This window comes from Camellia sinensis, chromosome 10, assembly GCF_055761805.1.
Source record: "Camellia sinensis isolate YWXY chromosome 10, ASM5576180v1, whole genome shotgun sequence".
Lineage (NCBI taxonomy): Eukaryota > Viridiplantae > Streptophyta > Magnoliopsida > Ericales > Theaceae > Camellia > Camellia sinensis.
In genome coordinates this window covers 57,809,284-57,881,372 of record NC_138970.1, presented here as the reverse complement: position 1 = coordinate 57,881,372, position 72,089 = coordinate 57,809,284, and the positions used below count along the sequence as shown (strand labels likewise).

Sequence of the window (72,089 nt, the reverse complement as noted above, 5' to 3'; positions counted from 1 at the left end):
ACCTACTCTGGCCCTAACAATGACGCATTTCCTACCTCCATCCAACAAGCATTTGATCGACATGGCCTCCCATACAAAGCCTCAAAAGGTGCCATCCCGATATTGGAGTGATAACTATTATTATAAGCAAACTCCACCAATGGCAAGTGTTCTTCCCAACTACCACCAAGATCGAGGGCACAAGCTCTCAACATATCCTCTAAGATCTTATTTACTCGTTCAGTTTGCCCATCTGTCTAAGGATGATAAGTCGTGCACAAGTTTAAACTAGCAACCAAAGCATGCTAAAAACTCTCCCAAAACTCTGCCACAAACAACGGATCACGATCCGAAACTATAGAAACTGGTGCGCCATGAAGTTGCACCACCTCCCGAATATATAGCCTAACCAATTTATCCGCAGTTCAATGAACACTGATAGGAATAAAATGAGCAGACTTGGTGAGTCAATCCACTATCACCCAAATAAATTTGTTGCCTCGCTTAGACCACGACAATCCATCCATGAAGTCCATAGAGATGTACTCCCATTTCCAAATAGGAATCTCAAGAGGCTACAAAAGTCCAAACGGTCGTTGGTGTTCTACCTTAACCTATTAGCACACATAACATCGAGAAACATACTCTCCTACGTCTTTCTTCATACCTTCCCACCAAAACATTCTCTTTAGGTCATGATACATTTTAGTCCCACCAGGGTGAATGGTATATCGGGACCTATGGGCATCATCCATAATCTCTTTCTTCAATTCAACAATGTTAGGTACACACAACCTGCCCTTGAATTGCAATCCCCCATCTGAGTCCACAGACCAATCAGTAGGACAATCATCGATCAAATCCACTACAAGGTCATCGAGCTTGCTGACGAGAAACCCATCTAAATTCTGCATCTGACGAACTTTACCCAGTAACGTCGGCTGCACGATCAAACTACCAATGTATGCCCTCTTAGCACTCTCTATTAGTTGAATATCATACATCAAAATTAACTCCAAGAACTTCCATTCTTGAATCATCAAAGAAGCTATAATCCCATGTTGTCGACTAAACGCATCAGCGACCACACTTCCTTTCCCCGGGTGGTAAAGAATCTCGAAATCATAACTACTGACTAATTCAACCCACTTCTGTTGCCTCATGTTCAACTCTTTTTGAGAAAAAAGATATTTGAGACTCTTGTGATCTGTGTACAACTCAAAGTGCTCCTCAAACAAGTAGTGTCACCACACTTTCAACACAAAAACAACTGCTGCCAACTCTAAATCATGAGTAGGGTATCGTCTCTCATGAGGTTTCAATTGTCGAGAAGCATAAGATACAACCTTCTGATGTTGCATCAACACACATCTCAACCCAGTTCCACTCGTATCAGTAAACACCACTAACTTTTCCCCTTGTACCAATATAGTTAACACCGGAGCTGTAGTTAACCGCTGCTTCAACTCCTGGAAAGCTTTCTCACAATCATCTGTCCATAAGAACTTCATATTCTTGCAAGTCAACTTGGTCATGGGTGCTGCAATAGTGGAAAACTTCTCTATAAATCTCCTGTAATAACTACCTAGTCCTAAAAAACTTCTCACCTCTGTAGGGTTCGTAGGCTGCTTCCATTCTTTGACCGCAACAACTTTCTCAAGATCTACTGCTATCCCTTGATTGGATACAACATGCCCCAAAAATCAAACTTCTTTCTCCCAAAAGTGACACTTACTGAACTTAGCGTATAACTGTTGCTCCCTCAAAGTCTACAATACAACTTTCAAGTGTTCTCTATGTTCCTTCTCATTCTTATAATACACTAAGATATCATCTATGAAGATAATCACAAACTTATCTAGATATGGTTGAAAAATTTTGTTCATCAAGTCCATGAAATAAGCAAGAGCATTGGTCAAACCAAAAGGCATTACAGCAAATTCGTACAACCCATACCGGGTCCGAAAAGCAGTAAGCGGTATACTTTCCTCTGACACACCAATTTGATGGTAACCCGTTCTAAGATCAAATTGAGAGAACATGGTTGTCCCCTTCAACTGATCAAACAAGTCATCAATTATTGGTAGTCACCTTGTTTAGCTCTCTGTAATCTATGCACATACAAAGAGTGGCATATTTCTTGGAGACAAAGATCGCAGGTGTTCCCCACAGGGAGTTACTTGCACGAATGAACCCTTTCTGAAACATCTCTTCTAGCTGCTTTTTCATCTCCACAAGCTCCTTAGGCGCCATTTTATATGCCGCCTTAGAAATCGGTGCAGTTCCCGACACTAGGTCAATGCGAAATTCTACTACACGTCAAGGTGGAGGTCCAGGTATCTCTTGAAATACATCCTCAAAATCACGTACCACATCTACCTCACTAATATCCTGCCTAGGGATTTCTACTCAGCATAGAAAACTTGTCATCACCGACTCTTATCCATCGCTAGAAGTATGGGTAAGCTATGGCATACTAGGAATATCTATATTTACAGTCCTTCCAGCACAATGTAGAGTCACAAAGTGTTTTTGCAGCCAATCCATACCCAAAATAATTACAAACCCCTCAAACCCTAACACAATTAGGTATGCATACAAGACTCTACCAACAAGGTCAATCTCAAAATCTTTACGCATCTCATAAAGAATAACTGCCCCTTCTAAAAGAGTCATAACACGAATAGGTCTAGACAATGAGGTAGTTACGATATGTTCTCTTTCTACAAACTGTCTAGATATAAAAGAATGAGAGGCACCGATATCAAAAAGTACTCTAATGGGTTCTTGAAAGAGATTAAAAGTACCTTGCACTTTGTCAGTTCCTGGCATCACTGCAAATGCCCTGGCTGGAGCTGTCTGACCCTGTCGCGCCTGCTGTCTCTGAGGGCAATCATTGATTACATGCCCTAACTGCTGACACCCAAAACACTTCCTATTGATCGGTTGAGGCGCTACTGGTCGGATAGGTGGAGACCTCTCTAATTGAGGTACGGGAGGACGATAACCCAATTGTGGCACTTGTTGCTGCTGTCCTTGATACCCCTAAGGATGTAGACCATCCTGCCTCTGATAATAGTGCCCCTCGGGCTGGAAATTGCCCTGAGGCCAGAAATTACCCTGAGATCTGAAATTTCCCTGACTACCCTGTTGTTGTGGCCTCTGAAACTGCTGACCCCTATGCCTTCGATCATAGGGTCGGTATCTGTTCCCATCCCGCTGCTGGAAGTGAATCCCTCTAGAAGTCTCTCCGATCTTGACCTTGACCTTGACCTTGACCTTCCCTTCTTTAAACTGCTTCTCATTTTCCTCATACTTCAGTGCCAAGTCAAGAACTCTGTCAAACGGTTCAACATCAAAAGGAATAAGGGACTTAGATAAGTAATGATTCGATCCCTTAATAAACTTCTTATTCTTCTTCTCCTGCGTGTCGACCAAGTAAGGAGCATAACGAGACAACTCATTAAACTTGGTGACATACTCGATCACTGTTCTACCCTCTTGAGTCAACTTTGAAAATTCATCACTCAGTTGAGATCGAATAGCAGCAAGAACAAGCTTCCGGTCAAAATGAGTCTTGAAATCTGCCCAAGTCAAAGTTGTTAAATCTAGACCCTCCTTCCACGAGTTCCACCAAAATAGGGTTGCTCCCTCAAGCTGATGTGTCGCTAACTCTTGTTTTTGAACCTCGGTGAGCTATATACGACCAAATACCATCTCACATTTCTAAACCCAAGCGTCAGCTACAATGGGTCCTCCATCTCCAGAGAATTTTTGACCTCCCAAAGCACCAAAGTCTTTGTTTCTCTTCGCAAAGGGATCTCCCTGCTGGCCTTGATTATTGTTCTAAATAACCTGAAGTAACTGAGACATCATCTCCCCCACATTAACCTACACCATATTGGTTGCCTCAGTAGCAGTCGCCACTGCCGCTGCGTTAGCAGTTGTTTCTTCCCCTGTGCCATTAGGCTCAACGCTTCTCAAATTATACCTTCCAGTCATCACCTTCAAGTTAAACACACAAAAATTCGTTCATAAATATTTAGAAGAAATTCAACCACCAACGTAAACCAGCTAACCCATGTTTCCACAATCCAAGGATCCCCTAGACTCTCACAAGTCTAGGGTAACCTAGAGCTCTAATACCAAATTGTCACGCCCCAAAATTTAGACAATTAAATATTAAATTAGGACTAAACCCCAATCAATATTCCATCATCCAAATCCAATGGGTGAAACAAAAAAAAAAAAAACTAAATTCCAACCAAACCATCCACTATAATTTCATAACTAACCAATATCTCCAACATTAAAGTAACAATACGTAGTCAAAATAACTTAAATAATGTACGGTTACAAACCATGCCACATTATCCTAATACTAAAGTCGTAAAAAAATAATTTTAAAAAATAAACTAATATCAACCCTAAACTCAAGAAAATTAAAGAAATCCAAAAGACATGTCCAACACCTATAGTTAATCCACGTCACCACCGTAGCCCCCACTAATTCTACAAATGAAGCTCAACTGCACTCAAACAGAACGCACCCGAATTGCCAAGAGACAAAACGGGTCAGTATACAAGTATGCTGGTATGAGTACAAGATTTAACACTCACGTGTCCACCAGAAACAAACAAAAATACATTTAATTCTTGTTACGGGATAAGACAAGTAGTTTCATCCGCACCGAAACGAATGGGTAGTTTCTCGAGATACGGTGGCATTTAGTTTCTTACCCGTACACAATAAAATATAAATTCAGTATGAAATAAATAAAATAGAAATGAAAATATGGGAGTCAGCCCTGCAAAAAAAAAAAATTAGTTAGACCCACCATCCTGCAAAAAATAAAGTTCGTATAATTTAATCATAAGCAACTTGTTAAAGAAGTATAAAAATGCATCATTTCATGCTTAAATAATTCGAATTGACCAAACCTCAAAGAACAAAAGTTGTACATAATCAAATTTTCTAAAAGGCAAAGTGAATGAATTTAGTAGAAACTGAACAGGTTGAGAGAAAAACTTGATAAAAAAAACTAGACGGATATCAACCGAAAAATCTGAAACTAAAAATGAAAATAAACTGTCCTAAGATGATTTTTTTCGGAAAAGTTCAAAACACAAAAAGTGTGCAGAATAATGTTTTACTTCAGTTTTCGCGAAACCAATAAAAATGAGCTCGTTTTGTGGGTTAAAACAGCCTCTAAAATTTGCATTGCTAAAATGAATTAAAACTACAATAACCAAGATCATCCGATTATAAGTTATAATCGGTCTTTTTAATAAAAAGTTAAAACACAAAAGTTGTCTAGAATCACGTATACATGCCTCTACTCAAATTTCATAATTTATCAAGATCGTTTACTATTTTTCAAGATGTACAAATCAATATAATTCACAATATACTAATAAACTCATAATTAAATTCTTTGTACATTAACCCCACCACTTCGGCCTCCATTTCCGGCCTACACATATATCCCATGTGCCTTCCATATACCTAACACCGCTCCGAAACCAAACTTATAAGGGGTTATCGTCCCGAATTTGACCTACACTCCCCGGAATGGTTAGCATATACGTACGCGCGTAAATCAAAGCACTCATCTACTCATGAGAAGGAGGCAACAATATACATATACAAAAACATCTCAGTCATGAGAACAACATAACAATGCCAAGTCTAAGGCATTCAAATAAATCTCATAATTCTCACTTTTTTTTATACACTCTTTCTCACAATCACTCAAATAAAATAATAATCCATGGAGTTATGGTGGAGTATAAGGAATTTATCTATGAGTTCCTAATTAATTTTAATTTCATATAACCATGAGTGTGATTACAACCACAAAATAAATCTATATAAAAACCCTAAACCTGACATACACAACTAATCAAAATAATTAAAATCAATCAATAAACATTACATACACAACTAATCAAAATAATTAAAATCAATCAATCATCTAAAAATCCTAAACATTGCATGCACAACTAATCAAAATAATTAAAATCGATCAATCATCTACATGCAAATATGAAATCAATTCAACATTAAATAAATATAAATAAATAAATAAAAACAACGAATTAAATATAAATCAAGAAAAGTAGGTTTTGTTCTCACAATATTTTTTTTAAAAATCAAATAATTATTTAAAAAACTAATGGAATCACCAAAACAAAACCCTAATCTTTTTTTCTTCCTTTTTCCTTTTTTTTTTTTTTTTTGGTTCTCCTCTTCCTCACCACTTTCTCTCCAAGCCGTCTCTCTCTTCTCTGCATGCGCTGCCTATGGTTTGGGATGAATCTCTCTCTCTCTCTCTCTCTGCCTATGGTTTGGGATGAATCTCTCTCTCTCTCTCTCTCTCTTGGCTTTCTCTTTGCTGCCGCACCTTTCTTTCTTTCTTTTCTTTTCTTTTGATAGATTACCTAATCCTATTCTAACCTAATAAATTATTATAATATATTATATTATATAATACAACATAATTATAATATATATAAATATAAATATAAGATTAAATATATTTATATAACACCTCTTTTTTTTATATAATAAATATAAATATATAAATATTTAGATTAATTATATATAATTAAATACCATATTAAATTCTCATGTAACCACGTAATTAATAAAGTCAAAAACAAAATAATATAATAATAATAAATAAGACTTACGAAAAATTAGAGTCGCTACAGTTCTGGTTTCAATTTTTGTGAGATTTATGTGTTTATTTATAAATTTGCATGGTAGAGAAGAATTATTGGTGATTATGATTGCAATTGAAATATCTATGTTAGTTCTGTGTTAAGGATTTTGATCAGATTTTGTTTTCTTCAATGAAGACCATAAAATTGAAATAAAAAAAATGGGTAGAAATTTTTTTTATTTTTTATTGTCATTTTATTTTATAGAAAATGTGAAACTTTATTGAGAATTCTAAATTTTACTACAACATTAGGTAAATTTAAAACTTTTAAATATCATTGTGTTATTTATTTTTATCCTCTTTCTATCCTATTATACAATTACAGCTATTTGTTAATTTGTTAATTATAATTCAATTAATTGAAAATAAAAGCTTAATATAACCTTTCATATATATTATAATTAATTTGTTACGGCTATAGTTGTATATAATAGCATAATATATAGGGATAATCTCTAAATATAATTTTTATTTTTTTATGTGATTAAATAGTCCATCTTAAATAGTATATAGAAGAGTTAAATAGTTTCTTTTATCTCTAAAAAATCCAATCTATTTTTTTTTTACTTTTTAATTTTTAAATTGAAACATCAATTGTTTATATTCATAAAACAAAACTGATAAACACATATTCAAAAGCCACAAAAAAAAATTAGGGGTTGTTTGGGGTGTCCTAAATAAGTGCACTTTTTGATTTTTTGGACTAAAAAGTGGAGGGAAAAAAGATGGTTGTTTGGGATAATTTTTTAACTTTTTATGAAAAAATGTGTATAAAAAATTGTATAAACTATGTATAGGAGAAGATTATGATGGAATAGGTTGTATGGTGAGGGACAGCGTGTGCAGAGTAGGGGGAGATGGTTCTCTGCTTTTCGGGCAGTGAATTGAAGGTGTTGTTCGGCCCGTGGAGACCTGCCACAGTCTCATTTTTCTAATCAAAACCGTTCGATGTGTAAAATTCGTTGAATACTATATGCTTGTAAAAAATCACATTGATCGGATATCGACAGCTGTCTGATCAGAGCAGTTACCGTTAACTATAACGCCATCCATTTTATAAATTTTAACTGATTTGACCATATAGTTACCGATTTCCGATTAACGTGATTTTTTTTAGGCATATAGTACTCGACGGGTTCTACACATTCAACAGTTCAGATTATTAAAACGGGACCTGTGATGGGGCCCTATGGGCCGAAGAGCACCGTGTTATTTGTGTACCTAAATAAGTGCAAATTTTCCAAAAAGGCACTCCGTTGTGGGACGGCAGAGTTGTCTAAAATGTAATTATGTGTTAAATTAATTTTTTAATTTTTTTGGTAAATAGTGATGACTTTTTAACTTTTTGAGTAATTTTTTAATTTTTTGTTTTTTTTAAGACATGCCAAATCAAGCCTTAATATGTAGGATATTTACAAATCGAAAATATTTGACACCTCAAATTTTTTTTTCCTCAATAATCTAACTTATAAGGATGTAATCATAAGTGTCAATTTTTACACAAATATGAGAAAAGAATTAATTAAATTATATATTTCAACCAACCACATACTCAAACTTTGACTATTTCTAGATGTTATTTCACTATAATTCCAGAATCTTCAACTCTTAATATTTTTATTTATCAAATTATAATTTGATTAAAATTTAAAAAGATAAAATGTGAAAATTATTCTTTTTTCCATCAAAATTGGTTGGGGGGGGGGGGGAATTGGGATAAGATTGAAATTCTTTTAAAATTTGATAAAAATTTGATGAAAAAGCTAAAATAATTCATATAAAATCAAAAATTCTATTCAAATTTAAAATCAAATTAGATAAAAAAAATAAAAAGAAAATGATGAAAGTTTGAAAATATTAAAGACTAAATCTATGTGTGTATTATATTCATATTGTATTTTTAGTTATGAAATTGAAATCAAAAGAAATGTAACTTAAATTATGAGATTAATAATAGAAACATCATATTAATTATAATTAAATATCATTTCACTTCACATTTAATAATAAAATTGTATATTTGTCTTAATTATAACTTTTAAATTTGTATATTTTCATAACAAGAAAATGTATGTCATAACTCATTTAATCTTATTTAATTAAATTTAACTTTTTTTTTAATACAAATTATCAAAATTGTACTGATTAAACTTATATATATATATATATATATATTTAAATTTTTTTAAACTAATAATTTAAAAAATTATAAACATAAAAATTAACTTATAAATTTTATATATACCACAAGATAAAATATTAAATTATTTTAAAATAATTATAATAACTTTTTTAAATTTATAAAATCTCGTGCATAACACTATTACTACTAGTTTATACAGAATTACAAACTGATTTCACTTTGAAATTGATCTATAAATTTACAAGTCTTGAATGCAAATTTTGTAATTCAACATTTTTCAAACACATATAATACACAAATATAACATATGCATAAACATACATTGAATCCATTTGTAAATTCAAAACACAATTTCACAAAATCTCTAACTCAACATTGTCATTGTTGCGGATCTCCTCATTGTGGCAGTGGTCGGTAGTGTCATTGTCGCAAGAGGACAAAGATGATAGGTTGTCGGTGGTTAATTAAACCCCTACTTAGCACTAATATTCAATTATTCACATTAAATGTGTAACACCCAAACTCTTCATTCTACAATTTATATGGAGACAGTACCTTCAGCTCTACATTATTGTGCCACAACTTCACTATCCACAGATCACAAATATAAACCACCATGTAAATGAAAGAATTTGCATTTTATCATCAGAAGATTGCATTACAAGAGGGTCGTATTTGATCCAGATTTAACCCATTTGATATCAATCAACCAGTTCAATAATATTTACAATTTTTTTTAACAAAAACATCAAATATGTTTGACAATAAAACACGACAAGCCAAACCCGCATTTAGAGAGAGCAAATAAAAACAAGAATCCATCAAATTGGCAACTAAGAATAGAAACTAACAATTTAATTTCTGTGATTTCCAACACTGATGTGCTAACAAGCATATTCAAACAAAGAGTACACAATCCCTAACAACATGATGCTAGCTTTCCTACATACCAAACAGAAAAGGAAATTACATACACAGAGAGAAGTAAACAAGACTCTCTCTTTAACACTCTTAAGAAGTTAGGCTTTCTTTGGTGACTTGGTTGCCTTGGATGGAGACTTGGGCTCCTTTGTTGCCTTCTCATTTTTCTTAGGGAGAAGAACAGGATTTATGTTGGGTAGCACCCCTCCATGAGCAATTGTCACTCCAGCAAGTAGCTTTCCAAGTTCTTCATCATTCCTCACAGCCAGAAGCACATGCCTTGGTATGATCCTGTTCTTCTTGTTGTCCCTTGCAGCATTTCCAGCCAATTCCAAAACCTAATACAATTCCAACACCGACCATAGCCATCATCAGATCATACAAAATTTACTAATGCTGTCTGGTTCACTAAAATGACATAGAATGGAAATGGACTGAAATGAAATAGTAATTCCTTAAACTCATTATGAAATGGTCATTCCCTAAACTCATTATGGAATGATTATTCCCTTACAATGATGAATAATCATTCTATTTATAATATATTTTCATTATTTTTTTAATCAACCAAACATAAGAATGGATATTTTGTCAGAATGATCATTTCATTGCAATGAATCAAACACTAAGAGACATTGCTCATCCACAGCTAAACTGTACAGGAAAATAAACAAAATTGGCATATTTAATTTATTATCATTTTAGTCCAATTATTTGTCAACTAAGTTAATAATCAAAACCAAAAAGCTAAAAATGTCACCCAACTTCACAATAATCAACTTTTTAAATTTATTTAAGCAATTGTTGCATCATAAAATACAAAACCAAACATCATATGCAACCTCCATAAAATGCACCAAGCAGGCCCTACCTTTTCTTTTCCCCTTTTTTTATTTTTCTATGTTTAAACTTAATTTGGTTCCGGGATTTATTGACACTAGTATCCAAAGACATGGCATCAAACTATTTCCATAGAGTTTTCTTAATTACATTCAGTCAAAAATGTTTTTATTCTCAATAAAGAACTCAGAAATGTAAGTTTATTTTGTGATTAGATGTAATATTTGTGAGAAAATAAAATAAAATAATTATGAAGTTGAATGTAATATTTTGTTTAGATGTTTTTTTTTATTTTGCAAAAAGTTTGTCTCTTTATGAAAAAAAAGTCCCAAACTTCCCAAACACCACCATATCTCTTTGATGGATTCCATCATTTGAGAGAGAATTTGCTTTCCTCTTTTTTTCCCCCAAAATTCCCATATCATTCATCGAAGGAATGGAAAAGGAAAATGACATAGAAAACCCTAATTAGGTTCAGCTACGAAAATGCATAAGCATTAATAATTTTGGGGGTTACTCCTAAAAAAATGGACAAGACCAAGTAATTTCACTTCCCTCAACAAACCCTAAATCCAAGATAGCCAATATAGCATCAGATTAAAATTCATAACAATTCTCTTCCTAACTGAGGGAAGCAATCTCAGAAGGAAAAAAAAAATGAAATCAACCAAATGATTTCAATTTCAAGGTTGTATCTCCATTCAACAAAACCCTAAACAATTTAACAAGCCAAGAATCACAACATGAACCAACAAAAAAGTGAAAATATTTCATTTTTCAAAACCCAAACAGAAGATTAGGGCTTTTTTCACAACTTAAACAAAAGAGTAGCCCTACTAGATCCAATCCAACAACCAAAACCTAGTAAAACAAACATATCAATAAGCTTACCCCAAAAACATTTCACAATAACTAAAAAAAAAAATGCAAAATTTGAAAATCAAACACCAAACTCAAAGAAAATTCACATTCCCAAAAAAAAAAAAAAAAAAAAAAAAAAACCCAGCACATAAATTGAAGACATTAAACAAACTATCTCAACATTTACTTCAAAACACAAACTTGAACACAGAATATAGAACAGAAGAGAGACAGAGACAGAGACAGAGACAGAGACAGAGACAGAGACAGAGACCTCAGCAGCGAGATACTCGAGCACGGCGGCAAGATAGACCGGAGCACCGGTACCGACTCGCTGAGAGTACCGGCCTTTCTTCAAGTACCGGCCGATCCTACCGACCGGGAACTGTAAACCGGCTTTGACGGACCGGGAAACCGGTTTCTTCTTCGGACCGCCTCCCTTTCTTCCTGCGGCACCTTTCTTCACCTTTCCACCGGCATCCATTTTCTTCCTGTGCTTTCTCAGTCAGAAACCGATTTTCCCGAGAAACAAACAGCCACTATATAGCTATTGTGATGCTTTTTTTGTCCGAGCAAAGCGTATTGATTGATTTTGGGACGATTCTTATATATATACGGTGGTGTAGAAGGGATTCTGTGTTTGTGATCGTTGGATTAGAATTTAATCGACGGTTCTGGGTAAGTTTTATGCGATCCGTGTGCTCTCAGGTTTGCCAATAAGGAGTGGACACGAACTATGGCTTGTTTTGGAACATGGTTAATTTTGGTTTTTTGACTTTTTTTTGAGTGACAACTCTTCCCTCCCTTTTTTTTTTTCTTTTTTTCTTTTTTTACGTTTTTAAAAAAAATTTAAAAAATTAATTTTTAACTTAATTTTTAAAACAAGCCTGTAGGTTAATTTGGGAACTAATTAAAAGTTAAATTTTGAGTTTTAATTTATTTTAGATTATATTATTTCTCTATTTTTTTATATAATGGTATACTAACATAATTACTCATGCTATGCATGGGTATAAATAAATAATCAAAAATTAATTTTTAAAATTAAATAATAATCTAAAAAATTTATCTATAATATTTAACAAAAATGATTAAAAATTAATTAAATTTTATTCATTTTTATCACAGTTACATATAAGAGATTTTTTTTTTATTCTAATGTCATTAATTGTATGCTCTAAGTTCTTAAGCCTACGTTTGGGAAGTGGGTTGGCTTTTTGACTTTTTGGCTTTTTTGGCTATTTTAGCCTGGGCTAAAAAACTGATTTGGGAAGGGCTTTTTGGCTTTTTGGCTTTTTTGACTTTTTTTGTGAGAGAAGAGTGTAATGATTATGGGTTAGATGTGATGTTTTGTTTTTTGTGGCTAAAATAGCCTATTTTGTCTTTTGTGGCTAAAATAGCCAAAAAAGCCCCAAAATTTTCTCCCCAAACGTAGGCTTAATAACAAATATATGTCATAATTTAAGTGGTAAAAAAATAAAAACAAATCACAAAAATTATATTTATAATAAAATATAAATACATTTCATCTTATGAGTTTCATAAATTTAATTTATCATATGATAGTGGTAAATTGCATTTGTCAATATAGTAATTTTTTCATGTTTTGTGACGTCTGAAAATTATAATTTGTCTAATGTTATAAGATTTACATAAAAATAAATTAGGATATTAAATTTGGACTTAACATTAGATTTATGCCAACTTGTCTTTTACTATCATTAAAAATTATTTTGCTCTGTTCTCAACTTATATGAATCATTTGACTTATCTATTTATTAGATTAGTAAATAAATATTTATAAATATTTTTTATAATAAAAATAAGAAATATGGACTTATTTTCTGCATGCTTATTAAAAAGTTTGAACTATAGTTTTAAAATAAAAAAATAACAAAAAAAAAACTCTATATTTATGTTTAAAACAATTTAATGAATAGTTATATATATTTATGTATAAAAAAATTATTTAAGATGAAGCCCCCTAAATTGTAGGTCATTTCTTAGGGGTTGTTTGGGATATCCTAAAAAGTTGAGAAAAAAAATATGGTTGCTTGGGTTAATTTTTTGATTTTTTTATGGAAAAATATATATTAAAAAATTGTATAAATTAGTATGTACGGGAAAATTATGATTGGGAGTTGTGCAGCTGTACTTTTTGACTTTTGGTGAATAACGATAACTTTTTAACTTTTTGAGTAATTTTTTAACTTTTTGGGCACATGCCAAACTTGGCCTTAGTCCTAATAAATTTAAATTATATCATAATTTATCAGTTCGTAACTGATATGAGTTAATTTGGAAGCTCTAATATTGAATTAAACACTAAAAAATATCAAAAAAAATTAATTCAGGTAAATTTTTTTTGTCAATAATTCTTAATTTAAATAATTAATATGCTAAGTTAGCAAATAAAATTTTTTATAAATGTTTTAAAAACAACGAAAGTTAAAAAATGTATGAAGCCTTGAAAAATTTTAAAACTTTTATCATTAAAATGTCACTTTGTTCTAATTTAACACCAAAGTTATGCACGGAAATTAAAAAGTTCAACAAAAAAATTGCTTAATAATGTAATATTGACATTTGCCATTTTGTATATAATTGATTTAATAATATCTTTGACATTTAAAAACTATAATTAAATAAAAACAAATACCCACAAAAAATTGGAATTGTGGATGTTGCTACCCAAGTTGCGTAGCAGCAACTGCTGGGCAGCGAAATGGGCCTATTTCGAGGTCCATTTTGATAATTCGAAATGTTCATATTTTGAAATATATCAAGTAGAACATTCTTGTAAAAAATCAAGTTAATCGAATATCGCTTACTCATTCATCCACTCACATTTGAATTCATTTTAATACTTTAAATCACAATTATTTTTTATTTTTATAGATACAAATGTGAGTGGATAAATTGGTAAACGGTATCCGAGTAACTTGATTTTTTGCAGACATGTTCTACTTGATATATTCTAAAATATGAATGGCTCTGATTATCAAAATGGGTCCCAAACTGGGCCCATTTCACTGCACAGCATTTGTTGCTGTGCAGCCTGCGCTGCAGCATCCCCTATTCTAAAACACGCTAATCCCTACCAATTAAGTTTGAAACTTCTTTGATGTAAGAAATATGAAAAACAATAAGGTCAAGTTTGACAAGTTAAAAAAAAGTTAAAAAGTCAAAAAATTACTCAAAAATTTAAAAAGTTATCACTATTCACTAAAAGTCAAAAATTACGGTTACACAACTCTCAATCTTAATTTTTCCCTACACACTAATTTATACAATTTTTTAATACATATTTTTTCATAAAAAGTTAAAAAGTTAACCCAAACATCCATATTTTTTTCTTCAATTTTTTAGTCTAAAATGACAAAAAGTACACTTATTTATGACACCCTAAACAACCCTAAAATACAGAAATTGGTTGAAGTAAAAAAAGAAAAGAAAAAGAAAAGTAAGATAGAGTAAAAAGAGAAATAATGTAAAATATTGTTTAAATAATAGTTTTCGAAGAAGAGATTAAAAATAATGAGTTGCATGAACTTGACCTTTATAGGGTGAGGAGGTTGGGAATGGCGTGAAAAAAAAAAAAAAAATGTATGGCAGCTAGGGTTTTCGGGTGAAAAAAATAATAGGTTGGAGAGAGCGAAAGAAGGAGAAAATCGAAAAAATTTCTATTATAAAATAATTATTATTTGACGGAAGAATGGCATAATCATAGCAATATTTTTGTTTTAGAAAATAATGGTAAAGGTATAACAACATAATAATTAATTTTATGTAATTAATATGATGTGTTAGCCAATAGGATTTTGTTAATATTTTTAAAATAACAAAAATTAAGAATTTTAAGATGATATCTTGGATATTCCTTAGCTTTTATCATTGAAATGTTGCTGTAATATATGTATATATATATTTAACAAAATGGGGTTTTTAACCAAGAAAGCCTTTTGGAGCTCAAAAATCTCATCCTAATTTTCTTGAATTTCTAATTTTTAACCAATTAAAAAAAAATCAATTGGCTAGCTTCATTAAATTATAAAAAGAAAAACTCTAATTATTCTATGATTTTTTAGTTTTAAAAGGAAAGTTTTGAAGCTCTAAAAATAAAGCTTTAGGAGAGCTCTAATATTTTTTGAGCTCTGTATCATTGCCCATATATTAATTCACTTTGAAATTTATCTCTCTTCTAATGCACAAATATTTATTTCCAAAATAAACTCCCACCATGCATGCCTTTTTAGATTTCTTCAATTTCTAATTTTTAAACAATTAAAAAATAAACATTACTATTTAAGACAAAAAATTAGACCCAATTTTCAAGTTAAGTAATGTAACAATCAATTATGATATTAAAAGTAATACTTTCTCTTATATATATTCTAATCAACAATTAATTATATCACTTACACATCATTAGATCTATAAAATAGGCCTACAAAATGGATTTCTATATCATTTTTCCTTAAAAAATTTTATTGGCTAGCTTTCATTAAACTATAAAAGGTAAAATTATAATAATTCCATGAATGAGTTTCAAAAGGAAAGTAAAACTAATTCATTTCAAAATTTACATATCTTCTCATGCACATAATTTCTAAAATAAATTTTTTCTCTATATACTTTTTAAAAGGGTGAAAGACAATTAAATCCCAAAATGTGATTTTGTAAACTATTTAGTCCTTTATTTTTTTTTTTTATGAACTCAAAGGTCTCATTAAAATAGAAATTACATAAAAGGGTAGTCACTTACATATTTGGTTTAATTTTTTAGGAATAAAAGTGGGTTTCTCAAAATGTAAAATTACATATTTGGGTAATTTGCACTATAGAAGTCTTGGATTTTCTCTCATTCTAGAACAAATCCCATGTTACAAACAAAAACCTAACACTCTAATTAACACTCTAAATAACGTAACACTTTAATATAATACACTAAAAAATTCATTGGTGTACTTTTCCCAAACGCAAACTTCAATGTAACATACTCCAATGTAACACACCACAATGTAACACACAAAAACACTAAAAAAATTATTAGTGTACTTTTTCCAAACGTAACACTTACAATTTGAAATTATACATTGGCCCAAAACTTACTAAGGAATATTTAGGAGTTGTTTGGGATGACCTAAATAAGTGCACGTTTTGTCTTTTTATGAAAAGATGTGCAGAAAAGTAGAGAGGTGATGTGATGGAAAAAAGATAAAAAAATGGATTATTTTTGAGTTGCCAAACTTGGCCTTATACTCCTTTTGGAATGATTTGAAGAATCTTACATTCTTTTTTTTAGTGTTGCATTGGAGTGTTACATTTAGGAAAAGTAAACAAAGATTTTTTTTTTTTTTTTGGTGTTACCTTAGAGCGTTACGTTTGAGAAAAGTACACTAAATAATTTTTTTTATATCTTACATTAAAGTGTTACACTAAGAAAAAAATTTTGAGTATTGTATTGACGTGTTACGTTTGGAAAAAGTACACTAAGAAATTTTTTTGTGTATGTTACATTAGAATGCTACACTAAGGAGTTTTTGTGTGTTACATTAGAGTATTACAATAAAGAATTTTTTTTAGAGTATTATATTAGAGTGTTACAATTGGGAAAAATATACTTAGAAATTTTTTGTGTGTTACATTTGAGTGTTACACTAAAGAATTTTTGTATTTATTGCATTATAGTGTTACACTAAATAATTTTTTTTTAGTATTATATTAAAATGTTACGTTTGGTAAAAATACACAAAGAAATTTTTGTGTGTGTTACATTAGAGGGTTACAACAAGGATTTTTTTTTTTTTTTTTTTTGTATATTACATTAGAGTGTTACACTAAGGAGTTTTTTTGGAGCGTTATATTGAAATGTTATGTTTAAGAAAAGTACTGTACGGGAAAGAAATACACCTTCTCGTATAATCCTGTTGACTAAGTCCACGCTCCTCCGTACGACGTCGCTTTATCACCTAAAAACACAAACGTGAGCTAGCCAGCGGGTGTGTGCCAGAAACCTCTCCGATGCTTAAGTCAGTAAGCTTGACAAATAGACAAAAAGCTGTGTATTCAGAAAGCAAAGTTGTGTGTTACCTCTCCCAAGGTGATGTTTGTGAGCTTTTATCGGTTTCGAGTGGCACAATCCTAGTAGGACTTTTATTACTCCATGCAGAGTCCTCCTAGGATTCATACTCCCAAGGATAATGCTTATCCTTTTACACCCCCCCCACTGCTTAAACCAAGTGGGATGGTTTTTACTATGGCCGAACTACCATATGACCGAAATAATACTGGCTATGCTGAGCCACAGAGTAGGCCGAACTATCCTTAGCTCGGTTTTCTTCATCCACTCCTTATCCCGGTTCTCTCCTGTTCAACCATGGTGTGATTAGACTGAACTACCGAGTAGCAAGGCTTTGACCGTTCTAACCATACTACGTCGTGACCGGACTAACTCTGAGACCGGCCTAACTCCAAGTTGCCTCCGGACCGGAGTAACTTTACATCATCTTGGGCCGGAGTAACTTTATCTCTTGGGCCGGAGTAACTTTCTCTCTCTTGGGCCAGAGTAACTTTTTCTCTATTGGGCCGGAGTAACATTACGGCTTTTTTACCCAGTCCTTCATACTTTGGGCCACAAAATCCATCTCACAGCTCGGCCCAATTTTCACCAAAAATTACCCTTTCAATTGCCCCTAAATTCCATCTGCACAGCATGATTGGGATTACCAGTCTACCAACCGAGCTGAAGTTTTTAAGCCTTTCCAGCCGAGCTAATTTCACTCCGGGCTCTGTTTGTCCGGTCAAAACGTCTCTTCAATCACAGCGTCTGTGACGCTTCCCTTTCCAATGACACGTGGCAGGCTCTGATAGGCCGGTGCAGCTGTCACGCCGCCCTCGTACTACGAAATTTTTGAACAATCCCGCCCTTTTGCCTTTCATCCTTTACACAAAACAACCCTTTCATTTTTGAATTAGTTACTCACTTTTCATCCTCTTCTCTCTTCGTGCCTTTGCTTTTCCAATCCGGAGTTTGTTCTTCATTTGCTGCTACTGTTTCCATCTCCAGTCCCCTTTTCTTAAATCTGGTAAGCAAATCTATTTTCCTTCCTTGTTTTTGCTTTCGTATTTGTTCTATGCATTTTGTTCACTGTATTTTTGCAAAACATTTTCTTCCATTTCTGTTTCGCTTCTGTACTTTCATGAAAAAATCAGTAGAACTCAAGCGTGTATAAACTATTCTGTAGAAAACTAGTCTTGGATCCAAAATCATGTAGTAACCGAACTAGGATACTGTTTGTCCTATACAGGTACATCACTTTAGACTATAGCCGAACTAGAACTTGTAGAAATAACAGCAGTTTCAGTAGGTTACCAACTCCTGATTCACTTTAGCCGAGACAAGTTCATCGAACAAAGTTTGAACTCATTAGACTAGGTACCTCAGTCTTCAACCGAGCTAAGCCTTTGGGGCTAAACCAGCTTTCCCAGTTCCTGAAACAAACTCAGAAAGCTGCCCCTAGAGGCTCAACCGAAGTAACAAAATTCATAGTTCAACTGATTTAGGCCTTTGGGGCTAAACCAACTTTCTCAGTTTTTTAGGCCGAACTCAGAAAGCTGCCCCTAGACGATGAACCGGTCTAACAAAATCCTTTCCAAAGCAAGTATGCCGAGATGCTTACCCAGATCTGGCTTAATAAAAATCCTGCTCAAACCGAGCTACCGAGCATTTTGTCGAACCGAGGTAGAACCTCTCCCCAAAACTGAAGTAGGGCACTTTTACCTTGTTTTTAATTTGTAGCACGGTCCTATGATCTGTGCTTAACCCCTCTGTTTTCTATTTTGCAGACTTAGATTGCCCAGGCACTCCTGCGTGCGCTCAACCGAGCTACTGAGCACCATTTTTGCACCGATATAACTTATTCGTAATTTATACCACAAATGGGTAAGTATAGGTATCTAGTAGACACCCCAGGCGGCCTAGCCGAATTCCAAAAGGACTATAATATACCTGATGACGTCCACCTGTCTTTAGCCGAAAAGGATGTCATTCCATGGGACAATGAAGGTTTTGTCCCCTTCACCGTCTTATCTATTATTGAAACCGGACTACGGTTTCCAGTCCAACCATTAATCTGTGAGTTTCTTAGGCAAACTAGATTATGCCCTACCCAATTATCCACCAATTCATACCGCATCATTATGGAAATAGCCGAACTGAACCACCAAACCGGACTAAACCTTGGCCTTGCCGAAATCTTCCACCAATATTCCATTGGTTCAAAAGAAGATGGGTGGGTCTATTACTTGAGAATACGTCGTCGCCGAGAGAAAATAATAAAACATACACCGGATAAAGACTTAAACGACGACGACTTCTTTTGGGTGTCAGGGAACTTCGAGGATCTCCAAGCCCGGATTCCTGGCCGACGTATAAATTGGAAAAAATGGGAGCCCGGTAACTGTATTTCGGTTTTCTTGCTTGCTTTTTTGCATTTCGGTTTGTTAGTCTATCAACCGAACTAACAGTTCTTCTTTCGCAGATTCCGCCCACCTCCATTCCTTATATAGCTATCCAAACCTTGCAACTTTGCGAGCCGCACTACGCTATCCTGAACGTAGTTGGGCCAAATTGCTGAAATTCGAGCCGACCTACCGATACAGTGGTCGCCGGAAAGCCAGAGTAACTGACTTTCTTCTCGAAGACGCCCCAGAGCCGGACCCAACCTTGCCACAAATAAGATTAATTCCATTAACTGCTGAAGAGGAAATGGCCAAGAAGAACAGACTAAGGGCGCTTCTGACCGAGACAAGCAGGCCCGAAGTACCGTTACCAAGCCAAACGCAGCCTGCCGTTGTGGCCCTCCCCTCTCAACAGCCTTCTTTATCGCGCCCGAACCACCGAGTCTGAACCAAGTTTGGTTGATGAAGATGAGACTGCTATTCCACCGAACGTGCCACCGAGCCCCCAACCGGAGCCTACCAACCGAACTACCACCAGCTGGGCACCAAAGCTTACCTTCAACGACCGAGATATCCTAGATGCTGATTCGGTTGTTGCTGAAAAAGATCACCAGATGGCCTTTAGCCTGGCCAAGAGTGTGTGCCTCCCCAAGGATATGGAGCACCACCAAAAGCAGCTAAACGCCGAACTAAAGTCCATCCGGTCTGCAACAAAGTCCATGATCCTGGTAAGTAGCTCTGTCCGTTTTTCTGTCTAGTTTTTTTAAACTTTTACTTCGGCTCATGGGAGGTTTTTGTTTTGTCAGGCTATTCAAAAAAACCACAACACTCACAAGAAAGTGCTGGAACTCAGAAAAACCACAAGACAAGCCGTGGCTGAAGCCGAAGTGAAGGCGGCCGAGCTAGAAGAAGCAAGAAAGCAATTGGCCGAGCTACAAGCTGAGAACGGCCGACTGGCTGGACTGGTTAGTTCGGCCGAAGCCGAAAAGCAGAAGGCCGCCATCGCTTTAAAAGACAAGTATCTGCGTGAGTTGGTGAAGCTTGAAAAGAAGAAAGATACCGAAATAACCCAACTAAAGGAGAGTGCAAAAGAAGCCGGAAAACAAGGCTTCAAGAAGGCAGAGAATGCTTATGTCAAGCAGTGTGAAGCTGCCAAGGAGCTGTTCTTTAAGTGCGGCTGGAGGGGAGCCGTTGAGAAGCTCGGTCATGATCCACAGACCGAGGTTTTTAACCCTCCAGCCTACTTCATACCGAACTCCCTTATGGAGTATGCTAATGCCATGCAACAGCAGTTTCTTGAAGGCTCAGACTCTGATGAAGACTCTGTTTCTGAGGACACTCCGGTTGTCAACGTAGATCAATCAGTTCGGCTGGAACCCATGGTGGAAGACCTGACTGTTGAACAACCAGGTGAAACCGTGGTTCCGACCGAAACCACCCATGCGACTGAGAATGAGCTCCCGCCTGATGCCAGTCTTTATGTTGATGCCGATGCAGCTTTTGATACCGAAATTAAAGAACTTTTCTCCTGATTTTGTACTTTTTCTCTTTTTTTTTTTGTTATTTTTTTTTTCTTTGTAACGGTCTATGCCCCTCTGTAATTGCTTTTCAATGAATGAAAATTTTGCTTGAACTCTTATTCCGGTTTTGATGTGTATGCTTGCACTTGTAATGTCTTCTATTATGCCAACTGCTATTCCGGTTTTGTTTGTTAAACAAACTATGCTTACCATCCAACCACTCCTTAGCCGACATAATTACTTCGGCTGAGGAGTACAAAGAGTTGGTTTTAATCCAGCCAACCACTCTTCAGCCATACCCATACTTCGGTTGAGGAGTACAAAGAGTTGGTTTAATCCAGCCAACCACTCTTCAGCCATACCCATATTTCGGCTGAAGAGTACAAAGAGTTGGTTTAATCCAGCCAACCACTCTTCAGCCATGCCCTTACTTCGGCTGAAGAGTAACAAGAGTTGGTTTGTTCCAGCCAACCACTCTTCAGCCACACCCTTACTTCGGCTGAAGAGTACAAAGAGTTGGTTAATTCCAGCCAACTTAGAATAATGTTTGGTTATTCCGACCAAACGTCCTGCAGCCTGGATCCTTATCCTGGGCCTAGGAAGGGTGTTGGTTTAATCCAGCCAACCACTCTTCAGCCATGCCCTTACTTCGGCTGAAGAGTAACAAGAGTTGGTTTGTTTCAGCCAACCACTCTTCAGCCATACCCTTACTTCGGCTGAAGAGTACAAAGAGTTGGTTAATTCCAGCCAACTTAGAATAATGTTTGGTTATTCCGACCAAATGTCCTGCAGCCTGGATCCTTATCCTGGGCCTAGGAAGGGTGTTGGTTTAATCCAGCCAACCTCTAAGTCAGTTTTTTCTGCTAACTTAGAATAATGTGTGCAATGTACCTAAACTTCACTAAAGCTACCTTTTACAGAGAACAACTTATGCTAAAAAGAATTGCTTGTTTTATTGAGAAAAGAAAAAATTACATATGTTTGAAAAAGAAAAGCTAAAAGTAAAATAACTTGAGATTGGTCGTGTTCCATGGCCTTGGGATTGCTTTGCCGTCCTTGTCTTCTAGGTGGTATGCCCATTTGCCTGCTAACCCAACCACTTTGTAAGGACCTTCCCAATTTGGCCTTAACTTGCCATCTCTTGGTATCAAGGTGTTTCCCATCACTTTGCGCAGTACCCAATCTCCAATCTTGAATTGTCTTGGATGCACCGTTTTGTTGTATTTTCTGATTAACTCTCGTTGGTATGAGGCAATGTGAACCAATGCTCTTTCTCTTCTTTCTTCTGCAAGGTCGAGTTCCAATGCTATGGCTTCTCCATTCAAGTCTGGATCAAAATTTTCGCTCCGAATTGTGGGGAGGCCAACTTCCAGTGGGATTACTGCTTCCATTCCGTAAGCTAAGGAGAATGGAGTTTCTCCTGTTGATCGCCGAGGTGTGGTGCGGTAAGCCCATAAAACATGAGGGAGTTCATCCGCCCACTTGCCTTTTGCCTTCTCTAGCCTTTTCTTTAGTCCATCCAAGACGACTTTATTTGATGCTTCTGCTTGGCCATTTGCTTGAGGATATGCCGGTATAGAATTGTAGAACTGTATTTTGTACTCTTCACAAAAGCCTCTAAAGATTCTGCCGTCGAACTGAGTGCCATTGTCTGAGATTAGGGCTTTTGGTATGCCAAACCGAGTGATGATATTCTGCCAAACGAACTTCTTCACATCTTTTTCTTTGATTGATGCCAATGCTTCTGCTTCCACCCACTTTGTGAAGTAGTCTGTTGCTGCGAGAAAGAACTTCCTGTTATTAGGCGCTGTTGGAAGTGGTCCTACTATGTCCAAGCCCCACATCGCGAAAGGCCATGGGCTAGTTAATGGTAGGAGTTCTCTTGCTGGTTGATGTATTTGGTGCGTGAATTTTTGGCATTTCTCACACTTCTTCACATATTTCTCTGAGTCTGCTTGCATATATGGCCACCAATATCCTTGCGAAATGGCCCTGTAAGCTAGCGATCTTCCCCCTTGATGGCTTGCACACACCCCTTCGTGTATTTCGAACAAGAATGCTTCCACTTTGCGGGGATGAACGCACTTTAGGTAAGGCCCTGAGAATGACTTCTTGTATAATGCCAAAAATGGAGATAGCCAAAATCGCTGCGACTTCGCTCTTATTCTGTTGGCTTCTTTTTTCTCTTCTGGTAGGATGCCGTCTTTTAGGAACAGGATGATGGGATCCATCCAAGAGGGACCTAATTCTGTGCAACATACTTCTTCTGCTTCGGGTTCTTCTATGCTTAGTCTTGGTAAGTAGTCGATGAGTAATGGATGAAGGATGGATGCATCTGCCATTGAGGCGAAGCCTGCTAGTTCGTCTGCTCTGCTATTTTCCTCCCTGCCAATTTGTTCTATCCTCACTACATCAAACTTCTTGATCTCTGTTCTGACCAATTCTTGGTACTTAGCCATTCTGTCATCTTTTGCTTCGTAGTCGCTAGAAATTTGGTTTACCACCAACTGTGAGTCGCTGTAGACCATTAGTTCGGTGGCCTTCATATAGCATGCTGATTTGAGTCCTGCAAGAAGCGCTTCATACTCCGCTTCATTGTTGGATGCTGGGAAGCCAAGGTTGATTGCTTGCTCTACAACCAGGCCGTCTGGAGAGATGAGGACTATGCCAAGTCCTGCACCATGCCGGTTGGATGCTCCATCCACAAATAGTTTCCACATCTCTCCAACGAACAACTTCCAGCAAGTGGAGGGGTCAGATGAAGTCGTGGGGTCAAGAATGGTGTTTTCTTCAAGGTCCATGTTTGCTGTCTGCCCCTCGCCTTCTGATTGCACTGTTGGTGAGTCTTGGTTTGTTTCTTTCCTGCTGTCTTTAGTTTGGTCTGCCTTGGAGTCTGACTGAGTGCTTTCTGCTAGGGGTTGCGCTATTCCGGCATCAACTTCCATCCCTAGTTCGGTTGTGTCAGTTAGGTCGACCGGGCAGATATGGTGGCTTCCAGGAGTAAACTTTGCAACGAAGTCTGCCAAGGATTGGGCTTTTACTGCGGTTTTGGATTGGAACTTGATGTCGAATTGTCCCAACTCTACTGCCCATTTCAAGATTCGCTCAGAAAAGTTCGCCCTCTCAAACAAAGCTTTTAGTGGAAAAGCTGTGAGGACGACTATGGTGTGGGCATGAAAGTAGTGTGCCAATTTCCTGGAGGCCATCATTAAGGCCAATGCTAATTTCTCCAAGGGCAAGTACCTTGTTTCGGCTCCCAACAATGTCTTGCTGACATAAAAGATGGGCAAGTGTTGTATTCATTCTGCACGAACCAACACTACGCTAACTGCGTGCTGCGAGACTGCCAGGTACAAGAAGAGTTCTTCACCAGGTACTGGGGTGACAAGTAGTGGTGGGGAAGACATATATTCCTTCAAGCTTTCCAGAGCTCGGTCGCATTCTTCATCCCACTCAAACTTGGCCTTTAAAGCTTGAAAGAATGGTCGTAGTCTGTCTGACGACCTGCTTGTGAACCGATTGAGCGCAGCCGCCATGCTGGTGAGATGCTGCACTTCTTTGACGGAGTTTGGTCTCTCCAACTCCTGGATTGCTTTGATCTGGGAGGGGTCTGCTTCTATACCCCGGTTGGTCACAAGGAAGCCCAAGAATTTGCCAGATCCCACTCCGAATGCGCACTTGGATGCATTGAGACGCAACTTATGCTTCTTCAGGACTTCGAACATCTCTCCTAAGTCCTTGAGATGGTCATTCTCATCCTTGCTTTTGACCACCATGTCGTCGATGTAAGCCTCCATTATTCTGCCTAACAATGGTTCAAACATCTTGGTGACCATCCATTGGAATGTCGCTCCTGCGTTCTTTAGGCCAAAGGGCATGACCTTGTAGCAGTATAGTCCTCTTGGTGTTGTAAAGGATGTGACCTCCTGGTCTAGTTCATGCATGGCGATTTGGTGGTAGCCTCTGTATGCATCTAGAAAGCTAAGTCGATTGTGCCCTGCCGTTAGGTCTACCAGTTGATCTATCCTTGGTAGAGGAAAGCTATCTTTTGGGCACGCCTTGTTAACTGTTTTGTAGTCGACGCAGACACGCCATTTGCCATTCTTCTTTGGCACTACGACCGTGTTGGAGATCCATTTTGGGTAGTGCACTTCTCTAATGGCTCCTGCCTCCAGCAGGTTACCTACTTCTTCTGCCACTATTTCGGCATGGTGGAGTGCCGATTTACGAGTGCGCTGAATGACTGGTCTGGCTGATGGGTGGACATTGAGTTGGTGACAGATGAAGTTTGGATCAATGCCTGGCATGTCGTAGGGCGTCCAGGCGAACACTTCGATGTTAGAGGTTAAGAATTCTAAGACCTCTAACCTCTCAGTGCTGGACAACGACGAACAGAGCAAAAAGAACTTATCCGGGTTCTTTTCATCTATTTTTACCTCTACCAAGTCCTCCACTGCTTTTTGATCAGCCGCTTTGCCAACGTCTGCGAATAGCTCATTGCTCTCAGGTTCTTCCACCGAATGAACGTATCCTTTGGCAGCGCGGCTGCCGTTCACTGTGGCGAAGCATTGCTTTGACATGATCTGATCTCCATAGACTTCTTCAATTATACCGGTGTCGTTGGGGAACCGCATGACTTGGTGGTAGGATGACGCCACCGATCGCATGGCATGCAGCCATGTTCTGCCCAAGATGATGTTGTAAGTGGAGGGGACCTTCAATACCCAGAACTCCACTTGTTTTGTCACGCTTCCTGCTCTGACTGGAAGAATTATTTTGCCGACAGGCCATTCTGGCATGGAATTAAATCCAATTAGGGGAGATACGGCAGGTGCCAAGTCTTTGTCTTGTAGTTTTAATTGTTTAAATGTCTCATAGTACATGATTTCACATGAACTACCCTGGTCAATCAGAATCCGCTTGACGTCAAAATCCTTGACTCGGAGAGTGATGACTAGGGCATCATTGTGAGGACAGTATATTCGGTCCAGGTCTTTATCCGAAAAAGACATGACATTTGTTGCCTCTGTCTTCCCTTTCTTGGTGGCAGGTTGGGCACTCAGCACTTCTCTAAAGTGCTCGGCCTTTTTGATTGATCCTCTGAGCTCGCATACACGCTCAGGTTCAAAAACTCCATGTATCACATTGATAACGCCTTGGGGCGGAGCGTCGATTGGCATCCCATTGGGGTTATTATGGTCCTGGGGGGCTGGCTGCGTCCCTCCTTCAATGTACTTGTCCAAGTGACCTGCTGCTACCAATTCTTCCAAGTGCTGTCTCAACGGTATGCAATTCTCAGTTCGGTGCCCTTTTTCTTTGTGGAAGGTGCACCGTGATCTGTTGTCGTAATCTTTCTGAGCTTCTCCTAGCTTGGCTGGCCATTTGACGAAAGGCTCATCTCTTATTTCGCTCAGAATCCGATATATCGGTTTTTTGAACACCGTTGTTATGGTAGTGCGGATTCTCAACCATCTTTTGCCTGGGTCTTCTCCATTATCTCGTCTGCCACGTCCGTTTCTATTCTGACGATCTACTGTATTGACCTTTGCTGAGGTTTTCTTTTCTGGTACTGCGGTCGCACTAGATTTTGCTTTGGCACGTGCGCCATCTTCTTCTACCCTGATGTGCTGATGCACTCTTTCCATCAGGACTTCCATGGTGAGTGGTGGCGTCATGGTGATCGAGTCCCTTAGTCTGTTCCCGACTGGAAGGCCTCTTTTATACTGTGCAATGGCGAGATTGGTGGGGCAGTCCCCAATCTGATTGAATGTCTCCCAGTAGCGACTATTGTATGATCTAAGGGTCTCTTTATCTCCCATGTCGATGGAGAGTAGCTGGTCGATCTCCACCGGTGTCTTAGTGTTTGTTCGGAACCTTGTTACGAATGCTTCTGCCAATTGAGCCCAGGAGGCTATGCTGCCCTCTGGAAGTTTCTCGAACCAGGTCAAGCCTAAGTCACCAAGGCTTGAAGGAAAGAGTATGCACATTAGGGCCTCGTTTCGCCTGTACACAGCCATGACCTGACGAAAGTGGCTCAAGTGTGAGTAGGGGTCCGTCTTCCCTTCATATGTAGTGAATTTGGGCTGAAGGAAGCCTGATGGTAGGGGCGCGTTTTCAATCGCCGGAACAAATGGCGAAGTCTGCAGCCTCACCAATGCTTTGTCCGTTGGTTCATAGGTAGGGCGCGGTATTGGCATTCCAACCTCGACGCTTCCATGCGTCCGAGGAGCCAACCGCTGTAAGGCAGAAACTCTGTGTGGATCCCGTGCCCTGGCATCCTCCTTGTATCGTACTTTTTCTTCGAGCATGGTTCGTAAGTCGGATGATCTGGGCAACTCTGTCTGTCTAGATCTGGTTTGGTGCGAATGTGAGGGCCAATATGTGCTTCCTTCAGTGTATGACCTTTCAGATCTCGTCCTCTCAGACCTGGAGTGACGAGTTCTGGAAGACCAGGATTGAGTGTCGCCTGTCCTGAGGCTTCTACTCTCTCCTTGCGAGGGTGTGGTATTCCTACCACGATTCTCTGAGTGGCGAGGGGGCGTCTTGTTTTTGCGCCCCTCTCCTGTCGCCGCTTCCTTTCCTTTCATCTGACGTTTCAAAGCTTCCATGTCCGCCGCCATCTTTTTTATCAATTCATCTTGTTCTTTCACGCGGTCTTCCAAAGCTTGAGGATCAATCCTTCGCCTTTGTCTGTCCGGACTTTGCGAACGAGAGCGATGGGGGCTGTTATTCCGCCTTCCCCTGGTATCCCTCCTTGTGTTATGTCGTTGGGGCTCCAAATCTGCCATGGGAGGGATAGAAGGTAGTCCTTCACGCCTTGCGCCCCCATCTGGGGTTTGTCCGTCGATGGCGGACTGTGGCAATTCTTCAATGTGCGCCATTGTCTCTGAAGAGGAGGAGCTTAATCAAAAGGTTTTGTTCTATCTGTTCTTCCCACAGACGACGCCAATTGTATGGGAAAGAAATACACCTTCTCGTATAATCCTGTTGACTAAGTCCACGCTCCTCCGTACGACGTCGCTTTATCACCTGAAAACACAAACGTGAGCTAGCCAGCGGGTGTGTGCCGGAAACCTCTCCGATGCTTAAGTCAGTAAGCTGGACAAATAGACAAAAAGCTCTGTGTATTCAGAAAGCAAAGTTGTGTGTTACCTCTCCCAAGGTGATGTTTGTGAGCTTTTATAGGTTTCGAGTGGCACAATCCTAGTAGGACTTTTATTACTCCATGCAGAGTCCTCCTAGGGTTCATACTCCCAAGGATAATGCTTATCCTTTTACACCCCCCCCCACTGCTTAAACCAAGTGGGATGGTTTTTACTATGGCCGAACTACCATATGACCGAAATAATACTGGCTATGCTGAGCCACAGAGTAGGCCGAACTATCCTTAGCTCGGTTTTCTCCATTCACTCCTTATCCCGGTTCTCTCCTGTTCAACCATGGTGTGATTAGACCGAACTACCATGTAGCAAGGCTTTGACCGTTCTAACCATACTACGTCGTGACCGGACTAACTCTGAGACCGGCCTAACTCCAAGTTGCCTCCAGACCGGAGTAACTTTACATCATCTTAGGCCGGAGTAACTTTATCTCTTGGGCCGGAGTAACTTTCTCTCTCTTGGGCCGGAGTAACTTTTTCTCTCTTGGGCCGGAGTAACATTACGGCTTTTTTACCCAGTCCTTCATACTTTGGGCCACAAAATCCATCTCACAGCTCGGCCCAATTTTCACCAAAAATTACCCTCTCAAGTACAGTAAAGATTTTTTTATGTGTTACATTAGGGTATTACACTAAAAAAAATATTTTTTAGTGTTACATTGGAGTATTACAGTTTGAAATTATACATTTGACCAAAACTTGCCAAGTACTTTTTGTACTCCTTTTGAAATGTTTGAAAAATCTCACATTTTTTTAGAATGTTTGAAAATTTTCATATTTTAAGTTATTTTTGTATTCTTTTTAAAATGTTTTCCAAATAAAAAAGATTTTTATATAAAAATTCATCCCAAATGTGATTCAACCTTACCTTTTTAGCACAAAAAAAGAAAAAGAAAAAAAAAGAAGGAACATAATAAAAATAAGGATATAACTATAAATTTAATTTTTAAATAATATGTTAAATCTACCCTTCCAAAATCAATAGGATTGATTGGTCTATAAAAAATTTCTTAGAATTGAATGGATCACCACTTAGGTCTATAAAATTTACACTTGAAATTCATACATGTAGTTTAAATATATACATACAAAACTTCTATGTTAATATGATTATGATTTTATGGTATTTATGATATATTTTGTAGCGATTCTGAATTTTCGTAAGTTATTATTTATTTATTTATTTATTTTTTATTATTATTACTACTTTATTTTATCTTTATTTTTATTAATTGTGTGGATACATGAGAATTTAATGTGATATTTAATTATATGTAATTAATATGAATATTGATATATGGGCAAATTACACAAATAGTCCCTATAGTTTGGGCCTTGTGTCACTTTGATCCCTGACTTTTCAATTGTGACACATTTGACCCTAAATTTTAAATCTTGTTCCAAATAAGGACAATTGAATTTACCATTGTTTAATTTCAAGGGCAAAATTGTTAATTTAATAAAATATAAACTAATTTAATAAAAATAAATATCAAAAAAATATTTTAAATTTTTAAAAAATTATTTTTATCCACCAATGATAAAATTATGTAAAATTGATAAAAATTAATAAAAATTACATGATTAATTTTTAAAAATTAATTTTACATGATCATCATCCAAACACATAATAAAAATTAATTTGGTAAAATAAATAAATAAATGTTTAAAAGATTTATCAATTTTACATAATTTTATTTTTAGTGGATATAAATAATTTTTAAAAATCTAAAAATATTTGTTTGACATTTAATTTTGTCAAATTAGTTTATATTTTATTAAATTGATGATTTTACCCTTGAAAAATCTAATAATATTTTCAATTGTCCTTATTTGGAATAAGATTCAAAATTCAAGATTAAATGTGTCACAATTGAAAAGTCAGGTATTAAAGTGACACAAGCCCCAAACTATAAGGACTATTGTTTATAAGGACTATTGTTTACCCTTGATATATTTATATTGTTTATAAAAAGAAAAAAGTATTTATATATTGATAAAAATATATATCATATTTATATTTATATATATTGTATTTATATTGTATTTGTGTAATAAAAACTTGTAACTTTTTTATGTAGATATATAAATATATATATAGGCCTCTAGGTTTCTTATACAATTTAGAGAGGAGCAGCCACGGGGTGAGAGGAAAGATTGAGAGAGAGAGAGAGAGAGACAGAGAGAGAGAGATTAATCAAAAAAACAAAAAAAGTTCAGCCGAGAAATGGGAGACGGCGGGAAAAGAAAGGGGATAGGGGAGAAAGAAAAGATTAGGGCTCCGTTTGGTAAGCTTCTTAAATTATAATTGTACTTATTAATTTGAATGTGTTATTTATTTTAAACTTTTAAATCATAATTCTACACTTATTTCTCAAAATTCAATTCAAAGCATAATCATTACTTTTCAAAACTCATAACCAAATACATAATTTAAAACTCTTTTCAAAACTCAATTCAAATCAATATTTTAATTTTTTAAATATTTAAATATTTTAAAAATATTTTAATTTCGTTAAGATTTTTTTAATTTTTTAATTTTGTTAAGATTTTTTTAATTTTTTAATTTCAAAATATTACGATTTTAATTTTTAAAATTTCAAAATATTTTATAAAAATAAACTCAAACTCTATTTTACAAAAATATTTTTAAATATTTTAATTTTTTTTTGTTATGTATTTGGTTATGATTTGAGTGTAGAGTTGTGAAAATAGTATGAAGTTTCGAGTTATGTGTTTGGTTATGAGTTTTAAAAATAATTTCTTAAAGCCTCGTTTGAGAATATGCTATTTTAGTAACTTTTTGACTTTTTATGAAAATATGTGCAAAAAAGTAGAGAAGTGATGTGACAACTTTTAGTAACTTTTTGATTTTTTTGCTAAAATAGCCACTCCTCAAACAGTTTTATTTTATGTGTTTTGTTACGATTTGAGTGTTGAGTTGTTTTTTAAATTTAAAATATTAACATTTTAAGTTATTTAAATTTTTTGAATATTAAAATTTTTACGATTCAAATTTTTTGAATATTTATTCTAATTTTTTACTTATTAATTTTTTTAGATTATTTAAATTATTTAAATATTTATGATTTAAATTTTTTGAATATTTATTTTGAAAAAAAATTATTTCTTTTGTAGTATTTTCAATTAAAAAATTGATTAATGTTATTTTCTGTTAATAATAAAATTTTTTAATTGAATTTTAAAAAGAGTTTGCTTATGAGTGTTGATCAGAATTTTCAATAGTGTGAAAGTAGTGTGTTTTGTTATGAGTTATAATAATTCAATTAAGTTTTGAAAACTCTTTCCAAAACTCATAACCAAACAAATTTTCTTACTTCACATGTCAAATCAAACTTTCAAAACTCAATTCTACATTCAATTCAAAACTCAGGTAGCGTTTGGTAGAGTTTTGTAAATGTGATTTAAGAATATGAGTTGTATTTTGAGTTTGTGTGTTGTGGAATTATGATTTGAGTGTAAAAAATTTGTTTGGTTATGGTTTTAAAATAGAGTGTTGAAATGTGTTTTGAATATGTATTTTGAATTATGTTTTGAAAGTTTGATGTGACATGTGAAATAAGAAAATTTGTTTGTTAATGTGTTTTCAAAATAGTTTTCAAAATTTAATTCAATCAATAATTTATTTTGAGTGTACACAACTCTTATATCGATATCCGTATTTTTTATCAACAGTAATAACCAAATTATATTTAAAATACTGAAATTAAAAATTGTTTTTTTTTTCAGTAATTTGTGTTGTATAAATTTTTTTTTCAAATTATTTTTCCATTTTAAAATAAATCTATGTCAATTATTTTGTGTCAATTAAATTTTTATATCAATTCATTTTTTACGCCTATCTTGTACAATACATTTTTAATTTTTGTTTTTAAATTTTGTTGAAGTCAATAACTTTTAAAAATACATATTAATAAAAATTAACATAGTTTAATAGATTAAAATACAAATCATATCGTAAACCTTATAAAATATTATCAATTTTTTTTCTCATTTATTACACATTATTAATTTATTAGGAAATGAGTACAAATCAGACCATTATTGACGGACCATCAGCACGCTCATATAATTGAATTCACCTCTAAATTTACTATTTTGTCCCTCTCTATTTACATGGGAAGTGAACAAAATATAAAGGGTAATTTAGTAATTTCATGAACCTACTACCTATATACTATATACTGAGCCAAAAGAAAAGGGACATCATAGCTGTGTATATCAAATCACATGCACTTTTCTGAAAAACATTATTAATATTATAAAAAAATAATACATAACAAATTAAAATATAAAAATAAAAAATAAAAAACCAAGCTTCAGCCTTTTATAAATTCTGAAAAACCATTCTTCTAACCATACCATCTTCACCGTCTTTGATCCTTCTGAAGGAAGATTTCAACTTCACCGTCGACTGGTCTCAGCTCCATCAAGAACATTAATTTCAATTACAGGTTAGTTTCGTATTACCTTCGCATCTCGTATTTTATTCAGACTACCTTTGGTAGTAAAACACCAGTAGCTTTCGAATAAGAAGAGGAGCAGTAGCCTTCGACGAGGTAAACCGGGTGGTCAACCGGCCGGTCATCCCATTCCAGTCGATCAGTTTTGTGGCTGTCGATCTGTTCATGTTTTTCATATCTGTCTAATCATATGTGTTCCATTTTTTTACACTAACATTATATTATTTTTGATATATTTTCTATACATTTTTGTACATCATTCGATCAGTTTTGTGACTGCCGATCTGTTCATGTTTTTCATATCTGTGTAATCATATGTGTTCCATTTTTTTACACTGACATTATATTATTTTTGATATATTTTCTATACATTTTTGTACATCATACTATTTTCGATATAGTTTCCATACATTTTTCTCAATTCATGTTTTAATATATATTTTTTATATATTCTTCTTTCACTGTTGCAGCTATCATGCCAAGAACAAAACGAGCCAGACCCGAACGTGGTGAATCCTCAAATCCTGTACAACATCAACCACAGCAACAACATCATGACAATTTAAATAATGATTTTTTATCGTATCATTATGAACAAGCCTATTCACATTTTATTAATCGACCAATTGTTACGGGAAGAAATGTAAGACTACCTTCTCAATATGACCCGCTCTTAGTTGGTAAATTAGATACAATGGGATGGCTACCTTTACTTAATTTACCAAATAAGATATATCCCCGTATTGTACGATTATTTTATGTTCACTTGACAGCTGGTGACCAACAAAATGAACCGTTCAGTCTGACCTCCTATGTGAAAGGGAAAACAATCACACTCATTCTCCGTGCTTTCGCACAAATTATTGGAGTTCAAACAGGAGATTTACAATGCTATTTTCAAAATGAGTCTGCCTTAGAACGAATGTTTGGTGATGTCACTGAAGAGCTTCTGACTTCACTGCAAAGTGAGGATCATGGGTAGGCCCAAATGGGTAGGAGTGCGCATAAAAAACCTTCGCCATTTCTTATCCTTAAACAGTGTCAGTGCCTTAATGTACTGCACTGGTGGTATGTCCCCAAGCTCTAGTAATGCATTTTGACATGCATCAAGAGAGTAATCATCACCACCTGCACTTACAGCCTCTGTCTCATTTTCTCGTGCACGTGAATGTCCTGTTTTTGCTTGTACATAGGATGTGAAAGCTGCGCACACATCATCAAACCCACTTGACCGTGACTTTTTAGAACGACCACTGTCAGTCTGGCTGGTTGTAGGGCCCCTCTTGTGACTTTTGCCCTTTGCTGGATCCATGTACTCATCCCCAAATAAGTCAACAGGAATTGCCTCAGCAGCGTTACTCCCACCAGCATTACTCCCACCAACATCAGGGTTCCAAAATTTATTTAACATGTCATCTTCTTCTTCTGAGTCAAGGGCTCCTTGTGTGGATGCACGAGATAAGGCCCCTGTGGCACAACAATTTTCAACAATTTCTGCCATTTCTTGAAAATATTCAAATCCTTTTGTCCTAAACTTCTTCACATTTCTGTTGGCCTACAACAAATACAAATAAAGAATTAAGCACTGTATGTATCATGAAATCTTTAAATTAAAATTATTTAATAGTACAGATTAATGAACAACCTTATCCCAAAATTCATCAGGTGCAACAACAATGCCTACAATTGGATCCCATCCCAGACCAGTCTGTGCCTGGAGTCGCTTAAATGTCTGATAATCAGCTTTCAATCGCTGATATTTTTGGCGCACCTGTGTTGCTGTATACCGAAATCCATACAGATTGTGCAACTGATTTGCATAATGATTCTAATGCCTAATTGTCCACGAAGTAGTACGGCCAGTTGTTTGATTTTTTCTAACCTCATCTCTCAACATATTTATTAATTTTGTTTCACTTCTGGCCGTCCACATTTTTGTTTCTTGGTTGTCATCAGAATTATTTTCATCCATCTATAAACATACAAATGAAATTTAAACTAGTCTGGGGTAGATATACAAGACAAACAGATCATAACAGAGCAAAATGATTTCAAAGAGAACACAGATAAAAAAAAATGCAGATGATATTATTTAAAGGAAAAAAATAGCGTGACAGATTACTTCAATTTAAATAGCAGAAATATAACCACAACTAATAAAAAAAAATCAGGTAACATTATCTTTGAATGGTAGGAGAAAACCAGTAAAAAAGATGTAAGGAAAATGGGACGGGTAGAAAATGAAGTAGGAAAAAAAATAGTAAATAAACCAGTGAAGTTGAAAAAGGGATGGGTAGGTCGACCGGCCGGTTGACCGGCCGGATGACCCCGGGGAAGACCAGCCGGGTGTCCAGGTACAAGTCGTTCACAAGTTCTTTTCTTGCAGAAGGTTCAAACAGCTCATAATTGAAAACAACAACCGATCTGAAATGACAAATAGGCGTCACAAATTATGAGAAACCATTTGGGAACTGATTTTAACTTCTCAAAAATTATTTATATATAACATATTCAGATCGATTTAGCAGCTTACTGCTATTCTTCTTCGCAAAAGGTGAAACAATTCAAGAAAATAGAAAACATCTTCAAATAAAAAAAATAGTCCCTTACACTTCTCAGAAAAATATTTGAGAACTGATTTCGTATAAAATCATTTGCAGTTGAAGGATATATTTACCAGATTAGTGGGACTTGAATAATTATCGCCGGTGATGGAATTTGTATACTGACTTAAGGTAGCACTGTTTCTTCGTCGGATTCGACAATAAATTTCATAAATTTGACCTGAAAGAAAAATAAAATAAAATTAGGGATGAATTCTTCAAATCATTTTCGTATAACAAAATATGTAAATAAATTTGTGAGTTCTTTTACGTCGTAGTCGTCGTTGTTTCGTTGCCCGTAATAAGAATCTTCCACAACGCACAAATCGTAAGGAACTCGATTTGTGAACGATGATACCAGTATAGAGCGGGTTGGGTGGATTCATTATTTATAAAATCAGTCTTCTCTGTGAAGCCCACCCGTGATGAATCTGAAGTGCCTGTGATGAATCTGAAGTATCTGAAGTACTGATGTTTGATAGACAAGCCTACCCGTGATCAATATAAAGGACTGATGTTTGATACAGAGATGAGCTTCACGTGAATATTTCAGAGACGATAGAATATTTCAGAGACGATGGAGACGACATAGAAGGACATGGAAGAATGCACAAGCGCTGAAAGTAGAGATACAACCTGCCAAACAGGTTTTCATACTATAATTTGAATTCACACGCGGAAATGTATTTTGAGTGTTCTATCCAAACGTGAAGCGCGAGTTTATATGTTGAAAACTAATTTGAAAATACAACCAAACAGACCTTGGTATTTGGGTTTCGCAGAGTAGAGATGTCGCCCTGAAACAGAGAGAGAGAGATTAACCCTTTCAAGCTGTTCCATCAATATTTTTTTATTTTTTGGTAAATTGTAACTTGGAAATGATAAATACATAAATTTATAAATAAAAAAATACTTTGTTTCAGTTTTCTAAATTTAATATTTTGAGGAGTGTTTTGGAAAGTTGGTAAAAAGTTGACTTTTTGGTTTTTGACTTTTTTGGTGGCTTTTTTTGGCAAAAAAAGTGGGTTATTTTGGATAAAAAAGTTGAATTTTTTGGCTAAAACAGCTAAAAGTCAAAAAAACTAGCTTTTTACCAATCTTCCCAAAGTGTCCCTGAAAATTGAATTTTTTATTTTTCATATTTTTTATTTTTAGTGAACATTTTTAAAATTTTAAGTAATTTTTTAAGATATACTTTACTTAAATGTATCTAAATAGTAAAATATCTGTGAAAAAAATATTTTAAAAAATTAATAAATGCGTAAAATATTAAATTTTTATATTTTTTTGATATTTAGAGTATTTTTTAAAGATTTTTTTTATAAATATTATACTTTTTAAGTGTGTTTATGTTAGGTACATCTAAAAATTAAAAATAATTGCTTAAAATATTAAAAAAATTATTAAAAATATTAAAATACAGAAAATAAAAAAATAAAATTTTCTGAAAACCAGAAATGTTGTCAATCATATTTTTTTTTAATTTATAATTATGAATTATGAATTATGAATGATAATTATGAGAGGGTTTTTTTTTTAATTATGAATTATGAATGATAATTATGAGAGGGTTTTTTTTTTTTAATTAATAAACTGAGGCACATTAAATTTGTATAAATTTTGTATATTTCTATTTGAATTATATAATACTAGCGAACGCATGTTTAAAAACACTCTTAATAAAATAAAATTTTAAATTATTTGTAAGAAAGTAAAATGTTATCCAGTCATATGAATGCTAGCAAAAAAAAAATAATAATACAAATTTCAAATATGCCCCTAAATTCGGCTGACCGTATGTTTCTAATCAGATTTAATAAATCAACTCAAGTTTCATTTTGTATTAGGATGGTACTATATGAATCAATTAGTTTACTAATATTAGTTATAATCTTATTATTAACCGCATTCATTATATAAATTATAAATATAAAAAATATCTTAAATTATGTCATATCATTAATTGATACACTAATTAGTACATATAACATTATTATTTTTATATTATGTTTGTGTATTTGATGGCCAACAATGACATTAATAGTAATTCCTCTCCAAAAAAAAAATGACATTAAGGGGTTGTTTGGGGTGTCCTAAATAAGTGTACTTTTTGTCTTTTTAGACTAAAAAGTTGAGGTTGAAAATATGAATATTTGGGTTAACTTTTTGACTTTTTATGGAAAAATATGTATTAAAAAATTGAATAAATTAATGTGTAGGGAAAAATTAGTATTGGGAGTTGTGCAGCCGCAATTGTTGACTTTTGGTGAATAGTGATAACTTTTTAACTTTTTGAGTAACTTTTTGGCTTTTTAACTTTTTTGAGACTTCCCAAACTTGGCCTAATAGTAATGGTGACTACAAATTATGTCATATCATTAATTGTGTGTTTTGTTATGAGTTATAATAATTTAATTAAGTTTTGAAAACTCTTTCCAAAACTCATAACCAAACAAATTTTCTTACTTCACATGTCAAATCAAACTTTCAAAACTCAATTCTACATTCAATTCAAAACTCAATTTCACACTTAATTCAAAACTCAATTCAACACTCTATAACCATAACCAAGCAAATTTTTTACACTCAAATCATAATTCCACAACTCACAAACTCAAAACACAGCTCGTACTCTCAAATTATATTTACAAAACTCTATCAAACGCAACCTAGGGTTTTGTTTTTGTGGCTCCATTAGTTCTTTAAATAATTTTTTGATTTTCAAAAATAATTGTGATTGCAAAACTCACTTCCCTTGATTTATATTTAATTCGTTATTTTTATTTATTTATACTTATTTGATGTTGGTTTGATTTTGTATTTGCATATAGATGATGGATTGATTTTAATTATTTTGATTAGTTGTGTATGCCATGTTTAGGGTTTTTATATGGATTTATTTTATGGTTGTGATCACACTCATGGGTATATGAAATTAAAATAAACTTGGAATCCATAGATAAATTCCTTACACTCCACCATGACTCCATTGATTGTTGTTTTATTTGAGTATTGGTGAGAAATAGTGTATAGAAAAAAAGTGAGGATTATGAGATTTATTTAAATGCCTTAGACTTGACGTTATTATGTTTGTTGTCATAAGTAGATGAGAGATTGTGTATATATATATATATATATATTTGTTGCATTTCTCATTAGTAGACAAGTGTTTTGATTTACGTGCGTATATATATGCTAACCATCTGGAGAATGTGGTTCAAACTCGGGACAATATGGAAGGCACATGGAATATATGTGTAGGCCGGAAGTGAAGGGCCAAAGTGGTGGAGTTAAGGTACAAAAAATTAAATATGAACTTATATGTATAGTTTGAATTATATTGATTTGTACATCTTGAAACAAATAGTAATCAACCTCAATAAATTATGAAATTTGAGCAGATGTATGTATACGTGATTCTAGACAATTTTAATTTTTTATTAAAAAAATTGATTAGAACTTGTAATTGGATGATCTTGGTTACAATATTTTTTATTCATTTTAGAAATGCAGACTTTAGATGCTGTTTTAACCCACAAAACGAGCTTATTTTTACTTGTTTCACGTAAACTGAAGTAAAACATTATTATGCACACTTTTCGTGTTCAGAATTTTTTTCAAAAAAATCATCTTAGGGTAGTTTCTTTCTGTTTTCAATTTCAAATTTTTCAATTGAATTTTGTTTAGGATTTTCTATTAAGTTTTTTTCTCAACCTGTTCAGTTTCTACTAAATTCGTTCATATTGCCTTTTAGTAAATTTGATCATATACAACTTTTGTTCTTTGAGTTTTGGTCAATTCGAATTATTTAAGTATGAAACGGTACATTTTTATACTTCTTTAACAAGTTACTTATGATTAAATTATACTAACTTTATTTTTTGCAGGATGGTGGGTCTTACTAACTTTTTATGTAGGGCTGACCCACCATATTTTTATTTTTATTTTGTTTATTTTATATTCAATTTATATTTCGTTGTGTACGAGTAAGAAACTAAATGCCACCGTATCTCGGGAAACTACCAATTTATCTTGGTGGGGATAGAACTACTTGTCTTATCCCGTAATAAGAATTAAATATACTTTTGTTTGTGTCTGATACACACGTGGGTGTTAAATATTGTACTCATACCAATATACCTATACACTGACCCGTTTTGTCTCTTGACATCTCAAGTGCGTTCTATTTGAGCGTAGTCGAACTTTCTTGGCATGATTAGTTGGGGTTATAGTGATGACGTGGAATAACTATAGTTGTTGGACATGCCATTTAGACTTCTTTAGTTTTCTTGAGTTTAGAATTGATATTAGTTTATATATTTATTTTTTTTTATGACCTTAGTATTTTGATAATTTGGCATGGTTTGTAACCTTATATTAGTTAAGTTATTTTGACTATTTATTGTCACTTTAATGTTCGAGGTATTGGTTAGTTATTAATTTATGGCGGATGGTTTGGTTGGCGTTTTGTTAGTTTTTTTTAATCCCTTGTAATCTTTTGAGCATGGAATTTACTTAAACCTTATGGAGACGAGAACGTTTAGTTTTCTTATTTCACCCCTAAGATTTGGATGATAGAATATTAATTGGGATTTAGTCCTAATTTAATATTTAATTGTCTAAATTTTAGGGTGTGACATATTTACCGAGAGATCACATGATAAAAAAAGGGTAACTTACAAATACATCCCTGAGATTTGATAAAAATATGAATCACCCCCTATGGTTTTGGAAATTACATTCCACCCCTTGAGGTTTCTAATTTCGTAACAAATTGCCCATTTTATTAATAAATCATGAAGTCAATTAACAGTTTTTAATGATATTAGAAATATGTTTCAATTAATAATTTAGGTAATTTTATTATTGTATTAGAGAGTAATTATAAAATAGGGCAAATTACAAACACCCCTCTCGAGGTTTGGTAAAAATACAAATTCCCCCTGAGATTTGAGAAATTACAAATTGTCCCATGAGTATCAAATTTTCATAACAAATTAGGGGAAATTATGGGGGAATCTGTATGAAAATAAAAACCTCAGGGGGCAATTTGTTATGAAAATATAAACCTCAGGTGGCGGGTTGTAATTTCTCAAACCTCAGAGAGGAATCTGCATTTTCACCAAATCTTGAGGGGGGCGTTTGTAATTTGCCCTTATAAATTTCATTTTTTTAGTTGATTCTGTAAAATGAAAAAGTCTGACAAGGGAATATTTGTAATTTTCGAAATCACAGGGGACAACATGTACTTTAAGCAAACCTCAGGGGGTGTCACTACAACAAAAAAAGGGTTTTTACGGCGTGCAAGGGGGTGTCACTACAACAAAAAAGGGTTTTTATGGCGCGCAATGCACGCCGTAAAAACCCTTCTACGACGTGCAGCGCGCGTCATATTATGACCAGTCATGGAAAGTCATTCACTTTTAACGACGCGCCGTGGTTAGTATATTATTTACGACATGCAAAAAAAGCAAGTCGTAAAAATGAGAAATTACGGCTTGCATTCATTGTATGTCGTTGATGTGGTGCCGTAAAAAGTCAATTTTATTGTAGTGTATATTTGGAATTTATCCTAAAAAATGTTATTAATTATTATTACATTCCTTTACTTATTTTTTACAATGTTAAAAACAAAATAAATTATTCATTGTAATTTTTTTTAGATGAAAATAAAAAGTAAATTTTAACCATATCTAATTTGAGATTTAAATTTTAACAATATTTAACCCCCAAACTAACTTATACCGGTCATGAATTAATAAATTATGATATAATTTATATATAATGTTTAAACTTGTTATTATCAAATAGTTTTACTAATTAATCAATCAATTTTTTTGACTAAAGTTTAAGATTAAGGCTAAAATATGACATAGAATTTAGTGCAACTCTATCATAGATAATTTTAATCATATTTAACCCCAAATAATTCATACAGGTCACGAACTGATAATTTATAATATAATTTATACATAATGTTTAAATTTATTATAATAAAATGTTTTGACTAATTAATTGATCAATTTCTTAGACAAGTGTAAGGATAAGACCAAAATATCATCTATAATTTAGAACGGCTCTATCTTCAATTATATTTTCATACATAAAAAACTATTCATCTAATACTGTTAAACATAAATATATATAATTTTTTTACCCAAGTTCAAAATTTTTAATAAATATGGGAAAAATTAGTCTAAGGTCCCTTTTTCATTTTTAGTAATGGAAGAAATTCACAATATTATTTTTTGATATCTAAGTTCCCTCAACCCGCACCCATCTATCACAGAGGAATTTGATATTAAAAAATCTCCCTCTCATCCTCTCTCTCTCTGTTCTTCTCTCTATCTCCACCGAACCAATCTCTCGATTTTTCAGCTAGTATCATCTGCTGTTGCGTTTGGAATTGAAAATTTCGGTCTTCGTAACGCTAGCTCTTTTGAGAGAGTTTAAGTTTGACGATCCCTTCACTGGAGCAAAAGGCTAGAGAGAGAGAGAAGATGGGTTAGTCGATGGTGAGAATCTTGTGTCACGACTCTCAGGAAAAATGAAAACTATAAAACAAATAATAATGTTAACAATTACACCCAAACAAACTCTATTGATTTCAGTTGCAGAGAAAAACAGAGCTTTTTCAACACCTGGACTTGATCCTCAGTGAAATTTATAGATCTATATATATATATGTTGAAAAACATAGCGTGTTATTACAATCCAGAGAAAATTATAATTATTACAATTTTCTCAGCACTTTTATGTTGTACTTTTTATGTGTTTTTTTATTGAACATGTTGTCTACTTTTCTTAGCAACCAAACAAACTTTATGCTTTATGGTTCACTTGAAATCTAGAGAAAATTCTGAGAAAATCTCTGGACTAGAATCCAAAGAATTTCTCTGGAGAGAAATTCTATAAAAAGTCTAGAGAATTCTCCAGATATATGTATATTGCTTGGATTGATGTTTATGGTAAGTAAAGAAATTTGTGGGTTTGTTTGTAAAGATTGTATTGTTGGCTTACATATTACACAAAGTCAGAGAAATTCTTTGTGCATAGAGCCAGAGAAATTTGTGAAGCCAGAGAAATTTCTTGGATTAATGTACAATCACCAAGGTCTGTTCATAAAAATACAACTCTACTACAAATAGAGAGAATTTCTCTGGTTTCAATCTAGAGAATTTCTCTGATCTGTCTGGTTTGAAGAGAATTTCTCTGGTTTTGGACCAGAGAAATTTGTGGGTTTCTTAGTAAAGATTGTATTGTTGGCTTACATATTACACAAAGTCAGAGAAATTCTTTGTGAATAGAGCCAGAGAAATTTATGAAGTCAGAGAAATTTCTTGGATTAATGTACAATCACCAAGGTCTGTTCATAAAAATACAACTCTATTGCAAATAGAGAGAATTTCCCTGGTTTCAATCCAGAGAATTTCTCTGATCTGTCTGGTTTGGAGAGAATTTCTTTAGTTTTGGACCAGAGAAATTTGTGAATTTGTTAGTAAAGATTGTATTGTTGGCTTACATATTACACAAAGTTAGAGAAATTCTTTGTGAATAGAGCTAGATAAATTTGTGAAGTCAGAGAATTTTCTTGGATAGCCACACAAATTTTCTCTGGATTTCTTTGGTACTCAGAAAAATTTCAATTTTCTCTGGTTTGAACCTAGAGAATTTCAATTTTCTCTAGAACTGAAATTTCTCTGGATCGATGTTGAGAGACCTTAGACATCATGAAAATATTTGATGTCCTGTATATTATAAAAGCTTAATATTAGGGACCTTAAAAAAAATCCCCCTAAAATATGTCCATATTTTTTTTATTATAAAAAATAGTTACAAATATTTATTTATCAAATAAATAAGTAAATAGGTTAAATGATTAATAAGTTAGACATAGACCAAAATAATTTTTAATGATTATGTGAAGATCAAGTTGGCATAAATATTGAGTCGAGTAACTTCTAGTCCTTTCTGATATATAGCCCAACTATAACACCACAAGTCAATCATAATCTATTTTTAATTTTGATGTAAGACAATTTATAATTTTGAATATATAAATTTCTAAACTTTACAAAATAAGGAAAAAAAATAGTATATTGACAAATGTAATTTACTATTGTTATACGATAAATTAAAATTACGAAACTTATAAAACAAAATGTATTTATATTTTATCATAAATATATTTTTTGTAATTTTTTAAAAAAATTTACCAATTAAATTATCACATCTATTTTTTTATTAAAAACTTAGAACACACAATTAATGATATAAAAAGTATAAAAAAAACCTTCTTTTTTGTATTGATAAAAATGAATAAAATTTAATTGATTCTAAATTATTTTTACAACATATTTTAGACATATTTTATATTATTATTTATTTTTAAACACTAATTTTTCATTATTTATTTATACCCATAAATAGAATGGGTATTAATAATATAGTTTTAAAATAAACCATATTATTAATATAAAATTCAAACATATAAAATAATTTACTTATTTTCATTAATTTTTTATATTTAATTTATTTATTTTATCCCATAAATAGTACGGATTTTATGCTAGTAGATATAGATCTGAAAAAATCCAAAAAAAAGAAAGAAAAAACTTTAAAAAATAAAAAAAACAAGTTTTTTTTTATATATTTTTTTTCAAATGTTTTTATTTTATTTTTTATTTTTCTATTTCATCTAGTGGAGCATATTTTAAAAGTCTAAAATTTTTTAAAAATAAAAAAATAAAAAACACTAAACAAAAAAATGCCAATCAAAAAAACAATACATGATTTCTATTGATTGGATATTTCTATAAATAAATAATTAAATTGTACATATAATAACATAATTTTATGAAGAAATCTTTATGACATGTATAATTTAAAATTTTAAAAAATATATGTTTAGAAAAAATGCTTGCGTTGAAGGTAATGAATAGTCTTTTGAATTAAGACTTTGTCATTTTCATAATTATTGATTCTATTATTAGTAGTAAGTGATTGTAATTTCATAATTATTGTTATGGAATTCATTTGGAGAATTTAAATATTATTTTAATTTAACTATATTAGATTTAAGACTTCCCACCTCAAAGAGATTACAACGGTTTTTATTATATTATATAATATATATTATATACCTTTAAAACACCGGTTTAGTTCAATTTAATTCATGAGTTTTTAAGCAAATCAACTAACCAAACCTTTTATATGGTTCTCAATATTTTATTAAACCGAAACTAGACTAATTTTGTATATAATTTGGTAGAATTTTCACTGGATTATCGATTTTTTTGTTTTTATATCCCTGCCAGGTGAAGACCAATCCTAAAAGGCCCATTACTTTAGCAGATGTAATATTGGAAGCCCGTAATCCATAATCTATTATCCACGTCCAGAAAGCAATTGCCAAACCTTTCGTATAAAATTGGGGAAGTTCGTATAAAATTGGGGAAGTTTGTTTGGATTTTTTGAGTTAACTTATAATTTTTAGATTTAAAAAAGTTATTTTGAACGGTTTGGTTAAATTTATTTTAAACATTTTTTGATTTTAACAACTTATTTTGACTCAAAAAAGTTGATTTTGAGAAACTGCTCACCTCTTACTTTTAATTATCAGCTTCTGCTGTGGACATGTTAATTTACGGTTATACTCTTATATTTTCTTATATTTTTATTTTTCTAAAAAATATAAAAAGACCCAAATAGACTATAAATATTTTTTTTTATGATAAATGTAGACAAGTAGTAAATAACAAAAAATAAAAGTTAATTGAAAAAGCTACTTCACAGCTTATTTAATAAATACTATTCAGCAATTTAAATCTATTAATCAACAGCGACACCAAACAGATTAACAGTTTCTGATTAAAGTCATAATTTATAATCTGTTAAGTTATAATCTATAATCTGTTTTAACAGTTACACCAAACGGGGCCATTATGTAATCAATAGGAGAAGACCTCCCCTTGGACGGCAGTATTGAGTTTATGGGATTTATTATTTTATTTTGATAATTTGAACAGCTCAGTAGACTTGTTTGATTACTTCATTTTTATAAAAAAATCATATTGATCGAACATCAATAATTTCTTGATTAGAATATATTTTTATCAATAATTTATTTTTAAAATCATATTTACTATTAAAAAAATGATCTAATCAAGTAATTATTAATATCTAATTAATATGATTTTTTACAAAAATAAAATACTCGATAAACTCTACTTATTGAACAATTTGAATTATTGAAATAAAACGTGTGATAGTCTCCAGATCCTCTCCTGCCAGTGTCTCTAACTACTCCTCCTGTCAACGGCTAAGATTTGGCTACGTCACTTTGGGCAAAAGCTACGGCTCAAATCATATTCTTGTTAATAAAAAAAATAAAAATAAAAAAGGATACCAAAGGACGACTCGTTGTTGGTTCATACAATAGGAATGAGTTCGTCGTCATTAGTGTTGATGAGATCGGACGAATAAGTGCCCCGCTAAATCTCTTTCTTTTTCTACTAATCTACATTAGCTTTTATCTCATTTTCAATTCTATTTTTAGGTTTTGGAGAGCTTGAAGATATAAATCTTGTAAAAATCTGATCTTTTTTTGCTTTTCTTATTGTCTCTAGTTTTGTTTTTTGACTCCATTTTCAGATTTGGAGTAGACCTAGTTGCTCATTTTTAGTTTATACAATTTGGGTTCTATTTTTCAGTGAATTAATTTTAGCATTTTTTTTTCTTCCAGGAAATGAAAATAGAGTGAATCTATTTTTTTGTTTATTGGTCAGTGATAAATCTAAAGTCATTGTTAGAGTTAGGCATAGATTTATGTTGTTTGTGTGGGATTTTTCTAATTTTTCACTTGAATCTTTAGTTCTTCAGCTCTACAGAACAAATCCATTTCCAGATTTAGGACCTAGTAAAAAAGACTCCTATTGCTTGCAAAAATTCAACTTCGTCTGCGTTTTCTTTTTCTTGTTTAGAGATTTGAACATCTGAGCCTATGCTGCTTCAGAACTCAGTTGGACTTGTTGATCTGATGCAGATTTACATTGTTAATAAGACAGAGGGAGAGATCGTCGATGTTCGCTACCGACTTGGATTTGCCGCCAATCGTCGTTCACTAGAGCTTCGAAGAGGGAGGGAAAAAGTGAATGGGAAGCTCTGTTGCCGTGTTGAATGAAATGAAATTCAAATATATATATATATATATATATTTATTAGCAAGCATCTGATCTGAGCCGTAACTTTTGCTCAAAGTGACGTGGTCAAATCTTGACCGTTGACAGGAGGAATGGCTAGAGACACTGACTGGAGAGGATCTGAACTCGTCTCACGAGCCTAATAACACCTTACCGTCTACAATATCTATGCGTGCGGGTCTACGGAGGTCTTCAGAAATTTTTTTAAACCTTTTAAGATTAAAAAAAAAAAAAAATTTCAATCTTCAACCCCAACACAATTATTTTAGGGAGAATTATTAGAAAATCATTTTTCAAGTGTTTGTATCCCAATTAGTCCATAAGATATTATTGTATTCTAATAAGTCCTATTATTTGAACATTTAATTTACCAAATCTTAATTTTCATATTTAAAGTATTTTATAGACATTTATACCTTTACAAATATTTTTTAAACGATTAACAAGTTGGTGATGTAAATATTTATATTTTACAAAATGAATATTCACATTGACAGCGTGAACATTCATATTGAAATGTTCATATTCACATTAACAGTGCGAATATTCACATTGTAAATGTAAATATTATTAAGGATGTTTAGTAGCTATATCACTTATAAGACTTATTAAAATATAAAAAAATAATATAAACTAAATAAAATGTAAATAAATTAAAAAAAAAAATTATGAAAAAATACCCCACTATTTCAACTTTTAGTAAAATATTCGAAGACTAATAAATTAGAGCAAGGATCCTCTAGAGTTTTTTTTCCCTAAAATTTCCTAAAGTGATGCATTGTGTGATTGAGATTTAATGATAACATCAATTTTTTAACATTAAATTTCACCCACACAATGAGCAAGGATCCTCTAGAGTGATTTTTCCCTAAAGTTTCCTAGAGTGCTACATTGTGTGGTTGAGATTTACTGGCAAGTCACATTAATTTTTCTGATGTGACTTGCCAGTAAATCTCAACCACACAATATAGCACTCTAGGAAACTTTAGAAAAATTTCACTCTAGAGGATCTTGGTGCCGCACAATAGATCACCTTAAGAAAGCTTAGTAAAAATAAACTACTGAAATAACAAACTTGCTGGACGGGCCATATATTTTATCTTCAACATTGACGCCCTTGATTCAACACAATCAAGAATATCGTGTACGCATCTCTCCGTCTTCTCTGGGTTTCATTATTAGTACTCACTCTCAATGCCGAGATCATCGCGTTACGATCTTCCCATAGGCTGATCTACAATCGGAGCGATCGATTCGATTTCGATTTCGATTTCGATTTCGCACTGTGCTCATCATTCCCTAACTGTGTACTACTACTACTACTACTAATTTGGGGTTTTAGGGTTTGGAAGAGCATCGAATAATGCCTTCGGTGCTGACCATTGAATTCCTTACCCGCCCTTTTGTTCCTTACCTGACCTCTTTCCATGGCGCTTCAAGCTTTCACCGTCTGAAAAGTCTTGAAAAGTGTGATCGGCGTGGTAATCTTAGTTAACACTTGCTTTTTTTCGTGTTTTTCTTTTTGGGTTTTGTTTTTCATTTTTAATCAGATCGTATCGAGCAAAGTTACCCAATTATTCGTTGACAAATCGGCGATCGATCGAGCCGTTGCGAAATCTGAATTGCCTCTGAAACAGCAGTATTGATTGTGGGGTTCCCTTGTTTTGACTTTTGTTTCACAGAGGTAGTTTCTAATTCATATCTGTGTCAATGATTAACTATATAGCTTTTTGGTGCTTTTCAATTTTTAATAACCCGTCATAATTTTGTAGCTTATACATAATTATGTGTTTTAATTTATTATTATGTAAAGAGAAAAAGGTTGCGTTGTCATTATTATCATAATGAGCAGCTCAATTGTTGGCACAATTCAGTTTCTTTAATTTGCAAAGGTTGTTTCTTGGTAGTGAGCGTACTTTTGAGGTACATGGATTCATTGTCTATTTGTGCAGTCTCTTTCAGTGAAAATGAAAGTGAAAGCACAATTTGATCAATCTGAAGGTTAATTGTAATGTATTGCTTAAGAAAAATTGTTTGTTTGTTTGTTTTTTTTGTGGACTCATTTTGTGTTAATTTTGTTTCCTGGGAAAATTGCATCTACGAAACTTCTTCTCTTTGCTTATATTTATGTTCTGGGGGCAAATGTTAGGTTCCCACAATCCTGCTTTGTTTGCTTGTTTGACTATTGTTTTGTTTGTGCTTATGTATTTGATATACTCCTTACCCTCTTAATTTTGCCTTATCTTGTTCTGGAAATAAGTAAGTTTGAATCTTTTGTACACTTTGTTCTAATTTATATTGTTATATTAATAATACCCAGTCTGGAATATTGGATGGCATTTATTGGCTATGAAGGGTCTATTTACAGGGATTTATAAGGGAAAAGCAACAAAAAGCCATTAATTGTTTTGTTCTCATTTGCTTTTATGTTATTTTTCTCATGTGGTTTTCCCTTTTTCCTCTCTTTTTAGCTGGGGGATTCATTGACTCGTAATTTTTTGTTCAGTCTATTAGATCAGGACTCCCACTACTTCTTGGTATTTCCAATTACTTAAAGCTAAATGAAATATTAGGTTAGGTCCGCCTATGTCTTATTTTCGTTATTTTCTTCTTGAATCATAATGATGTTTTTGAGTAAACTGATAGTATTAGTGCTTCTATGGCTATTTGAGAAGTAGCTTTATTGTGTTTATCTTGTTCTATTGATGGTTGGAATTAGGGGCAGACCTACGAATTTTCTCTTATGGGTATTTGTGGGATGGGGGTTTTGAGGGCTGAGGGAAGTGAGTAGTTACATTTTCCTGTTGAAGTTTGACAGTTTAGTACTGTTGATGCAGCCTTCTGTACACGAACTACATGCTTTCTCTATCTGCCCCATATGGCGGTATCTGCTGTACACAAACTCATTAGCATATTATGCCAATGCAATGTGAACCTGTTGAAACCATTTTATTGCCTCCCTCAGGCTTGTCTTTATTTGCAATTGGGTATTTGGGCTTCAGCCTGAACCTGGGAAAACTTGATGGGTTAAGCTGGGGCAAATATACTGCCTGAGTTTGTGCTTGAGCTAGTGAATTACCATAAATTAGTCCACATGTTTGGATTTTTGCTGACATGCCGTTGTTTGAATTAGCTATGTGCTGTTCATTTGATTTTGTTTACAAGTGTGCTTAGTCCTTTGACTAAAGCAGTTTCTCTTAACAGCTTGCGACTTCAGTGATGGACATTGGTTCTACATCAATTTCAAAAGATGCGAACAGTTCACATGACTTGAAGCAGTTGCATCTGGAGCCATCACAATGTAATGGTGGTGTCATAGAAAGTGTATCTAATGACCTTGGGAATGATCTGGGTGAATTTCTACATATTCAGGATGACCATAAATTGTCACTAAACTCCATTTTACCTCAATCTTCTGATGAGAATGAAAACAGCACTGTGGAGAAAGAAGATGAATGTGAAGAGCCCGATCAGACTGGATCAACCATTGTAACTTCTGATAAATGCTTATCCAAGTGCACAACATTTCCATTATCTAGTGAGAAATCACCATTTGCCGGGTCTATTGATCTGGAAGATGGGGACAGGGAGGGTGCTGAAGTGGAAGATGAAGAGGAATCTGCTGCAGTGGTGAAGCAAAATTACTATGAATCTGTTATGCCAGCTCAAACTAAACATATATTGTTGCCTGTAAGTTTGCACTACTTATCCTTGATAGTGACTATTGTGGATTCATTTTAGGTCCGAGTGCTTTCCATATTGTCATGTGTCATGATGCTTGGATTCCTATCATGTGAATTTGATGCTGATTCGATCCAAGACAGATAGTTAAGGTCACGTTTGGTTTCCAGATAGGATAAGGAGGGGGGATAGGATTTTCCTTGGGGTAAGGAGGATTGTGGAGGTAATCTATTCTATCCCATCCCATGTTTGGGAGAGACTGGATTGGGGATTGGGATTGAGTTATCCTCCATTTATGGGATATAGTGTTCTATCCGGACGCACTGTCAACATCATCAAATTGTGCAATCAAATGTGGGATAAATGGCTTCATTGGATGACCAAACGTGTCAGTCATATCATCTGCCTAGATCACTCCAATTTCAAGTATTTGAGCAGTGCTTACCTGCATGCTTTGGCACAATCAGGATGTTTCTTAAAGGTGCTAATGGAAATAGTTAATTTACATTTTTCATTGTTTGTGGGTTCTCAGGGGTATTGCCTTTCAGTTTCTTATAGGAGGTGGGGTAAGTGTGTGGGAGGTGGTTGGGGTTGGGTGCTGGTACACTTTTCAGGGCTATTTATGTACAGATTAGGATTTTTAAGTGTTGTTAATCCCTAATTTTGTTCTTCACTTTGAGCGAAATTCCAATAAGAATTAGGTACTATTGATGGCTGGAAGTAACATTCTATATCTTCCTGCCTGGTAGATTATTTTTGATAAGTATGTGATTTATGTTGCAAGAACTTTCTTAACGAGAAGTAATAAGAGAAGGTTTGGGATGTGGCTCCTTATTTAGGGAGAAAGAAACTGAAGGTTGTTTGAGGGGAAGGAAAGGTTGATTTTTGCTTTGAAAGGGATGTGGGTGGCTTCCTTGTTTTTGTGGACCAGATATGATTTCCCCATTTTTCGTTGTATTCTTTTGCTGATTTTTGGGAGAGTTGCATATACTTGTATATATACCTATTGATATGTAGGTTTTTCTTTGGGTCACACCTTTTGATCTGGTGAATAGCTGTCAATCCCTAAAGCTGATTAAATGAACTCTGGTGAAATAAGTTTTTTTTTTTTTTGACAGTTCCATTTGTTCTCTCTTCTTTGTTCTTTATTTCTCTCTCTTGCAGACACCTTTGAGACTTGTATCTGCCATGAAAGGTAGCCGTGAGAAACAGGGGACACCACCAATGAATCTGACTGTGACATGGGCTCCAGACGTGTACGATCCATCTCCAGCAGCACCAACATGTGTGAGAATCAAGAAACCACTGTCCAAGACTGAAAGGAAGAAAAAAGGAAAGAACAAGCAGAAGGGCAGCAAACCTTCTAAAGGGGGCAGCAGCGGCAAGGACAAAAAACAGGTTCGAAAAAATGGTGGTGGGAGTTGTAACAAGTGCCACCAATCGCTGAATGACGCCAATGACAGGGCGGTTGATTACAATGAGGCTTCTGTGGAACTGGGGGATTTTGACGTTGGTAGCCCGGACTCATATTGTGGGACTAGTTTCCTTGAGAAATACATGACAAAGTTGCATTTTCCAGTTGCGGAGGCTACATAGACGACTACTATTTTCAGTCACTTCATTAGTCATCCATTTGTTATTGGTGGTGTAGATAAATAAGCACCGGTTTATGTTCTTGTTGCGGTGTTGTTGATCTGTGGCTGTAATTGTGCTTTGGAAACATTTGGCGATTTTCATCTGCAGTGCTTTTGTTGATGAGCTGCTATGAGACCTTCACAAACTTGAGGTTTTGCTCTGGCCTCGGAGTTGAGTGAGAGTTTGTTCTTCTCTCTATTCTGGCTCGTAATACAAACACAAGAAACACACCACGCGGGAGGTGTTTCTTGTTTTCTTGTATGATGATGATGATGATGATGATGATGATGATGATGCTTGTCCATAATTTGGATCTTGTTATGCTGCTTTCCATTTTGGATGCTCACCTTGTTTGGTTTTGAATTTTCAAAAATAGTTTTATGAGTTTTCAATTCCTATTTTTACATTTTTAATAATTTTTTAATTTTTAATTTCACTTAATCTTAATATACTTAAAAGGTAAAAAAATCTTTAAAAAAATCATTGAATACAACAAAATATAAAAATGTATTAAATTTTTATAGTTGTTTTATATTTTTTGTATTTGGTGAATTTTTTAAAGGCATTTATTTTTTATGTTTTGTTTTGTTTTTTTTTTTTTTTTTTGTTTTGTTTTGTTTTGTTTTGTTTTTTTTTTTTTTTCTGTTTTTGGGAGAATGGAATATTTTAGATTAGATGTATCTAAAGAATAAAAAATCTTCCGTAAAACATTAAAAAAATTTACTAAAACAAAAAAATTCAGAAAATAAAAACTCAATTTTGTGGAACTAAACATGGTGTGATCTAAACATCTAGACAGACAAGTGCAGGTTTAAGTGGTGGCTTGGGTTCTTGTTCTGTTTTTGATGACCAAGTGTCTCCATCAGTTTATGCCTATCTCAATTAATTTTGGGATCCACGCAAAATGTTCCTTCTATGTGGATCCGACAAATCTCGAGCAGAGCTCACCGGTGTGGGGTACCTCGACTAATCTCGAAACTCACGCCAATCGTCCCCTCTACGTGGATCGGGCAAATTTCGGGTAGAGTCCGCAAACATGACACACCTCGACTAATCTCGGGACTTAGGGACGGAATTGTGTAGAAGTTGGGAATGGCGCCGGCCCCAACCCAGCCCCCTCCGAATTTTGACAATTTATTATTAATTTTATATTTATTAGTCTTTGTAAAATGTATAATGAGATGATTTCTTTATTTTATAAAAATTACTTTACTAACTTTCTATTTTATTAGCATTTTACCATATATAATGAAATGATCTCTAATTATTTCATATTTTAAATAACTATTTTATGAAAAATTAGTCTAAGATCTCTCTTTCATTTTTAGTAATGGAAAAGATCCACGATATTATTTTATGATGTCTAAAGTCTATAGCGACCCCGGTCTTTTCCCATTTGATTATTGTATCCGGACTTAGGTTCCGTAGATTCTGTCATTGTATAATTGTTGTTGTTGTCCTTTATTTTCTCATTTGGAATTATAGGATGTGTTGGGCAGGTTTGTTTCAAGTTGGTTGGGTTTAGAAATCAAGTGTTGCTGTCCAGGTTTTTGGTTTTTCGCTCGAGCGAGGAGTTGGTCGCTCGAGCGAGATGTCGTTTTGGTTCTTCGCTCGAGCTGGGGTTTGGTCGCTCGAGCGAGAGATGGCGTCCAGTATGGACCTGTAGCTTTGCATTCTTGGCTCGAGCGAGCTTTTCTTCGCTCGAGCGAGTTAGTTCATCCTTCGCTCGAGCTATAGTTCCTTCGCTCGAGCGTGTGTTTGGTTTCAGACCTGAGGGTTTGAGTTCTTCGCTCGATCAAGTTTTCTTTCGCTCGAGCGAGCTTTTGGGTTGCTGGCTCGAGCAAGGCTTCCTTGGCTCGAGCGTAGCTTCTTGTGTCTGGTCGCTCGAGCGACCAAGTTTTCGCTCGAGCGAGCCTGTCCAGTTTATATACACAGCAGCGGGTTTTGATCAGTCTTTTTCATCTTCTTTTGATTCCAAACCCTAGGTCCGACTTCTCTCTCTCTCTACTCACCTTCTTTGTTAGATTTGATCCACTTAGGGTGTGTTTCTACCCTAGATCCTTCATTAAAAAGATTGAGGGAGTCGAGGGCTTTCATTTAATCTGAACATTTGGCGATTTGGAGCACTTTGGTATTTGGGCACTCATCTTTGTCTTCACCATTTGTGTTGTTTTCTTCGAGGTAGGGATTTCCTACTCCATTTTATAGGTTTTGTTCTAAGTTTTGGTATTTTGATATGTTGGGGATACTTTGGTAAATTTTGGGAAAACCCTAGTTGTATTATTGAATTAATTTGTGTAAGTAATTCATGGAATTGGGAAAAGAGGGTTAAATTCATGGAATTGGGGAATTCATTGATTAAATGGCGTAATCGGGTAATTGAAATCATTTGTCTATTGAATTGTTGACATAGTTATTTTCAGTTTAGAAATAACTATTTTGGGCTATCGGTGGAGGATAGTCGTGATTGTTGTAGACATTGCATGTGGATTAGGAATAACGGAAACTAATCACATTGGTTAAGTCATTAATTTTGACTATGGCATTGATACAGAAAATACGTGTATTGATTGAGCATTGCATTTGCATACATTGTTTTGTGTGTGGGAGGAGATAGGGGATGTACTCCACGGTTTAGGGGAAGATAGGGGATGGACCTCTAAACCGGATTTTGTTTGGGAGGAGATAGGGGATGGACTCCATTAGCATCACTTTTATGTGTGCTTATTTATATAGAAGTGTTTTATTGATACAACACTAAAATGTGTATCAATCTGGAAGTATGAAGTGTTTGATTTGAGCTTGAGTCTCATTTGTTTGTTGATATTGAAAGGATGTGAATATGATATATGGGATTCACTGTTGTAAGTTTGGCCAGGTTCTGAGCCATGTTGATAAAATTGGAAAGTAAAATGTATCTTAGACAATAGTGTCATGAGACTGTAAAATGAGGTAATTGATTATCTTGGTTAACCATCTGTTGAATGCTATTGCTTTATTCATTGCTTATATGTGGTTTAGTATATTTCTACTGGGCTGTGGCTCAGCCTTTATGGGAATATCATTTTCAGGTTCAGGTGATAAACTACCTCCAAGGACTTAGCTTGGGAGGGTTTGGCTTCTGGATTGAAGAAGACTACCTTTAGTTAATTGTCTTTAATTATTAGTACATGTAAACATTCAAGCCTAGGGCTTTTCTTGTATTGAGTTAGAACTCATATTTTTGTATCCAAGTGTTGGCTTGGAAAGATGTAAACCTGTAGGGCATTTTATTCGATGTTACATGTAATGCTTTATTTAATAATACTCTGATGAATGAATTAATAAATTGTCTTCTTTAAATAATGCATGTCAATGATATATAATGGGTTAATTTTGAGGGCGTTACAAAGTCCCTTAAATCCACGCCCATATAACACAGAGAAATTTGACTCTCTCTCTCTCTCTCTCTGCCATCTTCATGCGAGTTCATTTCTCTCTCTCTCTAAACCAAACCCTCTCTCTCTGCACGTTCCTCTCTCTTTGTTCCTTTCTCCTCTCTCTCGGTCTTCATCTCTAATAGCACCATTACCATCCTAACATTATACACAGGCTTTGAGATTAGTTCATTTTCAACAATTATACACAGACTTTGAGATCAAATGCATAGATAGAGAGAGAAAGAGAGGAGAGAGAGAGAGAGAGAGAGAGAGAGTACATATGAAGAGAAGTGATCGAGAGTTTGATTGAACTAGAGTTCCTGATTGGTCAAGTAATTGCTGCTACTGCTGGTGAGGCTGTTGAGGATCCGAGATGATGTTACAAAGGCTTCTGAGTCTGAGAGCATTAACATCAACAAGAAGAAGGAGGCGAGGTACGTAGTGAGCTTCATATCTGAACAATTACTTTGAGTTTCATTGAAGCAAAGAAAGTTTTGGAAGATTGCTTATGATGTATGTTTGGGTTAAAATGTTTAAGAGCCCATATCTGCAATTGTTTGGTCTTTGGACTTTTATACATGAAGACTTTTGGTGGAGAAGTTACTGGATAGAGCCACACAAATTTCTCTGGTCAGTGACTTTTGTACATAAATACTTTTGGTCGGTTGTCACGACCTAACCCCAAGAGCTTAGGGTTGAAATTGCAACTTGCTAAATAATTTCTAATCATAACAAATTAAGTGGCTCAGGCAAAGGCAAAATGAAAGTAAGAAAATAATTAAACAGAAAATTAACTTCATTCGACTATTTTGATAAAAGAAAGTATATCTATAGGGATTTTATTTATTTTTTATTCAGTGACTGGCCTCCAGTAAAAAAAAAAAAAAGAGAAGAAAAGGAAAGAACAACAAAATAATGAATCAGTATCAAATTTTTGTACGAGTTCCACTACATGAGGTTATGGGTCTTCCTTGCATCTCATCACTTGAAAGGATAACAGCTATACGCACATAGCAGAATGAGAAATATTATGCCAAAAGCATAGAGAATACAAAATAACCATGGATAGTTAGTTAGAATAACTTAATTTAAATAAACAAATAATTTAAAGTGACAAAAACTAAAATACAGAAATTATGTAGATAAATAACTATAACCACGATACAGAACAGAGGTAATTGGAGTGACAGTTAGAACAGAGGTCAATGGATTTATGACAAACAAAGAACCACAAAGTGGCTAAATAGAGGTCAATGGTTATTTAAGTCCTCGAAGGCATGGGACTCCCGTGGTGATACTTACAGAAAATAATTGTTTACAAAACCATTGTCAAATAATTATTAAAATTTAAATAGACATATCCACGAGTTTCAATTTAAGCAAATAGAGTTAAGAAAATAATTAACATTAACGAAATATTAATATAATTTATAAAACACAATTTGCGTAAAATAAATTATGATAACTCAAAGTATAATATAATCCACCTTAAGATTGAGTCTTACTATTTCCTTCCTATTTTTCCTATCTTTTCGGGACTCCCTTCTATGTAGTACGTATCCTAATTTTCTTTCTTTTTGGTACCTTCAATTTTGCTGCCTTGGTTTGCCTTATATACACAAGGTCCGTATCCTCATAATGATGACTAGATCCAAAATCATATATATTCTGTACAGGTGATGTAACCCACCAATGCCACCTTTCATCCTAATTAACTCACAGATTTGTTATTTTGATTAGATAACTATCCTATTATTATTATTATTATTATTATTACTTTTATATTTATTTATCATTGCATTTATATTTATTTATTTAACTTTTGGTGTCATTTTCTTTGAACCATTTCTTCAAATAATTATATATTATTTATTTATGTACTTATTTATTTTATTTTATTTTTAATAATATATTATCACATACAACCATAATTATATATATATATATATATAGTTATGAATATTTATGTGGTATTTCATTAAACTTTTAGGGTGTCACATCGATGACTTTTCTACCCATGGATTTTAGTCAAAGCATCGCGACAATGTTAGCTACAATCAGCTCCAGAAGGTATTGGATTTGTTTGTATGTATGTATGCATGTGGTTGGATCTATGTTTATTGTTTGTGTAAATTGGAATTGCAGTAGATCATTCTGTTAAAACATAGATAAATTTGTAAGCAAATCAAATAAATTTGAAAGCATAGAGAAAATTGTTGTTGAAGATTTAATAGTGAGTAAAATCTGACTTTGTGTTCATGAGCTTGATTGGTGTATTTTCATGCCTAAACCAAAGAAATTCTCTTATCTGTTTTTTTTTTGTTTTTTGTTCAATTTTCTCTGGATAGAGCCACACAAAGCCACACAAATTTTCTCTAACATAATTTTCTTTGGATAGAGCCATACAAAGCCACACAATTGTTCTCTAGTACAATTTTCTTTGGATTTCTTTGGTACTTAGAGAAATTTCAATTTTCTCTAGTTGGAACCTACAGAAATTCTTTGGGAAGTCTAGAATTTCTTTGCGGAGAAATTTATCTAGGATTGAAATTTCTCTGGATCGATATTGAGAGACCTTAGACATTATGAAAATATTGAATATTCTTTATGCTATAAAATCTTAATATTAAGGACCCTAAAAAAAAATTTCCTTCATTTTATCGAGTTGATTTTATTAATACAGGAGGTACTTGTCACTTATTATTTTAAAACCAAATGGTAAATGCCACATATTTTTTTTATGAATAGTACTAGAGTACCTAAAACTTCACCTCTAAATTGTTTCATAATGACATGGCAAAGGGTGGATCTTAATGGATTGATTGGGAAGTGGGTTGGCTTTTTGGCTTTTTGGTTTTTTGGCTATTTTAGCCTGGGCTATTTTAGTCTGGTTTGGGAAGGGCTTTTTGGCTTTTTGACTTTTTTGGCTTTTTTTGTGAGAGAGGATTGTAATGATTATGGGTTGGATTTGATGTTTTGTTTTTTGTGGCTAAAATAGCCTATTTTGTTTTTTGTGGCTATTTTAGCCAAAAAAGCCTGGGCTTTTTCTTGCCAAACGGAGGCTAAATAAATCAACTGACATGCATTATGGGAGTGTAAATAAATGTTATGTTTTAGGGATCTTAATCATTTTTATTTAATATTTTTTAGATTATATTAATTAATAAAATAGCTTAAAATAGTAGTTTAATTGATTGTACACTGAAATCTAATCAATAATTCAAAACTTTTAAAAATCAAAAAACTATTTGTTAGATTTATTTAGGTAGTGTTTGGTAGAGTTTTCTAAATATGATTTGAGAATAAAGTTATATTTTGAATTTGTGAGTTTTGAAATTATGATTTGAGTGTGAAAAATTTGTTTGATTACGAGTTTTGAAAAGAGTTTTAAATTGAATTTTGGAGGGAGTCTTGAGTTTTTGAAATTAGAAAAGTTATTTGATTAAAAAACTTACAATTCATAACCAAACACATAATCAAAAATTTTATTCAAAACTCATAAAAATTAAAAAAAAATTGAAAATATTTTTTATTTACAATATAAAAATAACAGGTTCCAAAGAAAAACTGAACACTGTCCCGGTCAATCGGTCGGACGTTCGGAGGGACTCCGGGAGGACGACTGGGTTAGCCAAATTTTTCCGTCTAGAAAAGAGTTTTCAAAAGTGATTATAAAATTATAATTTAAAAACTCAAAACAAACACCACACTCAAATTAATGGCTAGAAATGTGTTTGGAACACCTTTCCAAACACAGCCTTTCATCAAATACTTTTTTCGCAACGCTTACATAAAAAATTATTTTAAATTAGTAATGTACTGAAACTAACTCAATATTTTATATGCATTTACGTTGGCCCCTCTCAGACAAAATTCCGAGTTTCACCCCTGCCAAGATCCCGCGACCCCAAGAAGTTGGTAGCACTCAGAGTTGAATCTAAAAGTTAGAGGGAACATACCCTCAAACCCCAAACTACATCTATTAGCTCAACGTGTTTGACTCTAAAAATTTGTTCAAATTTTAATACATTATGTAGTCAAACTAAACTTGAAACTCATCATTAATTTTGAGCTTAACTTGTTTAATTTATATCCACTACAATCAATAAACTTACATGCATAATAAAATTGTAAATAAAAAATAGTGTGGGTAATTTTCTGACCACACTGCCCGCCTAGTAATCAGCTGGAGAGCACCGGCAGAATAGATGGTTTCAGCAAACCTGTAACAGAAAGAAAAGGCTCCGGCGGTGGCTCTTCCACCCGGGGGCACTCCGACGATCAAGTCAGTATATCTCTCAAAGATAATCAAGTGTTAAACTCACAAGCTTGAGTATAAAACTGCGTACCTTAGACCCACGGGGGTGCCTCTCTTTTATAGTTTACTCAATCCAAGTCCCACTAGAAGCATGACTTCTATGGACTCCCATTTAGTGCTTACTTTGGATTCCTCAAGAGATAAAGATAAACTCCCTAAGAGCTTTATTCTTATCTTTGGCAGAGTCTTCTCTTTACTCTAGGACTCCTGTCCTTATCTTTTATCCATTTATCTCGGATTCCGATATCTTCGGAGATAACCTCGGCCTTGTCGAGATAACCTCGACGTCACAACCTGGACACGTGGCACCTCGGCTGACATGTCGGCGTCACCTTGCCACGTGTTGGTATTCAGAAAATACATCCTCACAACTACCCCTTAGGTTCTATTACTTCGGCATTCTGAGGTGATGGAACCTATATCTGTCTTGTCTTCTAGTACCTCGGTGTAAAAACTCTTCGGCCGAGATTGTCAAGCCGATATGTCTTGAAATCAAGAATCAAGAACTCGAATGAACTTTCCCACGCGCATGAGCTGTCATGCATCACTTTCTCAACCGTTTTTCTTACGCGTCTTTACCTTATTGCTCCGTGCCTGCGACGCGCTTATTAGTCGTCTTAATCTGTCTGCGCCGTCTGACGCATGCGGTTTTCCAGGCACAATAATTGCCTTATTTTGCCGCCGTTTTACATTTTCAATAATGATACTATCTTTTGCTTTCGTCTGTTCATTTTTACATCTAAGTTCTCTTGCTTTTTTTTTCTCTCTCTAAAACTTTTTCTCTTGAGTCCGCCATTGCTGAAGCTCCAAGCTCTGTATCTGTCTTCCTGGTGGAACTTTCGTCGTTGTGCCACATCTGTAACTACCGACTAACTTCGGCAATTCTCACATCGGCTTCATTCTTTTCGGTAAGCAACTGTTCCTTCTGATTTCAAATTTTGATCATTTCTGGAATCTCCTGTTATTACTGCTTTGCTCAAATATCTATCTTGTGAATCATTCATTTTACTCTCTGATTTGGCCCTTGCCTATACCTTGAACACATGCACCGTTGCACCACTTCACGGTATTTTTGCCACTGATCTTGGTCCTTTATTTCTCGCATACTTCATGTTCTTGATAGCCCATCCCTGTTCTTGTTTCTGAAATTTCGCCTTTGTTTTCTGTTTTTTTTTTTTTTTTTTTTTTTTTTTTTTTTTTGTGTCTTTGCCAGATCGCTGCCTTCGATTTTTTGCTTTCAATCTTTGCCTTCATAGATTTAGGTTTGGGATTTGTCTATAGAACCTGTCAATTCTTAGGAAAAAATTGAAACAATCCTTACCAGTATATACCTAGGGTTTTGCTGAGGTCCCGATAACCCCTTAAGAGCACCTTCTTTCTGAAACCTAGTCCTCTGTCTTTAGGCCGACGTTATGGGTATGTGGAGACATAGGGTAGACACCCCGACCAAACTTGAGTACTTTAGGCAAGAGTTCTCTATTCTTGTCGATGTCCATCTGAGGCTGGCTGAAGATAATGAGTCCATCATGCCCACAGATGATTCAATGCCTTTTCCAAAAGTAGCTTTTACTGAGTGCGGACTCTGGCTCCCATTTAACATTCTCTTTCGCGAAATTTTTCACTTTTACAAGTTGAACCCTATGCAACTTGCCATAAACTCTTATCGAGTGATCAACGGCATCATAGCTTTAGCTAGGCAGGAAAACGCTAGGGTCACCCTTGCCGACATCCAGTACTGTTACACCATGTGCCCCCTTAGCCTGAAGGAAAAAGGCTTCGTTTATTATTTTAAGCTGAGGTCGACAGAATACAAAATCGTAGCCGACCTCCCAGACTCCAACAAGGGGGCTGAAGATGACTATGTTATTGCTTCGGGAAATTGGGAGTTTGGCGCAGACGAGGACGCCCATCTCTACCCTCTTCCCCGATCAATTAAAGAGGGCAAGGGTAAGAGCCCAATGTCAATACTTTAGTTGCTTCTGTTCAAGTCTTCAATAGTTTATCTGTTTCTAATGTTTGTTTCTTCTTGCAGACGTTCGTAAGTTACCAAAAGACTTTCGCCAATCCTACGTTCCCAGCAAAGACTTAAAGAGGCTCCTAGATTTGCCAGGCCAAAAGCGCAAGGCCCTACTGGTGCTGAATTTTATTCCGACGTACAAGTCGACTTTGCCTGACGTTCCCAAACGAAAGAAGAAAAGCCTTTCTCCTCCTACTGCCACAACTCAAACCGCCTCTACATCATGAACAGATCAAGAGTCAACATCTGACCCAACCAATCAACCATCTACCTCGGCCCCATACTTAATCCCAATACCAGAAAGAAAATGTCGGCGACGACTTGTCAAAACTGCTGAGATGGGTTGCCCGAAGCCTGTTGCTGTAGATCTCTTAGCCGACTACCTGCCGATGTTGATGTTGTTCCAACCCAATCCATGCCCCCACCAAAGCCAAAAAGAACAAAAAGGGCTCAACCGAAGGCCAAAGTGACTCAGGTTGAATCTGAGGACACTTTGCCTATTTCCAAACTGGTTGAGAGTAAGAAGACTTCTTCTGCTCCTGCAAAAAGGTCTGCTGAAACCCCATATTCTGAGTCCACACAGTCAAAGAAGCCAAGGTCGGCCTCAGCTACTACCTCGGGGTCCAAGAAACCGGATGTCCCTTGGGCTCCCAAAATTACTTTGGAAGACAGGCCAATTATGTCTAGTGAAAGCGCCGACGACATAAATGTCGGCGTTGCTCTCAGCACGGCGTTGCTTCTTCCGGGTGACCTCGAGCGAAATGCTGAGTATAGTGAGTACGAGAATTACGCTCTAATGCTCCAGCACTCCGTTCAAGTAAGTGTTCCTGCTTGGAATTTTCTTTCTTTCTGTTTCATACTTAAAATATTTTCTAACACTTCTGTTTTCTTTCAGGCCATCCAGCATGCCCATTCGTTTTCAATTCAAGCTTTTGAAAACAGAGCAAAGTTGGTTGACCTGAAGAGAGAGGTTTCTGCCCTTAAAAAGGAAAGCAAATCTTTTCAATTAAAGATGAAAAAACTGGAAGACCAGGCTGAGGCTGCCACCAAAGCCCAAACCCTTGCTGAGGAAAAGGCCGAATCTGCCGAGGCTATTAGGAAGGTCGCTAAGGCCGAGAAGAGCGAGGCCGAGGACAAAAAGGCCCAAGCGGAAAAGGAACTTCAAGATGTTTTATCTACTAAAGACGCTGAAATCAAGGCGGCCGATGAAAAGGCTTATGCTCAAGGAATGGCTGACGTTACAGAAGAATACAAACTACAAGTCAGGCAGGCGTGCAACAGGGGCTTCTTCCTTGGTTGGATGGCCCTTGCAAAAAAACTTAATCTCCCTGAGAATTCACCATTGCGCCAAGCCGACGTTATTCCTCTTCCATTTCCTTCACCTCCAAGCCAAGTTGAAGATGAATCTGAGTCTGAATCTGAGGATGAGGCTTTGGTAAGGAAGCCCAAGGACGCTAGTGAGACCAAGTCCCCTCCTTAGGATGATCAAGTCCTAGACTTGACTCAGGAGGAGGATGATGAGGTTATCAAGGAGACCACTCCTGAGCAAGCGTCATCTGACGTTCCTCCAGCTGACAGAAGTCTTGATCAAACACTTGCCGACATTGATGCTGAGTTGGCGGCGGAAAAGATTGCCGAGGTGGTTCCACCAGAATCCTCCGAGGTTCCAGCCCAGCCAGCTGTTCATGTTGAAGGAGCCTGACTCTGATGTTTTTCTTGGTTTGAACATTTTTATTTTTCTATGTTCTGGACAATGTAAACTTTCTTTTGTGGCCGATGTGCCTATCTTTGTTATTTCGAAACAATTTACTTCTGTAGTGCCTTCTTTTGTACACAACTGCAACTGTTTTTCTATGGATGCTTTAATCTTTTCATTTCTCTTGATTTGTTTCTGCATGGTTCTATACTTGGAATATTTTGTATGCCTTTCATATTTTGCCACCCTTATGCAATCTTCTCGGGGTTACATATCTCGGGTATAATAACTACAAGCTTTACTTCAGCAAGATACTGCAAACTTTTCATAAATTTCAACAAGTGTAAGACATATACTATTCAATGTCAACTTTGTGAACGTTTCTCAATGTTTCAATCAAGTGTTTAGACAGTGATCTTAGTCTAACCTACTTGTAAATTGCTACCAATTTCAACAAATGTTAACATATACTGTAAATTTTTCTCAAGTTATAATAATGATCTACTTGTAAATTGTTACAAATTTCAACAAGTGTTTAAACAATATACTTAGCTTTTTACCTCAACCTGCAAATTGCTGCAAATTTCAACAGATGATCACATGTCGGCTTAACATTATCTTGTAAATTGCTACAAATTTCAACAAGTGTTAAGCATCTTCTTTGGTTGGGTCAACCTGTAGATTGCAATAAGTGTGCAAACTATGACCTCGGCTTTATTTCGACTTGTAAATTGCTACAAATTTCAACAAGTGTAGATTAGGAACCAGCTTAATTCCAACTTGTAAATTGCTACAAATTTCAACAAGTGAATTAAGGAATAATTTCGGCTTAACTTCGACTTGTAAATTGCGACAAATTTCAACAAGTGAAGATAAGGAATTAGCTTAATTCCAACTTGTAAATTGCTACAAATTTCAACAAGTGAATTAAGAAATAATCTCGGCTTAACTTCGACTTGTAAATTGCTACAAATTTCAACAAGTGAAGATAGGAATCAGCTTAATTCCAACTTGTAAATTGCTACAAATTTCAGCAAGTGAATTAAGGAATAATCTCGGCTTAACTTCAACTTGTAAATTGCTACAAATTTCAACAAGTGAAGATAAGGAATCAGCTTAATTCCAACTTGTAAATTGCTACAAATTTCAACAAGTGAATTAAGGAATAATCTTGGCTTAACTTCGACTTGTAAATTGCTACAAATTTCAATAAGTGAAGATAAGGAATTAGCTTAATTCCAACTTGTAAATTGCTACAAATTTCAACAAGTGAATTAAGGAATAATCTCGGCTTAACTTTGACTTGTAAATTGCTACAAATTTCAACAAGTGAAGATAAAGAATTGGCTTAATTCCAACTTGTAAATTGCTACAAATTTCAACAAGTGAATTAAGGAATAATCTCGGCTTAACTTCGACTTGTAAATTGCTACAAATTTCAACAAGTGAAGATAAGGAATCAGCTTAATTCCAACTTGTAAATTGCTACAAATTTCAACAAGTGAATTAAGGAATAATCTCGGCTTAACTTCGACTTGTAAATTGCTACAAATTTCAACAAGTGAAGATAAGGAATCAGCTTAATTCCAACTTGTAAATTGCTACAAATTTCAACAAGTGAATTAAGGAATAATCTTGGCTTAACTTCGCCTTGTAAATTTCTACAAATTTCAACAAGTGAATTATGTGTCTCTGTCTTTTCTCTGCCCCTAATGTGAACCTGAGTTCTACTTGGGTTCTCATTATTTATGTCTCCAAAAACACCAATACGTAACTTTATCAATCATATGTGTTTTAAAGAAAAGGGAAGAGATTTTATTGATGACATCAGCCAAAAATAGTGCACATTTAATGATAGAAGAATTTCAAATTACAAGTGTTCCAAGGTCTTGGCAGTGCTTTGCCCTCGTTATCTTCTAGCCGATAAGCTCTATTGCCTAATACCGAAGTAATTCTGTAGGGTCCTTCCCAGTTTGGGCCAAGCTTGCCCTCTCTGGGATCCTTCTTGTTACCGACGACTTTTCTTAGGACTAGGTCGCCGACTTGAAAATCTCTTGGATTGATCTTCTTGTTGTAAACTCTGGTAAGTTGTTGCTGGTATACTGCGAGCTGAATAGCAGCTTTCTCTCTTCGTTCTTCCAAAAGATCCAGATCTCGGGCTAAGAGTATGTCATTGGTGCCATTCTCTACTCCCTGGGTCCTGATCCCAGGGATGCCGATCTCCAATGGGATGACTGCTTCTGTGCCATAAGCCATGGCAAAGGGAGATTCCCCTGTTGATCTTCTCGGCGTAGTCCGATATGCCCAAAGCACGTTGGGCAACTCGTCTACCCACTTTCCTTTTGCTACCTGCAGCCTCTTCTTTATCCCATCTAAGATTACTTTGTTGGATGCTTCTGCTTGCCCATTACTTTGGGGAAAACTTGGTGTTGAAAAGTAATTCTTGATCTTGAATTTCGCACAAAAGTTCTTGATGAGTTTGCTGTCAAACTGTGTTCCGTTGTCGGCAACTATTGCTCTTGGAATGCCAAATCTGGTGATGATGTTTCTCCATATAAAGTTCTTGACGTCCACATCTCGGATTTTGGCAAGAGGTTCTGCCTCTATCCACTTCGTAAAGTAATCTGTTGCCACCAGCAAGTATTTTCTCTGCCCAGTTGCCTGGGGAAGTTGCCCAATAAGATCCATGCCCCATTGGGCAAACGGCCAAGGGCTGGATACTGGGTTCAGGTCAGCAGCTGGCTGATGTATCAAAGGTGCAAACCTTTGGCATTGTTCACACTTCTTTACGTAGGCTTCAGCATCCTTTTGCATGTAGGGCCACCAATACCCCTGGGTAATGGCCCTGTGGGCTAATGATCTGCCCCCAGCGTGGCTTCCACAAATTCCTTCATGAATTTCATATAGGAAATCTTCAACCTGCAAAGGGTGTACGCACCTTAAAAGGGGTCCAGTGAAGGACCTTCTGTAGAGGTGTCCATCTGCTGTCAAACAGAATCTTGCCGATTTCAATCTGACTTTGTGTGCCTCCTTATGATCTTCTGGCAGCTTTCCTTCTTTCAGGAATGCAACAATTGCATCCATCCAGCTTGGCCCCATGTCCACACACATTGCTTCCTGCTCTGTGCTCTCTGGTCTTATGCTCAGGCCCGACATATAGTTGATCATAATTGTTCTTGTTTTTCCAGTCTGCATTGAACTTGCTAGGTTAGCCAACGCGTCGGCATGGGTGTTGTCATCTCAGCTAACTTGGAGTAGTCGGCAGTTCTGAAATAGGGCTGCCAATCTGATGACCTCTTTTGCATATGCCGACATCCTTTCGTCCCTGGCTGCAAATTCACCTGTTGACTGGTTAACAATAAGTTGTGAATCACAAAAAATAATTACCTCATATGTTTTTGCTGCTGCTGCCAGTTTTAGCCCTGCAATTAATGCTTCGTATTCTGTTTCATTGTTTGAGGTCTTGAACCCCAAACGGATGGACTGTTCTATTATTTCTCCATCTGGAGATATCAGCAGTACTCCTGCCCCCGCTCCTTGTCGGTGCGAACTTCCATCGACGAACAGTCTGAATGAATCGCCGATGTAGATGCTGTAGGGTCTGAGTTTTTCCTTTCTTTGCTCTTTTGCCCTAGGCTGGGATTTTCCTTGCTTGGTGGGACAATGCTCATCCTGGCTTAACGGAGCCCGATGTTCGATGGTTTCGGGTGTGAATTCTGCCACGAAGTCGGCCAAAACTTGGCCTTTAATTGCTGTTCTCGGCCTGAACTCCAGGTCATACTGGCCCAGGGCTACTGTCTATCTTGCTATCCTTTCTGTTAAGTCTCCTTGTTGCAACAAGGACTTCAGTGGGTGCTCTATTAGGATCACAATCTTGTGCGCCTGAAAGTAATGGTTCAACTTCTTTGAAGCCATTACTAAGGCTAGCATTAATTTCTCCAGTGGTAGATACCTTGTTTCTGCATCGGCCAATGTTTTACTTACATAATAAATAGCCTTTTGCTCCCCCTTTTCTTCTTGGATTAGTACTGCACTGACTGCGTGTTCTGAAACTGCCAAGTATAAAAACAGTTCTTCCCATGGTTCTGGATTGGAAAGAACCGGAGTTGTGGTCAAGTACTTCTTCAGGTCGGTTAAAGTGGCTTCGCATTCTTCGGTCCACAGAAAGTCTGTGGCTTTTTTCACCAAGTTAAAGAAGGGTCTGCACTTATCTGAGCTTCTGCTGATGAATCTGTTTAGGGCTGCGGCCCTTCCAGTAAGCATCTGATCCTGTTTTTCCGACGTCGGGCTCTTCAGTTCTAGGATGGCCTTGATTTGGTCTGGGCTGGCCTCAATGCCCTTTCTTGTTACCAGATACCCTAAAAACTTACCTGATCCAATTTCAAATACGCACTTTGATGCGTTGAGTCGGAGCCGGTATGTTTTGAGTATATCAAAGACCTCTTTTAGGTCAGTAAGATGACCCTTAGATTCCTTGGTCTTCACGACCATGTCATCGATGTAGACTTCTACCGTTCTGCCAATCAGGTGCTTGAACATCTTTGTTACTAACCTTTGGTAAGTTTCTCCTGCGTTTTTAACCCAAAAGGCATTACCTTGTAATAGTACAGGCCTTTAGGGGTGATGAACGCGGTCTTCTCCTCATCTGGAGGGTACATGGCAATCTGGTAGTACCCCCTGTATGCATCCAAAAAACTCATTCTTTCATGCCCTGAAGTAGCATCTACGAGCTAGTCACTCTTGGGCAGAGGAAAGCTGTCTTTGGGGCAGGCTTTATTGAGGCTGGTAAAGTCTACACAAACCTTTCATTTGCAGTTCTTCTTCTTCACTACTACTGTGTTAGACAGCCATGTTGGGTAGTGAACTTCTCGGATGGCCCTGGCCTCCAGAAGTCTATCTACTTCTTCTTCTATTGCTTCGACGTGCATCAACGTCGGTCTTCTAGCTCGTTGAATCACAGGTTTTGCCGACCTGTCGACATTCAGTCTGTGGCAAGTGACCTCGGGGTCAATGCCAGGCATTTCGTAAGGTGTCCAGGCGAACACCTCTATGTTTGTTCTCAAAAAATCTTCCAGTTCTCTTTCCTCTTCTTCGGCTAAGCCTGAGCCGAGAAGAAAGAAGCGCTCTTCGTCCCCCTCCTGGACGAGGATTTTCTTTAGTGTCTCTTCGCTCTTCTCGGCTGGTTCTTTGCCGACGTCTTCTAGTACTTCTATGTCCTCATTTTCAATTTCTGCTTATTTTGGCTCTCGAATGCTGCAAGTAGACTTCATTGCTGCCATGGAGCAACTTTTTGCCTGCAGTTGATCTCCTCTGACTTCTTCAATCCCATGCTCTGTTGGGAACCGCAGTAGTTGATGCAATGTTGAGGGAACTGCCCCCATTGCATGCAACCATGGTCTTCCCAAGATGATGTTGTATGGTGAAGGTGTGTCAATCACCATAAATTCTGTCCTGATCTTCTTAGTGCCAGCTTGTACTTCCAAGCTTGTCGCGCCCAGTGGCCACGTCGGCGTTTCATTGAAGCCGACCATCGGGCCATTCGATTGCTCCATGTCGTCTGGGTGAAGGCCTAGCTCCTTGTAACATCTAACGTACATGATGTCACAAAAGCTGCCTTGATCTATTAGGATGCGTTTCACTTGGCACTCCCCAACCTGGAGGGATACTACAAAGGCATCATTATGCGAATGCTGGACCATTTCTAGGTCAGCTTCAGTGAAGGTTATCATCGGTCCTTGGCACTCTTCAGGCCGAGGTCTTTTATGTTCGACCTGGTTCACGTGCTGCAGGTGTTTCACTCTTTGGGTTTCTCCCCGAATGTCGCTTTCGTTCACCTTTGAGTGGATTACATTAACCACCCGTGGTCCTCCTGCCTGTGGTTGCTGTGCTGGGGGTGGCGGTGCTGCTGGTGCTTGAGGCAATCTTGCCTGTTCTTCCCTTGTCCTGGCTTCATCAACCAGGTCCTTGAGAAAGCCCTGTCTTACCAGGTCTTTTAAGTGTGCTTTTAAGGCTCTGCAACCCTGAGTTGGGTGTCCTTCTTCATTGTGGTAAGCACAGCGCCTACCAACGTTTCTTCCCATAAATTCCCCTGGTGCTCTTGCTGGTGCCCTGAAATAGGGTTGGTTTCGTATTTGATCCAGGACTTTATGGATTGGGATTCGGAACACCGTCGTCACTGCCTGTTTACCTCTCAATTCTGTTTCTTGTTTGGTCTGCCCGTTGTTACCTCGATCTCGCTTCGGCGAGCCGTTTCCCTTTTCTTGCTTTATCTCTTTGTTTCCCGACGTGTCTTCCTCGGCTCTGGTGTACTTTTCTATTCTCGCCATGAGTTCTTCCATGCTTTTTGGCAATGTTTTTGCCAAAGACTTCCTTAATGGGCAATCATCTTTCAGGCCGTTCTTGAAGGACACGACTGCCACCTCTTGGTTGCAATTAGGTATTCGATTGAATACCTCGTAGTACCTTTTTGCATAGGCCCTAAGGCCTTCGTCCTTGGCGATCTTTAAAGCCATCAGTGCGTCGACCCTCAAGGGTTGTAGTTTATTTGTTACAAACCTGACCACAAACATCTCGGCCAGGCCTTCTCACGTTTTTACGCTTCTCTTCGGTAGTTTATGGAGCCAATCGGATGCGATCTCCCTGAAGGATGAGGGGAATACTTTGCAGAGCAACGGCTCGTTCCCACTATATAATGCCATTGAATTTAGGTATAGTCCAACATGAAAGTTGGGATCTGACTTACCATCATAAATTTGGAACCTCGGCATACTGAATCTCTTTGGTGCTTCAAATTTGTCCAGTTCCACCGAGAATGGTGTTCTCGGCTTAAATGGGGAAGTCACCTCGGCTTCAACATTCTACTGCCTCCTTTTGAGGTAATCCCTCAAGTCTTCCTTACTCCTACCTGGAGCTCGGCTATCTCTGGACTTCAATCTTTTTGGCACACTACTTTCGGCCTCGTGGTGGGTCCGTTTCGATCTTTCTCCATGGGTTGTGTCAAAGCAGAGTGCTTGCCCTTGAACATGCCGATGTTCTTTGGGCCCTGGATCCTTCCTGTGATGTGTCCTTCGGGACTCTTCTTGCCTCGGCTCCTCTCGTCCGACTTCCCTGGAAGGTCGGTGAGAGTGCCTTCCACTCCTGGTGTGCTGAGGGGCTTCGGGGATTGCTTTCCTTCCTCCCTTCTGGGTATTAATTGCTGGCATCGGCGTATCTTGCAGCGGGTATGGTGGCTGCATAACATTGTTTTGCATCATGAAGTTGACCACTGACTGTAGGTCTGCCAACTTGTTTGCCAAGTCTTTTACCTCCTCATCTCTCCGTAGGCACCTATCCCTCCATACCTGAAGGTTATCTTCATTATAATACTTGTTTTGGTCTGTCCTTTTCGAAGCGTCGCCCTCCTGGCCGACGTCTTTCTCTCCGTGGCCCTGGTCATGATTTTCTGTACTGTGGTTGTCTCCTTCAACGTCAAGGTCAATTGGTCTGCCACTCCCAGCAGGAGTGTCGCCCCCAATGTTTTCCCTCTGTCCGTTACTGGCCATTTATTCTTCTAAGATTCCCACAGACGGCGCCAAATTGTGTGGGTAATTTTCTGACCACACTGCCCGCCTAGTAATCAGCTGGAGAGCACCGGCAGAATAGATGGCTTCAGCAAACCTGTAACAGAAAGAAAAGGCTCCGGCGGTGGCTCTTCCACCCGGGGGCACTCCGATGATCAAGTCAGTATATTTCTCAAAGATAATCAAGTGCTAAACTCACAAGCTTGAGTGCAAAACTGCATACCTTAGACCCACATGGGTGCCTCTCTTTTATAGTTTACTCAATCCAAGTCCCACTAGAAGCATGACTTCTATGGACTCCCATTTAGTGCTTACTTTGGATTCCTCAAGAGATAAAGATAAACTCCCTAAGAGCTTTATCCTTATCTTTGGCAGAATCTTCTCTTTACTCTAGGACTCCTGTCCTTATCTTTTATCCATTTATCTCAGATTCCGATATCTTCGGAGATAACCTCGGCCTTGTCGAGATAACCTCGGCGTCACAACCTGGACACGTGGCACCTCGACTGACACGTCGGCGTCACCTTGCCACGTATTGGTATTCAGAAAATACATCCCCACAAAAATATAAATTACTTAAGTTTTGCTTGATTAAAATTCTTTAGACATCTATCATAAAATAAACAAATCAAGCTAATGCATTTTTTAAAATTTATTAAGTCTTTCAAGTATAAACCATTCAGCTTCACTTAAAACTCGAATAATTATTGAATAATGTAATAAAAAAAATTCTATTGTTTAGTTTCAAAAATTTGAATCCATTTTTCAAAAAATTAAATTTTTTATTTTTTGTATTTTTTTATTTTTACTGAATCTTTTTAATATTTGAATTAATTTTTAAAATTTTTAGATGTACATAACATAA

General features: G+C 35.5%; 3 protein-coding genes across 4 annotated transcripts; 1 reads left to right on the top strand and 2 right to left on the bottom strand.

The window, feature by feature from the left end:
• Positions 1 to 9,673: 9,673 nt before the first annotated feature.
• Positions 9,674 to 12,212, bottom strand: LOC114308704 (histone H2A). Its single transcript, XM_028254354.2, has 2 exons — positions 11,744 to 12,212; positions 9,674 to 10,106 (listed from the first exon to the last, which is right to left on the bottom strand). Exons 1-2 carry the CDS (start codon positions 11,951 to 11,953, stop codon positions 9,867 to 9,869), a joined length of 450 nt encoding a protein of 149 aa, XP_028110155.1. The 5' UTR covers positions 11,954 to 12,212; the 3' UTR covers positions 9,674 to 9,866.
• A 21,530-nt stretch (positions 12,213 to 33,742) lies between these two features.
• LOC114308714 (uncharacterized) lies at positions 33,743 to 36,538 on the bottom strand. The gene is made up of 4 exons (XM_082890081.1): positions 36,460 to 36,538; positions 35,773 to 35,879; positions 34,741 to 34,923; positions 33,743 to 34,650 (listed from the first exon to the last, which is right to left on the bottom strand). The coding sequence occupies exons 1-4, from the start codon at positions 36,536 to 36,538 to the stop codon at positions 34,051 to 34,053; spliced, it is 969 nt and encodes a 322-aa protein (XP_082746207.1). The 3' UTR covers positions 33,743 to 34,050.
• Positions 36,539 to 47,927: 11,389 nt separating this feature from the next.
• On the top strand, positions 47,928 to 52,522 carry LOC114308703 (uncharacterized). 2 transcript variants are annotated; one of them, XM_028254352.2, is made up of 3 exons: positions 47,928 to 48,583; positions 50,104 to 50,589; positions 51,745 to 52,522. In XM_028254352.2, exons 2-3 carry the CDS (start codon positions 50,119 to 50,121, stop codon positions 52,174 to 52,176), a joined length of 903 nt encoding a protein of 300 aa, XP_028110153.2. In that variant the 5' UTR covers positions 47,928 to 48,583; positions 50,104 to 50,118; the 3' UTR covers positions 52,177 to 52,522. The 2 variants fall into 2 exon arrangements, with proteins under 2 accessions (XP_028110153.2, XP_028110154.2); XM_028254353.2 differs by having other exon boundaries at positions 47,993 to 48,583; positions 50,074 to 50,589.
• Positions 52,523 to 72,089: the final 19,567 nt, after the last annotated feature.

Bases quoted from the DNA above. Each gene is read 5' to 3' on its own strand.
- LOC114308704 (XM_028254354.2), bottom strand. From the start codon at position 11,953: ATGGATGCCGGTGGAAAGGTGAAGAAAGGTGCCGCAGGAAGAAAGGGA. The intron at 10,107-11,743 runs GTCTCTGTCTCT...GAATTGTATTAG, and splicing joins TCGAGTATCTCGCTGCTGAG to GTTTTGGAATTGGCTGGAAA.
- LOC114308703 (XM_028254352.2), top strand. From the start codon at position 50,119: ATGGACATTGGTTCTACATCAATTTCAAAAGATGCGAACAGTTCACAT. The intron at 50,590-51,744 runs GTAAGTTTGCAC...TCTCTCTTGCAG, and splicing joins CTAAACATATATTGTTGCCT to ACACCTTTGAGACTTGTATC.
- LOC114308714 (XM_082890081.1), bottom strand. From the start codon at position 36,538: ATGGAACAGCTTGAAAGGGTTAATCTCTCTCTCTCTGTTTCAGGGCGA. The intron at 35,880-36,459 runs GTCTGTTTGGTT...TTTTTCTTTCAG, and splicing joins TGCGAAACCCAAATACCAAG to GTCAAATTTATGAAATTTAT. The intron at 34,651-34,740 runs GTTGTTCATTAA...TATTTGTTGTAG, and splicing joins CTGATGAATTTTGGGATAAG to GCCAACAGAAATGTGAAGAA.